General features: G+C 39.8%; 1 protein-coding gene and 1 long non-coding RNA gene across 2 annotated transcripts; both read left to right on the top strand.

Annotated features, from left to right (window-relative positions):
- Positions 1-324: 324 nt before the first annotated feature.
- LOC114138098 (uncharacterized) lies at positions 325-2,874 on the top strand. The gene is made up of 2 exons (XR_003594158.1): positions 325-1,226; positions 2,583-2,874. It is a non-coding gene; the product is annotated as an uncharacterized LOC114138098 (long non-coding RNA).
- A 12,167-nt stretch (positions 2,875-15,041) lies between these two features.
- bcl11aa (BCL11 transcription factor A a) lies at positions 15,042-68,356 on the top strand. Its single transcript, XM_028006824.1, has 3 exons — positions 15,042-15,415; positions 18,578-19,099; positions 62,192-68,356. The coding sequence occupies exons 1-3, from the start codon at positions 15,361-15,363 to the stop codon at positions 64,426-64,428; spliced, it is 2,814 nt and encodes a 937-aa protein (XP_027862625.1). The 5' UTR covers positions 15,042-15,360; the 3' UTR covers positions 64,429-68,356.
- The last annotated feature ends 3,733 nt before the right edge of the window (positions 68,357-72,089 follow it).

The following is a 72,089-nucleotide window of genomic DNA, read 5'->3' as shown; positions in this document are numbered from 1 at the left end:
CTACCGAGCTGGGTCAAAATATTAACACAAGACAGTCTCCGTCTTTGTTGAGTTTTTCTTTTTTCTTTTCCTCAAACCCGATGAACAACAGTGCTGTTCTGTAGTACTGAGCATTCTTGAGCCCCTGTAGGCATCTAAACTAGTTTCAGACAGTCGGGGCTAGAGGCAGAGATATAGAATGTGTGTGTAACAGCTAAATGTCTATGAAGTATCATTATGAGTTTGACAGAAATTATAAAAGATATAGCTATATGAATATAAAAGAGTGTATCTGACTGCACACTTCCTCAGCCCCCCCCCCCCCCCCCCCCCCCCCCCCACACACACACACACACACACACACACAGCTTGTACATACTAATCAGAACAAGCGGCTTTAACTGAGGATCCGAACAAATCAAAAATCGCAGATACACAAACATTCCCTGGTCTTGTTGAGAGGAATTTACTTCTGGTGCTTGAGCTGCTGAGCGGTGCTGAGCCACAAGGGGGCGATAATAGGCCTTTATTCCGGATCCGTTTGCAGGAAAAAAAAATTATAATAAAAAGAAGCAGACCCAATTATCTTAAATCAACCTGACTATGGTCTGGAATGGACTTCTGAACCGATGAGAAATCTAGTTTTGCAGACATATTTTGCAGATGTTTTCGTTCATCCTTGGCGGTGTGGCCGACTGCCCTTTCCTTTGTCAGTATTACTTCAGGAATACTGATTGTTTACAGCCCATGGTTCCCAAACCGCGATTCTTGATGAAAGACAAAGTATTCACTGCAACAGTTCTTGTTTGTATAACAGATGTGGCTCTACTGATGTGTATGTTTTATATTCAAGAGTTCATTTTTATTATTTACAAATAAAAGACTGTGTGGAAGAAGAGCCTGGCCTTCTTTAATCACCGATGTCTCAAGCTATTGAGAAGCAGCTGACAGCAGAGATAAATTTACATGTTATCAGGTTGATTTTCTTACATTCTGAGTTTTTTAAAAAAAAATTTGGTATCTGTACAGATTTGTAAAAAGCAGAGTTCTCTTATTTCAACATTGTTGCATATTCTTTTTTGCTATTATGACCACATTGAGTTTTCTGTAACTTTTTACAGGATTGGAGCGAACCGACAGAGGGATCTTCGACGGTGTTCAGATTGTCGTGTTTTCTCTTTTGCCCTCTTCAGTTCAGATCAACTGGGTGATTTTCTTCAGGATTTTGATTTGTCGACTGAAAAAAGGTAGAGTTTATATCCGTGTTTATTTGGTCATATCTTATTGTTGTTTTTAAAAATATCTTGGTATGTCAAATTTTAAGATATCAATGTTGTTTTCAGTTCCTTTGGAAGAGAAGCAGGGCATCACAGATCCTCCTTAATGGTGAACTTGAGCTGCTTTTCCACATATTTATGCTTTATTTAAGGCAAACCTGCCACTATTATTTGCTGGCTAAATTAAGAATAATGTTAGTACCACCTGACCAAAACAATGGATTTAGAGACATGTTTACATGTGTGAAGTATGGACAAAAAATATATATTTTTTTCTTACCTCACAAATAATTGGTTGGCATGCAATGATAATCTTGCTTCCTCAGCCTAAGTTAGTAACTGTTTAGTTGTTTTAAATGTTTTAATTACTTATCCAGCTGTAGATCTTTGCAAGTTTAGGTGAGCATCCATTTTCTTTGCCTGAATACCATGTTTTATTGCCTTTCCTATTTTCAAGAACAGCTGAAAGGAATGGATCTGCACCAGGCCACCAACAGATTTTAGTCTGTGTAAAGGAAAGTGTTACCTCTTGTGTGTTTTAAAAATACTTACAGCCCTCTTGCCTGTTTCTTCTGATTTACAGTTTTTCCTTCACTTTCAGTTTTTCCTTAACTGTTAATGCTCAGGTAACCTGTCTCTTGGTATCCATTACAGGCTGAGTGTTTAAAGATGCCAGTGACTCTTGAAACACTAAAAGGAGATGTAGAAGAGTGAAAAAGTTCACTATTAAACTGAATGTGTGCAAATAGATGTATTTAATCTGTTTGTTTTTTTATTTGTTTGCTGATTTCAGTTTGAACTCGATCCAACTTCTGTCCTCCAGAATCACAGCATCTACTGCCACCTTGTGTTGTGAATGGAGATGACAGCCATCAATCTTAGACCACATTGATATGAAAGCTAGAAAGATAAAGGTTGAAAGTATAAAATTTGACTCTGTCTGTAAAATATGGAATTTGATCTAGATCATTCATTTTCTAGATCTGGTTTAATTAGAAAAGGAAAATGAAGAATGGGGAGGGGGGACATATACTTTTAGATTTTACTCCTAGTCAAATTGTCTACAGATTGTTTCCATTCATCATTTCTTAATTTATTCATCAGTCCATCATCATTCATCCATTGGTTAGTGTATCCATACTTTGTTCTTCCTTTCTGTGTTGGATATTGACAGAATTCATATTTAATACTTACTCCGAGCCGTAAACAGAAGAGCTTACCTTTCCCTAATGTAGTCCTGCTATCCTGCAAAGTAAGTTTGAATGTCAATGGGTCAGAAAATCAGAACCTTTACTGTTTAACTCCTCTTCCTCTTTACCATGGCAGACAGTAATGTCCTCGGATGAAGATCCGATGTGTCCAAGATATTTGACAACCACTGCTTGGACTCTTGCTGAGACTCAGACTTTGATGAGATGACCGTCATCCTGGCTGCTTCACACACACCTGCGAACCTTTGCTGTGAGAGCTGAAGGTCACGTATTGAAGACGGAAACAGAACTGCTGAAAGCAAAGAGGAGACCCTGAGGCGACGCCTCAACAAGCTGGACTCCGGCTTGAATTACAAGGTTCCTTTTGTTTTTTTGAGTCTGCTGAAATAAAAAGCGCAGCAGTTCAAGTTGTCAGTGTTTTGCTTTGTTTCATTGAATTTCATTGTGTAGCTGTAAAAGACCGAGGCAACAGAAAACCAACGTTGCGTGAACTGAATACAAGGTAAAACCAGTCACTTGGATAGTGGAAGGAAGAAATTAACCAATAACGTCAATTGATTTTTATTATGCATGTTAATACAATCAATGTCCTTTATTTTTTTATATTTACACACAAAAATGAATCCAGTGCAATAACGCGTCCGGATGATCCGCCATGTCGCCATAGAAAAGCGGATAAAATCAGCTCTAAAGATTTCTGAGTTTAACATGTTTTAGTGCATTAGTGCCCTCTTGTGGTGAGTGGAAGAAGAACGGAAATGTAGTAAAATCTCACCTATCTGTTATTTATGGAACATATATATATATACTTTGTCCGAATTAAGTTATTTTACCTGCAAAATGCTGAGATGCCGTGGAAGAAAATATTCGCGCGCTATTTTCTCATCTTGACTTTATCTTCAAAATAAAGCTTTTAATCGGCAGGCGTAATAAAGTAATTGATGATTTATAAAGAGCTATAAATGTTACTGAGAGCCTCCAGTTTCCACTTTTTTTTGTAGATTTCCTGGACTTTTAGGAGTTTTTATTTTATGTTTTAAACATGCTGATGTTTTCCAACACAAGCCAGATTCCTTTTAGGCTTTTCAAAACGGATCCCCGTTTTTGCCCCTTCTAGCTTCCTGTAAAAAAAAAGTCCCACGCGGCTGCTTGAGGACATGCAGCAGTTCATAAATCTGAAGTGCTGAAACTCCCCTCAGGGTCTCTGTCAATGAAAACTGAGCTCCAATAAACTCACACTTTCTTTCCCTTTAAAACATTCACTTTCTTCTCATTCCTAACTTGGTTTTTTCCCCCTCCATTCCCGAGGTTCATTCTTCAAATGCACTTTTTTTTTTATTTTCTTTTTTTTTTAGCCTCATTCTGCAAAGACCTGACCCCTCTCTCTTCAAATGATTCACTTAGCCTCAGATTTTTTTTTTTTTTTCTGCTTCAGAGTTTGTCAGGAGTGAGGAGTAACACTGATCCCGGTAGCTCAGTAGTAGAAATGAGGCCTATAATTGAGCACTTATGTTAATAACATGTTGTCAGAAACTCAGTGACGGCTCAAGTTTTAGCAGTTAGAGATCCGGAGCGCTCCGGGCGTGCTGGTTAACAGGCAGGCTGATAGAGGAGGGGTGTCATGTCAGATTAGATGTGTTATGGGCCCCTCCCGGGTCCCTCCCTCCCTCCTTTTCGCTCCGTGTTAATGGTCTGAAAGGGTCTGGCTGCGTTCATGGCGGCGCCTCAGAGCCATTAGAAAGTTGCCTCCCCTCGCGTCGCTTAATCTAATTACACAGCCGGCCTTCATTGTCCCCTTGCTCCCCTCCTCTTCGTCCTTTTTTTTTTTTCTGTTCCCCGCATTTTGGTCTCCGCAGATATTCATTAAAAGATTTGATTTATCACTAAGCTCTCATCAGAACGGCCCGCTAAGAGATCCCTCCGCAGCTTTACAGGGTCTAACTTTATTTACACACTCTGATAACTCTGCGGATTAATAATCCTCAGGAGCGACCAGGCGGACAATGTCTAATATTAGTTAGTTAGGCTGCATGGAAAAGACTGTTAACTTGGAATACATTTGCTTTAATGGGCTATTAGTCATGAAATAGGCGAAATAAAATATAAGGAAATAGATGATGGATTATTATACTATTCGTATTACTATAGATAATAAAATTGCAATAATACATCATCGTTGTGTATATGATTCATTGTAATTGTTATAATCATAATGAATCAATTATATTGGAAATAAAAACTAAATATTTCAATAAAATATCTCATTAGTACACGATAGGCCGATCTATGAAAATATGTACATATTTTATATAAATCTTAGTGTTATATACGATTTATATAAGGACTTTTGTTTAAAAAACACAAAAAAGTCTAATTTTACAAAGATTCACTAATTGTTTTTTATCTTCATTCTAGCTTATAGAGAAAAAGCGTATCTTGAGTGATTATGCCTTTATTTCCCCCAGTTTTAACCTTTTCTTTCTCACACATCAGACTCGTTTCCTCAAATTGCTCATCAGAATATTTTGTCACCTCCGTGAGGCTCGATCTGACCATTTGGGCCCTTTGCAGTGGACTAAAGGCCTACAGATTCTTTTTTTTTTCTTTTTACATGGGCAGCATTAGGACACAAGAGGGCGCTAGAGTCCGCGTTTGGAGAGCTCGAAGTGTACGAGGCTCATCACTGTTTCAAAAATAAAACTCAGAGGCGGTCTGTGTTCGCTGTGCGTTTTTTGTGTGTTCAATTATTACTGTTGGAGGAAGTTTGGTGAAATTTTCAACTTTAATTAAATCCACTGACCAAAATCATTGTATTTAGTATTTTCTGAGAACAATTCAGTAAATAATTTCAAACTTTTCAATTCCAGTTACAACCAGAAACTCCAATGTACTTTATCGGGGAGGTTGTAAGCTAATGGACCAACACAAAGTGGAGCGTAAAGGGGAAATAACAGCTTTAATTATGTTTTGCAAAAACAGTCAATACTTTGTAGAACAACCTTTCCTGAAATTACTGCTGTAAGTGTTTTGGGGGATTTCTCTACCAAATGTGCTCATAAGGAAACTGATTCTTCTTTGCAAACCGACTCAATCCAATTTCAAAGGGATTGAGAATTTTTGTGCTCATCAAGGTTTAGGTCTTGTCACGTATTCTCATAAGTTCTATCTCATGAATCTGATCTGATTACACTGTTTTGGGATTTTGTTGGCTGTATGTTTTGGGCTTCTGTCCTTTTAGAAGCTCTGACCCCATCCTGAATGTTTTGCTACTGCGAACAGTTTTTCTTCCAGGATTCCAGTAGTTCTGTCCATCTTTAAACAACTCCAGTTGGTTTCCTCTTTTCCTGTTGAACACAAAGCATCCCCATAGCATGATTCTGCCCTTACCGTGCTACTGAATGATGTCCATGACACACAGTGTTGCATGAAGGTCAAAAAGTTCACTTTTGGAGCAGAGTACCTTATTCCGCATGCTTTCTGTGTCCCCTAAACAGCTCATGGTAAAAGGCAAGCAGGACATTTTATGGTTTTCTTCTTAGTGCAGGCTGGTTTTCACAGCTAATAGTAGAAAGATTCTTCCACCTAATCTGCAAATCTCTACAACTCCTAGTTACCAAAGACCTTTTGGTGGCTTTTTTCTGATTAACCCACACCTCATCTAACCTGCCATGTTTTGGTAAGTTTGCTTTTGTACCATCCTGTTCCTATTTTAACATGATGAACATTTCTCTGTGAGATAGTCAAAGATTTGGATATATATATGTTTTTTTTATTAACCCTGTTTTAAACGTCTCCACAGCTTTTTCCTCGTACCTGTCTTCCTTTGTTTTCATGATTACTATCATTAATGCTCTCAGACAAACATCTGAGACCTTCACAGAACAGCTGGATTTGTACTGACACACAGCTGGACTCCGTTAAAGCTATAGGCGACCTCTGAAAACATTGGGTTACATTTAGGGGTATCAGAGGATAAGGGGTTTTAATTAAAAGGCACGTCACACTTTTCAAAATTTTAATTCATGGAAAAAAATAGAGACTCGTATGTCCTTTACTATTTACTTGTTGTGCGCTATAGTGTTGGCGAAATTTTAATTCTTTGACGCTGCAGGTTTGGGACATGAAATTAAGATTCATGAATACTTTTTTCAAGGCGAAATTCATTTTATTTAGGATTTTGCGCTCGCACACAAACCTCGTCTGTTTTCCCCCCCCTACTTTATTTGACGGACAACTTCGCTGATTCCAGAGCCAGCCGTCACATCAAACAGCAGCAGAGATTGGAGGCACACTGGGAGGTGGAGGCATGTAGGACGGGTGGTGCTGGGTGTTGGAGGGCTCAGATAATTTGCTCTATAACCATGTAATCCCGCCCGATTTCATCTAATACCACCGGCCCTACTCCGCTCCGTGTGCGCACATCCCCAGATGTGATAATGGAGCTCCGCAAAAAGAAAAAACAATCCACCCACTGCGCTCTCGTTACAGTTGAGCCTTTTGGATAGAAGGCTGGTGGCGGCCGTGGGGAAGGTGTGTGTGCAAAGTGTATATATGTGGTGGATTAAAATTCCTCCACATGAACACACACGCGCGCGCGCACACACACACACACACACAAAAGAAGAGGAAAAGGGATTAGATTTATGAGGGATATAGAGTTAATTCTCTGTGGAAATAAAAACCGAAACCAGATGATACTTTATTATTTCTTTTTAGTATTATTTGCGTCGTTCTTTTAGATTCTTCCATAAAATTGGCCTAAAATGAGAGCAGCTGAAACCAAAACAAACCCAATAAACAATTATCAAGAATGAAATAAAATAGCAAAAGATATACATAAAATAACTCTGGGTTTGGTTTTGTTCAGGTGAAAAAGTCAGCATCATTTTAATCATGCGTTCCGCGGCTTTTCACTGTCAGGAATCCGAACATTATTCATTTATTTAGTCACTTGATTTTAGAGCCTGTTTATTTTCTTTTTAAGAATAAATTTCACTTTGTTTTATTTGTTATTCCTAGTTTGTGCCATCCCCTTGATGTTTAGCGGTGAATTTTTACGCACAGAGTTAATTGTGACAAAAGCAACAAAAGCCGTGTCTGATGGAGAAAAGCCAAGCCATGACAAGGAGCGCAGGAAAAAAACGTGTGGGGGGCGTACTGTGTGCAGAACTGATTTATCTCTGTATCTCCAACACCCTCCACCCCCTCCTCACTCTACCTCTCCAAGTAATTTACATATATTGAAATGCGCCCCCCTTTAGTCCCCCAGTTTCCCCGGGGCCGCCGTGCGTTGCAGGGGAAAGGAGAGCATGTGACCACTCCTTCTTAACGGATTCATGAAGCTTTATCAAAGTCCTCCACTGTCCATTCCTTCACTCCGTGTGCGCGCCGCGTGTGCTGGCTTGAACCGCCTGAACAAGCGCGTAAAAGTGCTGAACAGAAGGAATAAAGTGGCCTACATAAGGGAGAGAGAAGGTACTGCAGTGTCACCTCCACCTGAGCGCAACTCGCATGCGGCTCCCAACTCAGCCTGTGTGTTTCTAAGATCAAATATAAGATATGCAGAGGCGCGCAGCTTCTTCCGGGCATGCAGAGTTCCTGCCGCTGTACCTCGGCACATTCTGCATGGCTGATTTATGATGGAACCGGGGAGAGTCGCTCTGTGCGCCGCCGCTACCCGATTCCGAGAGGCTCTGCAGGTTTAGCTCAAGGTCCCTCCTCGGTTTGGAGAGAGAGAAAGAGAAAGAGAGTGAGTGGGCCTGGTTCAGAGGAGGAAGAGGGGTCGGGGAGGGAGAATGAGGGGTATCTGGGCAGAGGAGAAAACAAAAAGCGTCCTTTGTCACCGACAGATGGAGGGAGGTCAAGGTTAGCGCTCTCGGATGTGTGAAGAGAGGCTGTTTAAAACACGATGGGCCCCTTTAAACCACAAGCACAAAACAAGGATGACACAGGCCAGTTTAAAGGATGCAAGTTTTCAGGAAATTCACTCTCTTAACCTCCTGCCACAACACTAAAGAAGGAAGAACCACTGAATGCAAACGCTGTGGAAGAATTAGAACCAGACTGTCATCTTCTATGCGAACTGAACTGAACAGGTTCTAATGCTGATGTGTATCCTAAGAATCAGATTTGGGTTCTGGTCGAACTATATTGTCACGTTTTGCAGAGTTGGACGTTATATACTCGAAAGTTCTCGCCCGTTTCTTTTAGCCATCAGTTCTTCCCGCAGGATGTTTTAAATCGATTATTTAACGATTTAAATAATATCTACCAGCAGGTTGTCGCTCAGAGTTGCTCTGGTCTGATCCCTCCCGTCCTTTTCTCCTTCCATTTCGTACCAGTTTCTCCTTAAAAATGTGCCTATAATTTTTACACCATGTGCACACTTCTTTATTTTATCTTTTGTAAATTTAGTTTGGACCATTTGCTTAGTTACGTAAATTCTCTTTAAAATGACCAAAACACAGAAAAAAAGAGATAAAAATTCACGCTAACTTCTAATCACATTTGTGCACTTTCTCTGCCTTTAGTGGCATAAATTATGGATTATTATAGAAGCATCGGGAGAATAATTAAACGTGTTCAGTTTTTGTTATTAAAACGTAATTAAGCAGAATGGAGCAACAGGATCTATTGAATGTGGTTGCGAAACGTCCGCGTTGTTCTAATGAATTATCTCCATAATTTATGAAAACACTCTGAGCTACAAAGAGAATTAAACTGATGCAACGATGAAAAACATGCATACAAAATGGTTGGATTGCGGGTGCAAAATGGAAGAAGGAGAAGGGTACGAAATGACAACCGGTGGGCACGAACCGGCGCAGGAGGGGCCCTGAAGCAGAACTTCCTCAATAATAATAATAATAATTAATAATAATAATACTTTTGGATTTGTTACTAACATAAATGGAGTTTCATTCCTCGTCCGACTGAACTGCTTTAAATCTGCACGAACTTCCACACATCCATTCACGCACGCGGACCGGCCCCGCTCGTACAAGCCACGCGGCGAGTTTCAACCTGCAGAAATATTTCCCTCTGTGGTCACGCATTCTTCTCCCCCCTCTGACGCCGAGCCGCCTCCTCCCTCTCTCTCCGTCTCATCCTCCCCGTCTCTCTCTTCGTCACCCCGCTCCACCTCCTCCTCCTCTCTGTCCTGTCTCGCTCGTCCACCACCAGCCTCTCACCTCCCCACCGCCCCCTCCACCTCCCCCACCCTCCGTCGGTATTAAGTGTGCGTCCTCTTCCGTCGAGCTCCAGGACACCGAGCCGCAGACCCCCAGCTGCAGCCGCCGCTGCCTCCTCTTCTGGCGGCTGCCAGTGGGGGAATCTCTCCGCTCCCGTAAGCCTCTTGAATGTAACCTCTTTCAGTCCTTGTTTCGGTCCTCCACGATCTGTCCATGGCTCAGTCTTTCTCTCTCCTATCTTGATACCCCAAAAAGAAAGAAAGAAAAAACAGAGTGATTGGAGCGCGCCGAGTTGCTCTGCTCTCGCTGCGCTTTTGCAGATTTAAGCCCCGCGTCTTATATTACCAAACCCTCTTTATTACAAGCGTGTTTACAGTCTCTTCCCCCTCCTCCTCCTCCTCTTCTCCTTCTTTTTTCTCCTCTTTCTCCTCCTCTCCACCCCCCACCAGCAGCAGCAGCAGCAGCAGCAGCAGCAGCACACCGTCCTCTGTACGGTATGCAACTCCAACCTTAGACAGCTGAAAGTTATTAAGCGGCCCGCTCTCACTACCGGTGTCCGCAGATGGATGGATGGATGGATGGATGAATGGATGGATGGATGGATGAAAAATACATGTTTGGATTGATGAAAACAGGGGATGGATGGAAGATAAATTAATAAATTGGCATAAATTGATTAGGTTTATGTCTAATGGATGGATGACAAATAAATTGATAGATATTTTGATGGATGATAACAATAAAGGGATGAATGAATTAATGAATGAACAGATGGATGGATGACAAAGGAATAGATGGATGATAGATGGATTATGATAAATGGATGAATGATGAATAAATGGACAAACAGACGGATGGATGGATGGATGGATGATGGATGGATGGATGGATGGATGCATGGATGGATGGATGGATGGATGGATAGTAAAGGGATGGATGACAAAGCGATTGATGGTTGGATTCAAATGAATGGATGACAGAGGAGTGGATGGACATTTTTATGGATGAAAAAGGAATATATGGATGACAAATGGATAATGATAAAGGGATGAATGAATGACTGGATGAACAGATGGATGATAAAGTGATGAATGGATGATAAATGGGGTAAAAGGTTTTAACTTCCACAAAATAAAATAAAAAATGACACAGACTCCAGGAAGGGTCAGAAATTCACAGTTTTTCAGATTATTGGTTATAAATAAAAGGAAAATTCTTCTAAAGTTAAAATTTAGATTTATTCTGTTGTTAAAAGAACTGAGAGATGCGCCAGTTTTAATCATACAGAAGAAAGACTAAGCTTAATGGTTATTTTTTAATGAAGCTAATTAATTTTTTCTTCTTCTCCCTCCTCGTCTGTGCTGGAGTCTCATTTCGAACACCCTGTAACTGCAAATAAATCTGCATAAATACATGACAATTTTCTCAGATTTCTTGGAAATAGATCTAATTAAACTTGGCCAGTCCTTCAGAACTCTGTTGACTCTGTTGAACAAGCAGCACACCGGACAGAACTGCAGAACCAAATGAGTAAATCTGAGAAGAAGAAAAAAAAAACTGCCTCCAAAAGGTTTTCACTTCTTTTTACATATTTAATAATGTGAATGAACCCATCCTGTGGAAAATCCTTTTGATTATTGATCTACTTGTAAATGGTGAATATAATAGTGTTTAATCCACTGCACACAATATTTTTAAGGAGATATCATTTAATTTTTCATAATCCTTCACATTTCTAATATTTGATACTTTCTCTGAACTTTCCATAGGAGGAAAACACATGTAGGAGTCTGCTGAGTCCAATTCTCATTCAGATTTTCTTAATTAATATACAATATTTTTCTCAGGACTGCGTCTCCTTCCTTCTCCGGATGCTGACTTGTTTCCACAGAGAGACAGGAAGTCTGCTGTCCTGATGCACCGATCCACTTTTTTCACTTCCAATACCGATACAGATATCTGAGTCTTAGTATCAGCAAATATCGATCCGATACAGAAAAATATTCCCAAATTGACCTAAAATGTTTCTTTTTTTTAAGCACAGACATACAGTAAATGTGCTGAATTACATATTTGTTTGATTAATCTGCACGCCTAAATACATCAACAGCTTCAGAAGCTTGGTCAGACATGCAAAAGCAAGAAAACTTTAAGTTGTTCAGTCAGTGCAATTACGAGTAAAGTAAATAATAAATTGAAACTGAAAAATTTAAAAATAGGCTGCAGCAAATCTTCTTTCAAATGGTTCGGAAAGTACAATTAGGAATTGTAAATATAATGTAAAAATAAATCATAAAGCATGAAGTTGCTCAGAACACAACACAGAATTAGACTGAATAGATCTGCCCTTATGGATTGGGAACATTGTCACAGATAGCTGATCTAGAATATTTTTCTGCATCGGGCCGATAAAGACACCGGCATCGGATCGGTGCATCTCTGGTCCTGTTCTAACACAGTAAGTACCGTAATGCCTAACAAAGCAGTGCCAGGCAAAACAAATAACAGCAAATGTAAGAAATCAAACTCTGGAAACAAACGTCTCCCATTTTGGGACCTGATGTCTAAACATTCACAAGAGACTGTTGGCGAGTTTGTCTCTGTACTCTCTGTCAAAATACATCCTGTACTGTCCTGAAGTTACTTTGAAGGAGCTGACTGGGTAGATCGGCTGATTACGTTTATCAGCATGATTTCCAAAAAGCCACAAGATCTGAACTAGCACAGGGAATGTGCAAACTCCAGTGTCTGTTGAGAAATCTGCAGGTTCACTTGGCAGACCTGGAGCACACTGACGTATTGAAGATGATGAGATGGATTGATGTAACCAGCAGCATCCCACCAATGTAACTTTGCTGGGTAACACAAATGCCATCCGGCTGAGAAGAGAAGGACAGAAATGACCAGATGTAGACTGTTAACAGCCATTAATATTGTGTGACTTTAAAGCTCTGAAGTTTAAAGTTGTTCTAAGTAACTAAAATTGGCGTATTAGGTATCAGCCTTACAATTCAAATGAATTATGATAAATTTTGAAGAAAAAAGGCAAGATAATGTTCAAAACTCATATAAAATATAATATGATATTTTGCATTATCGATATATTTCCCTTTATTTTGTTTTTTATCTCAATTTGGGACAGTTGACTCTTATTAAGCATAATAAATATTATCTCCTGATCAATCTAAGATATTTTCACCCTTCTGGTAGATAATATTTATATGAACCATTTAACTATATTTCCTAACAGTAAACTATGAATATATTATAGAAAATTCAACTAATCTATTTTAAAAGTAAATATTTTTTCCAGTCATATTGACCACTCAAGTGAGTATGAAATACTGTGAAAGACGAATCTATTTCACACATGGAAAGTCAAAAGTATGAAATAGTGAGAAATAAGTGTTGTGCAATGGTTACATACATAATATTAAAGTAGTTTATTTACAGGTATAAAATGGAACTACAAGGGTGCAAAATAGAAATACAAAGATATTCAATAGGTTAATAATTAGTAAGTGGGCTTTTTATTGCACTAATGCTTAATTTTGATGCGACATCAAGGGTAAGAGTTGGTTCTGGGCTGGGTCCTGGACATTTTGGCCCTTTGCTATTTTATAATTGTTGCTTTGGATATGTCATTGTAGATTTCTTCAGGTTTGGATGGGAACGGTCTTCATCTTATCAACCAAAGTAGATGCCAGCATACTTTGGTTGGTATACAAGGCACTTGCCTTGTATATGCTGCACACCCTCTTTGTCAACTTCTGTTTTTTATAATCTACTTAATGTCTACTTTAAGGAAATATACTTATTTGACTCTGGTAAACGATATCTACCAGAATGAATAACAATATTCATTGTCTATGCTCGCAGGCTGGTGCCTAACTCCAGCAGCCATTGGGTGAGAGGTGGGGTTTGTCCTGAACAGGTAGTCAGTCCATCACAGGGCAACAAAGAGACTCATAAAGCAAACTACTATGCAGTCACACTTTCACCTCTACAGGTACAATCCCACCTCAATAACGCCCGTCAACATCCAGGGAGTGAACGATGAGATTCTTAGAAGTGCCTGAGAGTTCATCTGAACAATAAACTGGACCGGACTCACACCGCCGATGCTCTTTACAGGAAGGGTCAGAGCAGACTGAAGAGACAGAAGCTATTGGACAATGTCTCCAACTCAAAGCATAAAGCTGGAGAGCTGCTTCAGTGTCAGGCTGCTGCGTCCTCAGGTCAGAAAGGAGCGTTGTCACAGATCCTTCCTCCCTTCTGCTGATGATGAGGATATTTCTATTCTACTCATACCTAAGGTAAATTTAGTGAGATAATTAATACAACAGTTACGTCTTTGGACTGTGGGAGGAACCCGGAGTACCCGGAGAGAATCCAACCATGAATGGGAATAACAGAAAGAGCCTAGGTTGGGATTTGAACCCTGGACCTTCTTGCTGCAGGGAAACTGTGTGGCACTGTGGGAAAAGAAACAAACACGCTAAATGAATGAGGTTTGAGTGTATTTATTACTATTTAAAAAAAACAAACACAAGGTTTAATTTTAAAAATCATAATTTTTATTGGATAAACTAAAATAGTGATTCCCCAAATACAAGCCTGGTTCTGCTTTTGGCCCCAAACGACGTTGGTCCGGCTCTGGATGTTTCCTGATATCCGGAACCTGCGGCCTGGATCAGAACATGCTGCTGTTTGGTTGTTCAACCTGTCGTTCGTGTTCACTGCAGCCACACACATTTATTCCTTCCCGTTTCTTTTGCTCTTCCTAATGTTGTGTACACGCTCTGGGGACACGCGTGGGTCCAGGTAATCTCTCTCTCTCTCTCTGTCTCTCTCTCTCTCTCTCTCTCTCACACACACACATTCAGGGCACACTGCATGCAGCAGAGTGCCCTGTTCTGCATGCACCTTCCTCTTTCTCTCTGCATATTGCTTTCATTATACATCTTTCTGCCTCACACACCCGCACACTCACACACACTCCTCCCTCCCTCGCAGTGCCTCTTGTCCGGCCCCCCTGATCTCTGTGTCCATTGGCTTGCGCTGGGTCTATTTCTCATGTCCAGCCCCCTCCTCTCCTTCACTCTCTCTCCCTCTCTCTCTAATGATCGTCCAATGGTGTTGTCTGTCCCTCCTCCCACTCCCCACTCCCACTCGGGTGCCTCGGCCCGGCCCATGTTTTTGTATGTCGGGTGTCCGTCCGCCGCCTGACGTTCAAGTTCGCCGGGAACGTCACGTCCGTGCACTTGAACTTGCACAGCTAAGAGGGGAGGGGTGGTGTGTGTATGTGTGTGTGTGCGTGCGGGCGTGTATGTGTGTGTGTGTGTTGGGGGGTGTGGGGTGGGGGGGTGGAGAGGGGATTTTGCCATTTTTTTCAATCTCTCTCCCCTTCTCTCTCTCCATCCACCTCACTCTCTCTCTCTTTTTTCTCTGCTCTCCTTTCTCAAAAAAGCCATGACGGCGATCCCGCGATCCATCCTCGCCTCCGCGCTATCTTTCTATTATTTCTAATTTATTTTATTATTTTGGTTTTTTTTTTTACTCCGTCTCCTCCACCTCCTCTGGTAGATGTCCAAGGCGTTGGATGAAGATCTTTTCTCTCTTTTTTCCCCCTCCTCCTCTCCTCTGTCACCCCGGCATCTCCCCGATGTGATCCGCGCTGAACGCAGCCGCTGAACAGCCACCATGTCTCGCCGCAAGCAAGGCAAACCGCAGCACCTGAGCAAACGGGATTTCTCGCGTAAGTAAAAGCCTCTAAAGGGAGAGTTAGAAACACTTTTGTTTCAGTTCACCCATCTGGGAGCAAAAGGGGGACAGAAAAAGGGGGGTGTTTGTGGACATCGGACACTCTATCTGGACTTTGCGGCACGGCGACAAAGTCCGACACCTTCCGTGCGTAAAAAGCTGCCTTCCCGAAACATGAAAAGGAAGTGTGGGAGAATAAAAAAAAGTTTTGATGGACCAGTTTTAAGTTGTGCAGCTTTGACAGGCTGGTAAACGCACCCGCTTTGGATCTCGACGGTCGCTCCGGTCAGAGCGCGTCTTCTCCGCGGAGCTCTGTGGACAGATCACCCTCTAGAATTTCGCTTCCTGCAGTGCGAGCCCGTCTACTCTGTGTTGGAATAAAAAGAAGGTCAAAATGTAAAGTGGACGTTTTTGGATCGAGCGGAAAACTGTTTATCCGAGCCAATCAAAATGATCGATTTAGTGATGTATATTTAGCTCTTTTTTAACGGTGAATGCTGCTTAGATGTCCGTAAAGTTGAAGCCACGTTCTGTGTTTCTGAACTAGAAATGCTACATACAAAGCAATTTAAACATGAACAACTTGACGGAATAACTTCACTTTAAAGCTTCGGGTAAATTAATAAAAGCTTAATTATCAGATGTTTGGTGTTTGAGAGAAAAACAATTTAATCCAACAGCGTTTGACTTTTACGCACAACGTCCATTTCTCAAAAAAACTCCTCTCATTTGTGTATTTAGATTTAATTTATTTGCGCGCAAAAGCTTTATTTCTCAATAGAAAGCCGGTGCGGGTGTTTTGGAAAACTGCGAGGCAGTTGGCAAAGTGTGCGCCTCTCTTTGCGGACCACGCGCAAGAAAACAAGCGGTTATTTAGCGCATCTTTATGTGTCGCTGCTTAATTAACATTAGAGTTCGTTGACGGGTAATCGCGTGTGTTTGGTTTGGAGCTAGAGACAGAAAAAGAGTGTGTGGTGTGTGTGTGTATGTATGTGTGTGTTTCCTTCAGAGGGGGGACAGCGCAGTGACAGTGACCCTGTCCCGTCGCTAGGAGGCAGAGCGCGATTAGAAAATCCAGCTCCAAACTTGAACCAGAGGAGTTTTACCTCCAACCCCTTCCTTCCCCCCTTCCCTGTCTATACGGGCTGATGTCTTGCGAGCTCTTTAGAATAAAGGAAAAGCGTACAAGACGTAAGGACGGGTGGAGGGAACAAACAGAGAGGGAAGGAGGGAGCCCTCCCCGCCCCCCCAACAACATCTCCCCCTCCCCAGTTCGTCTTCATCACCCCAAACCTACGTCCTCTCTCCGGAACTCCCCACCTCCCCCGTTTTGTCTGTGCATCACTTTTTTACATACATGTAGCCTTTGCACCCATTCTGTCCGCCACGCAAATTTTCTTCAGCACACAGACACACAGAGAGGTTTCCAAATATAGCAAACGGGGCTCAAAATTCAGCCACTGGAGCAAAACAACAATAACAGTAACGATAACAACAACAACAACAACAATAATAATAATAAATAATAAATAATAATAAAAAACTTGGACTATTTATTTTCATTCCTGTTTCCCTTCTTATAATTTTACATAGTTTCTATATTTTCTGTTTTTAAAAACATGTTGCATTTCCACTAAAGGAGTCTTTTATCCTCCAGAAAATGTTGGATATACTTTGTGTCAACAGATATTTTCTGTCTTTTTAAAAGAACAATCTAACTGAAAAGGCATGTCTCTGTAAATTGATGGCTGTAAATCCTGTTGTGGCATGCGAATTTAGTGAGCAGCAGACATATCCCCTCTGCTCCTTTACTTGTTTGCTCTGCTCTAAAATTAGACACAGATGAGTGGCTTCTGCATGTTTCTATTTTACTGAGATTTTTTTTGTTATTGTTTGTTTTTTTTATTTAGGAATTTACCTCCTTTTGAGTTTACAAGTTGTCTCTCAATTTCATCTTCATGTGTCAGGAGCTTTTTGCAGATAGAACATTTTTAAATAAATAAGTGGATTTAATGCTACCCCTCTTCAGCAGGTTTTGTCTAACTTGCGTAGACCTGAAGTTTAATCAAAGACAGGGAATATTTTGGAAGCGGTGTTCAGGGAGCTGCTGGGCCTGGAGAATCCACGTCCCAGTTTGATGTCGTTCAGGACTGTGACGTCCAGATATTTCCTTGAGGAGGGGTGCAGTCCACATTCCCACCAACCCAGCCTCTCTCCCTCGCTTGTAGATACACACTTTCCCACAGACACTCGGCCACACGTGTGTGCGCACGGCGCTCCGTCCCATCTCCCTGCCCCCCTTCCTGTTATCAGACCAAAATCTGTATCCAATCACCCAGATGGTGAAAATTAAAATCTATTTTTTGATTCTCAGTGGTCTTAAGTTCATTAAAATGTGAAATTGGCAGATGAGTAAAGAAGGTCAGCGCACATTAGGCTACTAGCTCAGAGTCAGACTCTTCACCTTGGACTGGAAGATTTTCTTTTAAAAGAGGGACACTGAGTTTTAGTCCTTCCAGTTTGCTGCTTTTTGAACTCTACAAGAAGATTCCTTAAAAAGCAGTCATGTCCACTTTTTCCTTACCTTAAGAGGGAAAAAAATGGACTCTTTTGGGGTTCAGACACCAAGTAAGGCAAAAGCAGAGGGACAAGTCATCCCATTGTCCCTCCTGTCCCTCCTTCTCCTTTCGCAGCACATGTGCTGGATGTGTTTGTGACAATCCTCCGCGCTGATTAAAGGCTCAGCCCGTGTACAAACACGGACCGGCAAGTCAAACTCATCCACATATTTAGGTTTTTCAACGCATCATTTTCTAAGCTCCCCCTGTCATTGGCTATGAAATTGTTATCTTTAAAGCCATGTGATTGGAGCTTTGCATCCATTCGGGATATTATTTCCCACCGTTTATTGCTGTGATCTGTGATCCAGATCCATCTTGCATTGTAATCACTTTTGCTACAGTTTGTGCATTTCTATTATTACAAGGCCCTCGTTCTCAGCCCCTTATTGTGTGAACCACATGTGAAGCTCCGTCTCCATGACTCTGATCCTGTGTGTGACCGTTGGGTCCCTCTCATCACATCCCACCAGGAGTCGCATCAATAGGTTGGAAATTTAAACATGAGTATCTAATTTCTCTCCCCTCTGTCTCTGCAGCAGCCGAGCCCCTCTCCACGGCCGTCGTCTCGTCGGAGGAGCTGTCGGAACGCTGCTCAGAGCACTCGGAGGACAGCGGCAGCCTCAACGGCCACCATCCGGTCCCCACCGCGGGCCGGTTGGCCCGGCTGGGTCCGGACTCTCATCCCTCGCCGGAGCAGGACCTCCTGACCTGCGGTCAGTGCCAGGCCACCTTCCCCCTGGCAGACATCTTGCTCTTCATCGAGCACAAGAGGAAGCGATGCCACGGGCCTTCCTGCCTCGCCATAGGCAGGGGGCTGGACAAACCCCCTTCGCCCTCCCCCGGTTTGGCCCTCACCCCTTCACCTGCTCTGAACTCTCTGCGTGGCCGCAGGCCGGTTGAAGTTGGGGTTCAGGCCACGCTAGCAGACGAAGACGACGAGAGGTTCTTGTCACCTCGGGGGATTTGCCCAAAGCAGGAGCCCCTCCCAGGTAAACAGAGCAACATGCATCACCTTCAGCTCTACATGAACACAGGCGCGGCAGGTTGCAGAAAAACAGGTGACTGAACGTTCAGAGCATGGGCTTGTGTGTGATCATGGCTGGATGTTCAGCTGTACTTCGCCTTTTCCTTTCACTGCCCTCAGAAACAGCGTTAGTAGAAGTTTGGAGGAGCTCAGACACAGATTGCTTGGCCTTTTGAAAGGACAGAGGGTTTTTTTAAGTCATCATGTTTTTACTGTAGTACAACAAGCCGGCATGTTTTGTAGCTTCTGAATGAAAACATTTGTCCCAGTAAAACCAACTCAGGTCTGCTTGAACTTCACGGGTTGGACAGTGGACCAGTGAAGTGTGTGCTGCACCAACTGGTCAGGATGTAGTGTGTATCTGTTTGTGTGAGGCAGGGCTTTATTAATCAGCTGTATTTGGTGCAGAGTGTGTGTGCTTACCCAGTGTGGCCTATTCCCACTGGCCAGTGGAAAGGAGACAAGAGTGCCCTTGAATTTGTTTTCCCTTTGGTCAAGGCATGTGTGTGTGTTGATGCAGGATCATTTTCTGATCAGTGTGTGTGAGTTTTAGTCTTGGGAGCAGCTGAGGCGTCTCACTGGTACTCTGTTTGTGTCTCCTGCTCTTGGTGCTCCCGCCCTCCTTCCCAGGGCGCAGTATTTTACCCGAATAAATTTGGCCCGTGTCCGCTACCCTCTCGGAGTTTACCTTCACGCTGGAGAATCCTTCCACTTTCCGTTTTGAGTCAAACGATAGCCTCGCTCACGGAAATGTTCTAACACCACTAATTATTTGTTACAGTGGTATTCACCCCCCAACCCCCGCCCCCCGGTTCCATGTGCATTTTAATTAGCGGCAGTTTTTAGCCGTGTACTAAATTAGCTGTTGCACAGAGAGGGAGAGATGAAAAACACCCATCATCACTCCGTTTGCCTAACACAGCTCAGGAATTTGAGAAAATGAGCCTCATATTCCACATTTGGAGCTGAACTCAGTTCCCATGATTGAAGAAACGTTGCAGCTACGGGAATGGAGATTATTTTTGAAAATCTGCGCGAGCCTTGACCTTTTCTCTCCACAACGGCAGGAACACGAGCTCGTCTTTTAGCTTATATGCTTCTCTGGTGTCTGCACGTATATAAAACACACACACATGCCCCCGCACACACACACGCTTCCTTACACACTCTCACTCTCGCAGACACTCACCAGCTAAACTGGGTTATTAGAGCGATTTACATCATAATAAGGGCGTCTGGTTGCTTGAATAGTGCTGCGTGTGGGAACGTCTTGGTGGGAACAGCTGTACGCTCAGACAGGACAGGAAAACAGGACAGCAGCAGCATATATCTTCTCCAGACTTGACACCACACTGAGCGGTGGACAGGCCAAGCATTATTAAAAGTTTGCCGCTTCATGAAAAAGGGGAAAACACATCTCTAAACGGTCTGTTTAAATTTACGTCTTTCCCCTGTAATTTGCCATTCTTTCTGGGGAGCTTCCCTCTCTCCACAGCGGCCAATCTCTGCAACACATTCATCCTGATAGCTGATAATTAAAGCCAGCACCCTCCAGCCGTCCCCCTCCTCCTCCCCTACCCAACCCCAGCTTTCATCCTAATTGACCCCAAACTGGCAGGAGATGCAAAAAAAAAAAAAAAAAATATATATATATATAATAATAATCTTCTGAAGCTGCGACTGTGGCGATTCAAATATATTCACAGTGACACTGAAAAGAAGAAAGATGTCTTGTGTGTGTTTTTTATTTGTGAATGTTCTGTTTTATAAACTTTATAGAGCCTCTGAACAAGAGGAACAAAAAGAATCAAGATGCAACTTTTGTTTTTACTGTACGGACTGAATATATTCCAACATAATAACGCTGACTGGACATATTTTTGAGTTTATGCACCCACATCTTTACATCTGCATGCATCCTGCAAGCTAAGATCATGTGCATTTTGAAATAATAATAAAAAAACATCTGGGAAAAGCACTGCACTTACTTTTGCTTTTTTTCTGCAACAAACAAACAGTTCTGGCCTAGATGTTTTTTTTGTGTGTGTGTGTGATAAATGAAAAGACAAATCATTGCTGCAAAAAAAAGGCTGGGTACCTGACCATTAAAGCCACACACACATAAATGCTCAGCGCTCTCTTGCTTGCCCATTTATTCTATTAATCCCTAACTGAGATGAAAATTCTGATTATAATCCCTGAGGCGGTCCCTCGCTCAGAAACAGCATCGCTAATGTCTCGAAAGAGAGAGGGGTCTGCGTGTGTGTGTGAAGTGTGAACAGCTATGTCTTGTCCTATTTCTTTTTTCCCATCAACAATGGATATTAATGTAAAATATTCTTTGGTTTGAAGATTGAAATTTAGAAGGAATTCTTTATGGATTATTTCAGCTGTAGACACACCTCCTCTTGTTTGGGTTTTCCAAATTGATTTCCTGGTAATGAGGTTCAAGAATTTAACTCACGTGGTTTGGATGTCGAGTCGAGATGAGGCCAGTGATCTGCGTTTCAGTGAAACATTGGCTGATAAGCTATCTGTATTAGCTCATTAGCACGGATTTTATCGCTACAAGAGCAGGATGATGAATCCCCCCAAAATTTCTCACATTTCTGAACCCAAAATATCCGGTCCGCCATTCCGCTCTGGCCCCGCTGAAGTGCCGTCCTGGCTTGGAGCCTCGCACCACGAGCGTTGTTAGTCTATGATCTACTGATTAGCAATTAGCTTATCATCAGTGGCTAATGCTGCCCATCTCAGTGCACATTAGTGCATTTTTAACACCCAATCACAGTCTGGCTCTGTTTCAGAACGCTCTCCCTCCATCTCGTATCCTTCCTCTGCTTTTTCTTTTCCCTTTTTCTCGTTTGGCTCGTTTCTCTCTCTGTCTCTCTTTGAGTCTCACCCTGATGCATTAGCAGTCAATGCAAATCCAGGACAGCCAATTGATACTGAATCAATTACAGTATGTTTGGTGGGTATGTGTGTGTGAGTGTGTGTTTCATGCTGTGGAACATCCCAGCGAGCCCAACAAAGAGATTTCACACGCTGGCTGCCATCACTAATCTATTGTCGCTCTCCCTTTTTGTCCGCCTTTCTTTATTTCTCCACATAAGATTTTATTTAGTGGACTCGAGTGCTGCGCTGCGTTTGAACAGCGTTGGCACGGTGAATGGCCTCTCCGAATATAAACACGCTGCTGTGTGTGTGTGTGTGTGTGGAAATCATCAGCGGTAGGATAACACATGCAGTACAGGTTACTGGGACGACTGGAAAAGCTAATAATCTTCTGCAAAGGCCAGTGGTCTGTTTTGTGTTATATATCTGTATATTGGTATAAACGTCACTAGGAGAAAGTATTTTCCCCCTTTCAGATTTCATTTGTTTTTTATCTTACAGTTTTTAAAAAAAGAAAATCAGACAAAGTAACCTGATGTGTTAAAACAATGATTTCATTTATTGAGGTTAAAAAAATCTATCCAGGCCAACATTGCCACTCCTGGTGGCAACAAAGGCCATCAAACTTTCTGGCCCACTCTTTGTTGCAGAATTGTTTTAATTCAGCCACATTTGAGGATTTTGACGCTTGACTGACGCGTCTAACATGTCTAGATCTCAATCGTATTTATTTTAAGACCTTAATTAGGGCATTCCTGAACTCTCACATTGTTATCGTTGTTTTTTTGTTTGTTTTTGAACAATTCAATCGTGCTTTGGAACATTGTCCTGCTACATAATCCAAGTTGCTTCAGCTTAAGGTCACGAACTTTGGGTCAGACATTTTCTCGTTGTCCAGATCCTGTGTCACTAAGTTAACCTAACCCTAAACTTTGACATGAACACCACCATGGCTGCTCAGGAGGATGGATAGATGAAAAGTGAACGACTCAATTAAATCGGGAGGGTTTATGCAGATCTACCAGTTTTTACCAAATGGCATTTTAAGCTGAATCTGTGTTACAGTTAAATCTGAACTAGGATGTTAGTAAGTGAATCATCTGAATCTGTTTGTATGAGTGGATTGAATTGTTTTGATTGAACTGTATTTGATATGATTTGAATCACTTGTGTTGTAAAGCAAGTTGAGATGATTTTTGCTGTAAATTGTCATTTTATAAATAAACTAAACTGGAATGAATTATTTAGTGCTCAGCAAAAAGAAGAAAAACAGTGAGTATGGGCAGCATGGCGATGGTGCTAAAAAACAACATTTTGCTGCTTATGGTATTAAGAGCAGTAATAAAACAAAGACGAGTCAGTTGACTCGAACGTTATCCTGCTTGGTAATTCCACAGCACACACACCCACACTGTTATATAAGACAGCATTAAAGTGTTAACTACTATAAACCTCGTCCTGCATCCTCGTTTGGCAGGTTTTCTGCTTGAATATTTATAAAGCCGAGGTATCCTGGCTTTCAGCAACTGCCGAGAAGATTTCGTTAAGCTCCTGGTTTTGAACCCTGTCCGCTTAGCGAGCACCTCCGTCCTCCTCTGTCTGCAGCTCTCCTTTCTCTCCCAGACTTGTGAAGCTTGAGGCCCGAGCTGAGGTAACCCTGATGACATCCCGACAACATCACCAGTGTTACTTGTGACTCCTCCGGAGGCGCAGAGGGGGATCATGCAAGCGGTTTCTTACGCTTTGCAGTTTGAAAAAAAAAAAGAAATAGTGGTCAAAACAAAGGATTGAGATTAAAGCTAAGGCTGAATGTGATCCTGACCACAACCTTTGACTTCTTTGTGGAGTAGCTGAGAGATTCCCTGCGGTGATCATCAGATTCCTGCACATATGTACAGCAGGTTGCTTTGATCCTTGTTTTTTTGGTGTTTTTTTGTGCTTATGGCGTTGATTGGTATTTATTTTCCTCCAACAAATCATGCTCCTGCAGAGAATGTGATACAAGGCAAATAACGTGGCAAAAGAAGATAAATTGATGATCAACAGTCATTAATAATGTATTAGTATTAAATAGCAGCCGGTAGTGCTATTGAAAATCAGACTTGTCAGTGCAGATGCTGACGGCAAAGTGCTCCATGTGTGAACTAAACCAGGGCCGATTGCTGGTATTGAGGTATATCAAGTGTTTAGAAAATGTAGTTTAAAAAAAAGTCATATGAATTTTCAATTGTAAGTTTTATAGGGCCTTCCAATGAGATGCAAGAGAAGAAGACAGAGTGAAATGTTCTCTGGCTGAGAAATCAAGCTCTAACATTACACCATGTTTCTGTGCATTGCTAGTCAGATGGCTAAAAGTATGTTACGATTTTCTATTTTCGCTTGGAAAATTTACAAAACGTTGTGTGAAAAGTACGGATGTGTAATGTAATACTGTCATAAAGCCACGCTGCAAAACTGCTAAAATGTTCCGCGATTCTGTTCATGCGGTTTAAAAACCTTTGAATGAGATGCCAGATAAATCAGCAGAGTTTTCTTTGGCTGTATGGAGCATAGAGCAATGCTGCTGCTGCTGCACACTGGTGGACGGGAGGCTGAAAGCCGCCTCTGAAACTGTTCCATGTTACTTACAAAAACACAAATTTAAATGTGGAGGAATATTTTTGGTCATGAAAAAGACAGTCATGTTGGGGAAGCTAAATAATCACTATCAGTCTTATTAAGGTGCGAGATGTTCAGCAGCCGACTTCAGTAGCTAACAGCTAAAATCTTTGTTAATGTGTTACTCTATGAAAAGCAGAATGATAAATAGGATAATCGTCTTATGAATGTATTTTTCTACTAATAGTCTACGAATAAATGAAATCGATCATAAAATTGTAAATGTATCAATCCTTTAGCAGCAGGAAAAACTTGTGCATAAGTTATTAAATTATGTTTTTATGCTATAAAATCTTATCATATCAGATTAATATTCCGTGAGATCTCGTACCAGCCCATGCCATGCTGGAAGTCATGCCTCTTTTCTGGGTTTGGAATAAATAGAAGCAGAACAGGAAAAGGACAGCACCACCACAATGATGAAGAAACGACAAAAATATAAAAAATCCCAAGGAAAAGACGTCAGACTGCCCACACGTTCTGACTGACGGCTGTTCTCTGAGAAGCGCGACACTGACGCACCAAAACAGCAACAACGGTCAGCGATGATGACAGACGTGTTAAAAAAGAAAACAAAACAACAATAACAAAAAAAGGGAAAGATCTCCACGCTTTTTTTGGCTCTCTGGCAAACTTTCCCAAAACAGTGACAGGGCGGGATGAGACGTTGGAAGGAGGAGGATTATTTCCCCGCGGTGGTGGCGGCGTGTCGGTGACGTCAGGTCGACCCGCTCTCTGTGATGGAGGATTGTTTATTGATCCGGCTCTTTGTGTTTATGCAAGTGCCTCGACATCCACGCTACATTTACTTCTTGGTGGTGAGAGGGAAAGCTGCTGTTTTTGGCCGCTCACTTTGTGTGAGTGTCTGTTCCAAGGCATGCACACGCACAGGGGCTGCACATGTAGCTCAGCTCTCTTATTATGTTGAAGGCTTGTACATAAAACTGTTTATACACTACAAAGCTTATTTATATAGGCCACTGGATTACAGACTGGTTTTATATACCACACACACAGAGACATACACACACATACACACACACATAGACTACTTATGTGTCCATTCGTCAGTGTTACCTGTCATTACTTACATCAGTTGTGTGTTTCAGTGTGAGTTCATGCAGGATAGTCCCTGTTAAAAGCAGCCAGAGCTGAGCTGGCAGTGTATGTGTCTCAACTCTGATTTCTTGCTTCCAGTTTGGCTGAACTGCTACTTCGGCGTATGACCACCCTATATGTAGCTGCTTGTGTAAGCAGAACACAGACTGTGCACACGCCACTCTATATGAGTTAGTCTAATTGTTGAGTTTTGCATCCTGAGATTCAGTCGGCTTCCTCCTGTCACGGCGACCATCTCCTCCTTCGTTTCACATCCTTCTTCTCAGCATGTTGTAAACAGATGGAGTTTTTAGCTTCAAACATATCGCTGCAGTTGCATCTGAAGCTTTTTACCTGAACACTCAGAAAAACAACCCTGGTTATAAAATCTTGTCCAGGCAATACAAACTGATCGTCCAACTCTGGCAGCAGTTTCATACTTTTCCTCATTTCAGAACCAGGTGACAAATTACGAACAACGTATTGACATTAATATGAATTGACAAATTAAATTACACATTGGCTTGCTCCAAAATGTTCTGCGGCAAAAACTTCCTTCTACCACAAACCTAATTTTCTAATTTGTTTTTTTTCCCTTTGGTGTAATTTGATAAACTTCAAATATATAGACAGTTGCAATAATATCTCATTGATATAGTATGTAATTCCATGTAATTCAAAATAAGAATTACATGCCTATATTTTCCTTTATTGGGGCTTTTCTCTAGTCCACACATGGTCAACAACTATACACATAAGCTCAAACATATGAATACACCTTTACTAGTTCATTTAGTTGCATGTCCTTAAGTAAATTTCTTTCTCATCCACTCAGTATTTGAAGCTATCAACAATGGATGGATGGATATTCGATCACTGCTCTAAATACTTGGAGCTTTTCTAAACTGGTTGGAAGCGACTTTTATTCACAAATTTTTAACATGGTTGAGCTCTGTGCCATTGAAGAAATGTTATATTTGCCTGCATGAAGATGCAGAATATTGATGTAATTCTCTGATTTTTATTATTACATCCACTTCCAGTAGCAGAACAAGTGAAAACGCTGTCGCCACAATGTTTGACAATTAAAGTTGCATTGTTAGGTTTGATAACCTCACATCAACTCATTCTTCTTGTGACCAAACTGCTCAGTAATGCCTCATCTGACCATAAAACCTTTTCTTTAAAAGGCATTTAACATGTCCATGAGGACAAATAGGCGTTTTCAAAGTAGATGCTTCTTTGCCGGTTGGCAGCCTCACATTTTATGGCTACCAATATCGGTTTCTGGACTGATTATAAGCTCAGACTCCAAATCATCGTCACCAGCAGAATACCTGACTTTTTCCCGATAATTTGTGGTGGCTCATTTGAATTTTAAGCGCTACTTTAATCTTCAAAGCTCAGATAGCTTTATGAATATGCATGCAATGGGCAGACTTTAGTTCATTACCTTGTTGTAAATTCTAATGACCATTAGGTCCTCACAGTAATTGCCAATTGTTTTGCATTTTTGATTGGGCTATTACCATGCGCATTGGAGGCGCACATCAGCCACGCTTGTCAGAGCCGGCATGTCAGGAGGTGTTTGTGTGTTTTAATGCCTCTTTGTGGATATGTGTGTGTTTTTATTCATTCACGCCTTAGGTTAGAGATATGTATGTGTTTTTCTAGACTAATATAAATGAAAGTAGCATTTTTTAATTGAAACAGTGACTGAGGAGTGAGCCAGAGATTGGATGCGTTTAATTTGCATGATGTCTTCTCTGTTTCCCCATTACACTTCTTGTTTTTCACAAACACACTGACAAAGATCACCCAGCGTGAACCATCTGGCTCTCCCCTGTACATTTAGGTCCTGACATGTTGAAAAATATTTCTCGATGCCCACATCTCTTTCAGTCTTTCTGCTTCTCCTTGAACAAACTCGTGTCAGATACATCTCTTTTTTTCTTTCCTCCATCCTTACTCATCTCTATCTTCAGCTGCCATTTTGGAGCTAGTGATTCGTCTTTCTAATTGACTTTCTCTTCAACCATTGGCAAAAACTCTTTAAAAAGGAAGGAGACAAAGAAAATGCATCCTATTGTTCTGTCGTTAGCAGGAAAAATGCTTCTGTTTCTGCAAGCTGCGTGTGCAGAAACACACTCTATTCTGCCTTTTGTACTCAGATACCTATGTTTCTTTTTTGTGAGAGCAAGACAAAAAGAAGAGTCAATAAAGTAAATCAATTTTCTTTCACTAATAAAGCCTGACAATTAAGAAAGTAGAAACAACAAACAAGAAGCAGAACACAGGTATTAATCTCTTTGTTTTCCTCTTTATTGTTTTTTCTCTCTCATCTCTAAACCTCCCTTCCTAACCTCTAACTCTCACGGAGACACTCCTGCTTTTCCTCCTATTCTCCTGGTTTGTGTACAAGTGCTGTGAGCGAGATATGGGAACCTACGTACCGATGAAAAGGAATTCTTAATTGCTCAGGAATGAGCACTGTTGCAAAAGGGTGTTGTAATGGAGGCGTGAATGCGCGTGTGTGTGTGTGTGTTTCGAGGTGCTGTCTCCGGTGGGACTCACAAGACCTGTTTCCTGAGGTCTCTTTTAGCCCCCTTACAAATACATCCATACACACACAGACACAGACCCCCCCCACACACACACCTCTGGCTGCTGTTACTCACTTCAAAGTTGTTAATATTCAGTTGGGAAACTGTATCCAGAACACAACTAAATTATTAAGCGTATGAACTTTTTAGGCAGTAAGATGAACTGATGCGCCACATCTATGAGATCCTCCTTGTCTTTGCACATGTGCATGTGTATGTGGGCGTGCACATGCCCTCTCCTTCTGCCTAGTGCCTGGTCTTTGGCCAAGGGCATGCATAATTGATCCCGTGCCCACGATCATTTTCTTGATGTAATTGCCCGCGTAAGATATGATGAAATCTAATGGATAATTCATCTTCAACAACCCCCTCCTCTCTTATCCGACCCCCACCCCTAAAATGGATAAAGAGCTGCTAAAACGTACCTTTTAAGCTTTTCTGTCTGAGTCTGTGGGTGTGTTAGCTGGCACAGAAATACTAAAGCATCCACAAACACAACTATAAACATTCTTTTTTTATGAAAAACTGTGACAGTATGCAGATGTTGAATTGGCTGTGGCTCAATCAAACTAAAACTGCACTGAAAATGCTTATTCAGATTCTCTGTAAGTTTGTGAAAAAACCAACGCAACAAGGCAGGCAGCTGAAAATCAACCCAATCTGATTTGCTAAGCAAGCTAGTCAAGTTGCCATGTTAACACACTTGCGTGATCATTATTCAAGCAGGGCATATGGCGATGACAGAGTATCTGTGCAGCAAGATAGGCAAAAATACACAGATATCACCTCTTTGCAGTGTGTAATTAACACAATGTTGCAAATGGAAAGCTGCATGCCACAAATGTGTTTAATTTAAATTTTTATTAAAATTTAGAGTTAAAATTTTTAAAAGTGATAGGTAGGCCTGTCATGATTACAAATTTTACTGGACAATTAATTATTGCGATAAATGATAATGTTGTTTGAGACCATTTTCAAGGTATATATTGATAATGGAATAATAGTGCAAGTTTGCTCTCCTAAAGATCAATAAGCTTTAATTTTGTAAAGAACACTGAACACTGAAACTGGAAGATTTTTTAAATATTAAAAATAAAACACAACTGAAAAAAATTAATAAAATGGAAATTAAAAGCGACACACAACTGAAACTATAAATATTATGATTTCTCTTTAAAGAAAATTGTCCTTCAAATGGAAATGATCGATCTCATTTTAATTTATCGCGTGATTAATTAATTAATTGCTTTTTATGATAGGCGTAGTGACAGACGATTCATAAATGGTCGGAAGCAGCTAAGAGATGAATTTGTCTTTGCAGAATAATGTCCGACCTGTTTTGTGAAAGAGATTTTTATTACGCCGTTTATCTACATACCTTCTTCCACTTCCCTGAAGTACAGGGAACTCCAGACATCTTTTACAAATAATCCAATACAAAAATATCTTCAGCAAGTTCTGAGTCTCTTTCCAATGACATCTGCTCAGATGCAACCCAGGAGATTCCCTAATCAGATGCCTAAACCAGCATAACTGACTCCCTTCAGTAAGGAGGAGCAGCAGCTCTACTTTGGGCCTAACCATTGAAGAAAAGTCTCTTTTTTCATCTCCAAGTCTGAGTCCAGCCAACATGTACAGAAAGTCATGCTCTGAAGGAGCCAAAAGAACCACGTCATCAAAAAAGCAAATGTGCGACTGATGCTTGCTCTCTTCTCCACAATTGCATATTAAGATCCATACAATTAGCACCTCAAACAGGTCCAGTGACATGTAGCATTAAACAAAGAAAATATGATGATGAAAGCAGACATGCTTTCATGAAAGACTACAAGATCCTAGGCTTAGGTCAAAAGAAAATCATCTGTATTGTTTATTTTCATTTGAAAATTCCTGACACACAATCATTCATCCACAGCTGCAGTATAATTAAAAACTGAACCAACCATCACATGAAGAGCACATCCTGTCCCTACCAAACAACAACAACCAAAATTAATTGCTGGGGCATCAAGACATGGGCTTTAGTGTTAAATTGAGAGTAAAGCATGAAGTATTTCACGGGAAAGCCTGGATGAAATCCCACATGCCACTTTTTTTCCCTTCTCCCCTTTTTTCTACAGTTTTCCATTGAACTCCAGATGTGTTTCAACACGCTCTGAACTGCAGGCACTGCTTTTCTTTCTCTCCTGAATACACTCTCACAGAAGGATTGTGGACTTAACATGCTTTTTAGCTTTTGTTTAGTTTTTATTTTCTTGTTGTCTCAAGCTGGCTTCAGAGTGTTTGTTTGTAGGTGCTCTCCAAAGGTCGATGTACATGTGCAGCAGACCCCTACCGTCCTGCCTATGGACTGACAGGACAAAAGGACGCACACGCAGTGTTTATCTTTGCAGCACGAGGGAAATTCAGGCCCCAATCTGTACTGCCCCAAGAGGTGTTGAGAGAAATGAGGGAGGAGCTGAGGTGGGGGGCAATAAAAAAAAGCTAGATATGGAGAGATGAGGAAGAGAGGGCATGGGGGTAGAGTGTCCTGGGGGATAAGGGAGAGAGAGAGGGAGAGAAAGAGAGACAGAGGGGGTAGAGGGAGGAATGGCTGGGTCTCGGCACTCTCTGTCCATTAACAGATGAACTTGGCCGGCGTCCAACTGTTTGATGAGACGGGTGTCGCAGGGCTGCATGTATAATGGGTGGGTGTTGGGGTTACACACACAGTCACGCATGCACAATTACGTACACCCGCTCCAGCTCCACATTTCAAGTTCCTGCTGCCGTCCAAAAACAAGCTCTCACTCCCATTTCGTCCACCTGCACACACCTTCCCCCCAAACACACACACATTGAGTTTAATAGAACAGGCTCTGACTGGTTTGCTGGCATAAAAATCCAGATTTCTTTTTTAAAAACGGCATAGTAAGATGGAAGGGGGACTATAAGGTTCAAAAAGACACAGAAAGATGGACAAAAACACTGCTGATTTCCACCAAAGCTCCTGACCTGCTGAGTCCTTCTCCTCAACACACAGGGTGAGAAAAACAGAGAAAAGTGCACTGAGAGGAAGAGACAACTGAGGAAGGTGAAAGCAAGGCAGAAAGAATACTTGAGAAAATAAAATAAACATATTTTCAACCTTTCTTTTCAGTTTTTTGCTCCTGTAACCAACTGTGAATTAACAGTGCAGGAGTTTGCTAATATTGCCAGCAACAAGTTGGGTCAGAACCTGTACCAGGAGGGAAGGTCATTCACAGCCCAGCTGCTATCCAGCAGGCTATGTGGGTTTCATTCCTTGCCAAAGGGCATATCCGTGTCAGTTGGCTCTTTGGCTGAAAGTTGATGGAAAAGTAGTTAGCACAGGTTTTGTTTGTAACTGATACAGCGTTGGTTAACATCTGACTGATGTATCATACAAAGTCGAAGAAAGTATGTATAAGTACTGAGAATTTGGTTTTTTCTACTCAATCACATCCAACATCTAGTTGCCTTGCTCGAAAATACTTGGGTAGCATTCAATGATACTTTTCCATTCTTTTTTTTTTTTCAAAATGTTCACGTTGATTGAGATGGCAAAGTTTGTTGATACAGCTGATTTTCTCTCACTTCCTCTTGTTGAACGGTCAGTTTTATCTTTTGAATTGTTTTGATGTTGTAAAAGTCATTTGCCAACTTATTTATTTCCCCTCTTTCAACTTTCAATAACAAAAGAAAATCTGTTAGGACAGCAAAAGTATTTAGACTGGAGTGGATAGTCTAAATCCTGTATAATAAGATAGACTGTTAAATTTGTGGCAGGACTTAAATGTTGGTGTTCACATCCACTCTCTATTGTCTGTGACTGAGCTTGAGCTATTTAATATATATAAAAGGGTGGAAGTTTCAGGACATTGTTTCTTTCACTTCACAATCAGAATCAGCTTGGTCCTTCACGCAGCACCACAATAAAATATATATAAATATTTGATTGTAATGTGACAAAATGTGAAAAATGTTCATCTTGTACAGGTGTGCTGTATACAATTTCTCTGAATGAGAGTAAAATGTATCTGTTTCGGAGTTTCCTTATTTTCTCCTCCTTGAAACCTTCACATGTAAAGTGTTGACAGTGAGAGTCTCATTAATAAAAAATTACTACATATAAACATAATCTCCAACTCCATCTCCTATCAGCATGCTGATGTTTGAACCGGATCAGCCTCTGTAATATTTACTACATTTAATACTCAGTGTACTTATTGATGGATTTCATGCGTCTTCACACTCTGCCTTCATTTTGAGACAGGTGTAGAGTTTCATTTAAAACAAAGGCTTTAGAATGTGCTTTCACCATAGGATGTGTTGTGATGTTCATACACACTTTTTCTTGTTTTCATGCATTTTAGGGATCCATTAACACAATATGTTTTGTGGGAACCATTCTTTCTAAACACACACAATGTATCTTTATTCTGTTTTAAGTTCCTTCATATGCATATTGTACTCACTCAAAACACAAAAAGGATAATTTTATTTTTTTAGTATATATACAACCTCTTTCTTTTGCATTACATGCTTACTTACAGTAAAGTGTTATTTATTTTATTCCGCTTTAAGTTCCTTCATATGCATATTGTCCTCACTTAATACACAAAAAGAATATTTTAAATTTTCTAGTATATTTGCAACCTCTTTCTTTTGCATTGCATGCTTACTTACAGTAAAGTGTTGTCTAAAAATGTCCCAGTTATATAGATGGCATAATATTATTTGAGAGAATGAATTAACCAAGCATTGAAGAACAATTTGAATGCATTAAAATGTATATTTTGTCACATTTTTGTAGAGGTGTAGCGATTTTGCACAGATGTCCCAAGGTCATTCCCTATGAGTCATTGACATGATTGTGAGAGCAGTCGATGATAGGTCAGGTAGGAACACTGACCTTATGTTTGGTCTGTTGGGCTTCACAGCACATGTAGCCTGCACTGTGACCTGGATCCCATAAACTAAACAGACTGAAACAAGTGCAATAAACAAAACACAGTCTGTCTGTGCAAGAAAGAGTCTTGGAGTCACTCCAAAGGACCAATTATTTAGTCATTTTCAGCTGAGTGAGGTTTTTTTTTTAGATATCATTCAGAACCAAAACTGACTCTTTGGGAGCCAGGTTTTAAAATTTTTGATATTTTTTAGCTGTGCTGTACTAATTTATGTCCTTCCATAAGGCATGAAAATACTATATTCACATCTTTTTAAGTTCTAAAATACATCTAAATGGATGTAGGTTAAATATTTTCCTGTTTCCTGTTTTGCTAACTTAAAATATCCTATGCTCATTACTTTTACATGTTTATTACATTCCACATTTAGCTCATAGCTTTAGTAAATTATTAACCATCCATATTTTGACAATGTAGTTCAATTCACATTCAATTCAAAATACTACAGTATACTGATCCCAAAGGAAAGTGTTAGATTGATCCAAGGGCTTTGAAAGACATAAGGTCATGCTGGACAAGATCTGATTATAAAGTTCAAACCAAAATGTACTATCAACTCTAACCAGCTTTGTTGCATGATGCTGCAGCCTCCGTGTTGGGAACGGTGTGTTCAGGGTGATGAGGAGTGATAGTTTTATATGTGTACATATATTTTTAAATGCAAAGATTTACTCTTGTAGTCTGGCTTTATTGTCAAAGTACTTCAAAGACATAAAAACTAGACTCCACAGTAAAATAGAATGAATCTTCCCCAGATTCCTGCAGAGGCAGGAGCACAGGTAATTCCAGTTACTACCTTTTGGAGAGAGTTTAAGTTTTCAGATAGTAAGGTTTTTGAACTAATTTTTTTTTAGGGATATCTGCCATTCAAAACATTTTTAAATACATTTTTTAAAACTTACAGCTTAGTTCATCTGCAAATTTATGTCATAATAAAACCCAGTACTTTAAATTCTACCTAATAACTCTGCCTGAAAGCTGTAAATCCAGTTCTTACAACAGATTTTATATTCCAGAGATTTCTCATATGGGGATTTGCATCATGGTGCTGGCATCGAGGCTAGGATCATTGACCACCGCTTCAAATCCTATATGGGTAGACCATAATTAAACATACACATGGAGGCGCTCCCTAAAGGCTTGTAAGTGATGCTACTTAACGGTCCAACCTTTGGCTATGTCTGCTCATCCCCCTCCTGTCCTGCAGGTTGTTTGTGGCAGCATTTGCTGCATTAAAAATGAGAGCTGACTGGCTTGCAGCTACTATATTGGCTACTTTCTTTTCTCCCTGCGCTGTAATCTTATGTAAACACAGAAATCAGCTCTCAGCTCACTCTGGCAGATGCAGGCCAGCAGTGATGTCCCACTGTGATATATCCTTTTAAAACCTGGATTAAAAGTTTTGCAGCAGGAGGCATTTAAGGGAGAAGAGATTATGCAGGAGTTTGGGCACCTGCTGACATCTCTTCGATGTGTTGATGCAAAAAAATTAAAACCAAATGTTAATCAAAAGGGTATTTTATGTGAATATAAAAAGAAGTCTAGACAGAAGGCTAAAACTGTTCAGAGGAAGCAAATTCTTGCACTCAACATGAGATGGCAAAATATTTTTTCTCTGTTAGGGAAAGGTGACAGTGTTATACCTTCAAGTGTCTAGTCTTCCAGAAAAAAATCAACAAGGGTAAAAAAAAAGATATGGCAGAAGAAGAATATCTCTACAGAAAGACGAAGATTAAGTGGAATGAACAGAAAAAGATATAAGAAACATGTTGTGACGTGACCCATGTCCGGCTCCGTGTTCGCATAAAAGCAGCGCTCTTCAAAGAAGCATTGTATGTGTGTGTGTTTATGTGTGTCTGCGGCTGTCAGTGCGTATCTGTGTCTGTGAATGATATATGGTTTGTGTTTACCGTGCCATATTTCGGCCTGGCCTGCCGTCACCGGCGTATGAATGATAAATTACGGATGTCCGTCGGATTCACCCAGGCACCTGTGGTCCCTCGCTCACCGGGCCACGTGATAACTGAGCAGAAATAATAAACAAAATAAACAAAGAGAGCAACAGAGAAAAAGAAACAGGAACATTAATACTTATTTGAGATGCATGGTGCTTATATTCTTTTCAATGTTCAGGGTTTGTTTAGGACTTTTGCTGTTGTTTATTTTCAATCATATATGTGTTTCAAAGAAAAAGTGGTACTAATAATATTAATAATGCTAATAATAATTCAGTTTAGATAAATTTGCAAAAGGGAAAATACCTTTTATATTGTATTAAATTAGTTCACATCTAAGTTTTGATTTGTTGATGGCCAGCATTAACAGCAAGAGATACTTTTTCCATTTAGCTAAATTCCTAAATATTTGTATGAAGCACCTTTTTTTTAACAGCTGGGATCTGTTAACTTGAGCTGAGAGTAAATGAAAGTCATAAATTGTCTTCTTGAAGTTCAAAACAGTTTTTAGCTTTTGCTGAGATTGTTGTAGTGACTGAAAAACTTTCTGAAAAAGCATCACAGCCAGTATCAATGCCTCTGGCATTGACGCCTAAATCTATTTTGGCTGCATTTAGTTCCAACACCATGATAAAAACAGAGAATAAAATGGATGTCAGAATACATCCTTGGGAAACACCCTTAGTAATGGGAACTAACGTCCTGTTTTCTGCAAAAACACCAAGTTCTGTCAGATCATTTTTAAACCATGCTGTCAAGTCTTTACAGAAACATATGATGTGCAGAATAAAATGCTCTAATTAAATAAAAAATAATAATAATGTGCAAAGCTTTTTATACTTTCAATTGAGAATTTAATTTATAACTAGAATTGCTGCTATAAGCGTACTGTCTTTTCTAGAGCGAGTTTGATTTTAGAATATAAAATATCCTTCTGTTATTAGCATATATTTGTGTACTACAGCTCACAAATAAATTGTGTGCTAATTCAGATTGAGCCTTCAGAATTTCAGTTATTTATACTATAATACTTAAAATCATAAAACAGTTTATGTAAATGAGACAGGCATGTCTCATTTACTGTCAGTAAATGAGCACATGTTGAGAATTTTACTGGATAATCATAAGAGTAAAAAGTTTTGCATTTGTTACTAAGAAATTATTTTACTACCATTACATTAGTTTAGTACGTAGAGTTTAAATTGGTGTGAAAAAAATTAAAAATTTACAACTGCAAAAAAGTTGTTTTTTCAACTTCTTATGAAGAAACATTTTTCAGTTTCCATTTGTGTCAGCAGTTTTTTAGTATCTGTATTTTACATAGTATCATCAGAGGTATTAGGTTAAGGTTAAATATTTTGTAGCCATGATTTTAGGGTTGGCTTGTTGACTTTACGTGATATTGAATGGGACATTTTTATGTTTTAGCCATCTGTTGTTCAGCTTAAACATAAAAATGTGACTACATTTTTTTCCTTTAATGTACAGAGAGTTTTACAGGGTGAGCATTTTTGAATAAATTTCCAGCTTCTCTATGCACCCATGCACTTTGTTACTTTCCAAGGCCAGTTCCTCCTTCACCTCTCAGTTTCCTTCCCGGTCAACTCTTTTCTTTCTTTTCTCTCCTTCATCTGGGCCCCGGTCCCTGCCTCCCTCGGCTGTGTTGCTGTTTTCTGGGCCTGCTTGTCTCAGTAACAGTAAATACCCTTGCTACCTGACACAGATCCACCTTTCTACTTGACCGAGCACACAGAGAAGGGCAGCTGTATGTGTGCGTGCAACGGAGAAAGGTGTATTCTCTGGTGACCCCCCCTTCATGCCCTCTGGTTTAAAGGGACTGAGTGAGCACACACACACATGCTAGCACACACTCCCTGAAGCATTCCCCCCTTACAGAGATAAAACACAGGTTTAATCTTTGACACTGTGTCCAAACTGGCCTCTTTGCAGGTGAGGAGAGCCTCCTGGGGAGAGTATGTGTGTAAGTGTGTGTGTGTGAAGCTGTTAGTTTCGCCGTGACCTAAATGTGGAGGACAATAGCCTGGAGGCTGTACGTGCGCGTGTTTTTTGTGTGTGTAGACAGTACAGTCTCTTTGCTGCCTCTGTGTGTTGTTGTGCATTCCTGTTTTTAAGCTTACTTTTCTGACTACCATCCACTTACTTCAGTCTGTGTGTGATATCAGCCCTTTGTTAGTTTAAAGCAGTGCAGAAAGTGGCGACAAGTGATTTGACAGTGTTGATTGGTCTAAAATCGTGATTCAGATCAGTTTGAGATGGTTGACTTAGTTCAGAAACAATATTATAAGCATTTTTCTCCATTGCTACTACAATGTTTGTTTAAGCTTTAGAATATAGGTTTAAATATTATTATTATTATTATTAATAGAAATAACACAAATATTATTTTCTGAAATAATTACATTTGGACACAAACTTTAAGTTTTGCTCCATGACAGAAACATTTTGACAGTTCTTAAGTTTGATAAAGTAATTCATAATACAACCTGTTAAACATATCTGCAGGACAACAGGCACAAAAAGATCACAGTTAAAGTTAACTGAGACGTCTTCATTTAAATGCTGGTCTAAATATTTTAGTAGAATCTGTTTTTTTTATAACTTCTACTTTTAAAATTGAACTTACGTAAATAATTTAATGACTTATGTTTAATAGCCTGCAAAATGTTATGTTTATAGTTTATTCACTTTACAATGAACGTCACCTCAGTATTGCTTTGTCATTCAGCGCTCTGCCACTCAGAAGCCATTTTTAATTACTTTTAATGATCATTTGTTTGGTTTACAGTTTTTTGACAAGTCAGGCAGGATACTTTCAAGGTTTAAGTTTTCTATGAGTAAAGGCTGAAGTTGAATGAAACTTTTAGTTTGAGAACTTGTCATAAGTGAAAACTGAAACTCCATATACTAACATAATAAAAAACTAAAGCATTCCAGGATTGCTTTACATGTGTTGCAACTTGAAATTTGCTTTTCTTCAACTGTCTCTCAACTGCCCACACAATGTGCTGCACACTGAAACTTCTCATTTCCACTCGGCCATCCGACCTTTTAAATGAATTAACTAACATGGTATCTATGAATTATTATCCTCAGTAATTCAAAGACATGTTCAAGTTGAATTAACTCCAGATTAATTTTAATCATTTTTGGGTAATTATTTGAGATACGTTTCCCTCACTGTGGGCCTACACAGAGTTTCACATGGTAGATGTGTTTTAACTGGATCTAAGTCATTCAGCTTTGGGTAGCAGAGGCAGCGCCGGTCAGGAGATTTTGTTTTTTGGGGCATTAAAACAAAACATCAGACACTCACACGGTGTAAGATCATCTGTTAGACTGCCAGAGGCTGATGCTGAATCACCCTGAAGTGGAAAATCAGTCCTGCTGGCCAACTCTCCCCCTACAACAGATGCAGACAACTGGCAATTATTTCATCTAACTTACGTAAAACACCAGAATTCCTGATTGTACTGCAGCTCTCTGTGATGATGCTGTTTCAAATGGAGATACTGACCTTTTAGGAATATTTACCATGTAATGCAATTATGCTACTAATGGATTTGGCCCACTGATCTTTTTATGCTCTGTGTCAGTGGGCTAGTAAAACACTGTTGGCTTTATTACAACACTGAAACACACACACACACACACACACCATGCAGACCAGTCGGGCCCGCCGCTCATTTGCGTGTGTATGTTCAACAACTATAATCCTCCCTCCCTGGTGCAATCACACACAGACTCAAATGCACATGCATGCACACGCACACATGCATACCAGACCCCCTTAACTAGTGTGTGTCTGCCAAGTCAGACGGCAGACTGCCAGCAAAAAAGGGGGCTGTGATTGGGGTGAAGGTTCATCTGCTGGGGTTAGCCAGCTATAGCCACACATGCACTTCAAAAAACACACATGCATTCTGACCCGGTGCCTGTTTAGATTAAGAGGGTTTATTAGCTTGACACGGCCCCCATCCTCTGGTCGTTGGGCTCAAGCCAGGGTTTCAGGGAGGCTGGTTATTAGCGTGTGCAATGCTAATATTTTTAGCTGCTGCTGTGCTGCACTCTGCTGCTGCTAATGAGATAAGTGTTCAGCATCTGGACACTTATCTGTGAATATTCACCTCTGTGAAGACAGCAGATGACCAAACAGCTGATGAGTAATGAGAAACTGGATCAGACAAAGTCTAATGTGAAAGATTTTTAATGTTAAATGGTGACTTAACTCCAGATAATTATTATGCAATAATAGTTTATGAACACACATCAACATAAAGACAAAGGGCTTTTCAACACATGGACAAAAGGGAGAATTGGAAGACAATACCCTTTCAAAATTAAAAACATCATACTTAAGTCCTGCGAAAGATGTGTTCACACTTGGCTGAAAAAAAACAACTCATTTAAATATGCATGAATGCTGTCAGCTGGACAAATGGACTAGAACGTCTTGATTGGCTGATTTTGTCCCACTTTTTTGGCATGACTTGAACAATATGCAGTTGTAAAAGGCAAAGTAAACATATTACCATGCTCTTACTTGTTTTTTTAGAGTTTCATTTCATGGCATTTTCATTGGAATGAGATAAAGATCTCAAGACAAAAAGTTGTAAATATGAAGGAGTGTCACAGAAATACATTATTTAATTGAGTTTAAGATATGAAAAGACTTTATTAACTTACTTTCTGGGGTATAAGTATATTAAGATGACAGGTTCTCCATGTTTTTTTGTAAAAAGGGCAAAACTGCGATCATCAGGAGCTGGAGTATTTTTTGTTTTATTGCTTCCTGTATCATATATGGGTCAGCTTAGTGCAGGGAGCTGCTCTCACCACTGCTGTTTTCCATAAATGCTGATTGCAGTGTTCATAAATGCTGTCAGGTCTTATAATTTGTGTTCATATAAAAATGTGTGTGTAACTTCCATACGAAGCACTGCTCTTATATAACTGTTAGAAATGCAGTGATATGAAGACATTGTTTGTTACATTAGTGAGTTTTGTGCACGGCCCCCATCCTCTGGGGTCCTTTGCACCGTTTGAGGTCCTCTAATGCTGGACTGTGGTCTAGTTAAGGTCTTACCTGGAGCCAGATCGGTTGTTATTGAACATTTTTAAACTGTATCTTTTAATGCATTACTCTTGATCAATTTTTAAGCTACTGTCTCTCCGCAGCAAAAACAACCAAACAGAAAAGTAGAGTTAAGAAAAATACTGTAGGTTAGAAAATAAGCTCTTTATGGCATTCTAAAAAAGAGAATAATAAAACTTCATGTGGGGAATTTTATTTAGACAGGACAGTCTTTTTCTTTCTATAGAGAGTTTAAAACTTGATTTTAAAGTTTAGATTTTAATATGAAAATTCTGGATCTTTAATTGAGTTCTTTGTGTGGACATTGCTGTGATTTTAACATTAATAATTACTTCACAGGACTTTAAATTCAACCGATGAAAGGTCAAACAGTCACTGAAAGTAACATTTTAGGTAATAACGTGTCGCCAAGCTAGTTCTAGACAACCAAGCTGGTTTCTTTCTGCTTTATAATAGAAACAGTTGAGAGCTGGCTCAAGCACTGGAAAGGTTTGGTGGAAAAACCCTAACCATAGAGAGTTATTATGTCTGCAGGGGGAAGAATGCCTTTTGACATTTATCAGTCTGTGGTTCAAATGACATGAAATTTATTTTTTATCGTCTTGGGATTTAAAAAAAACAACTTCTTTCATAGATAGATGCTTGTCAAAAAGATCTCTGTGTGTAACAGCTGTATTTAATGCATTTATATTTTCACATTAATCTTTCACTCAGGCTCATTTAGTCTGTTATTAAGCTAAATTTCAAAGATTTAAAATTGTGGGACTTTTTAAGAATTAATCCCTTTGTTAAATCTGCACGGATTAAGCGTTTGTAAGTCCCACAATCTTATTTCCTATTTTTATACATATATATATATAGAAAATCATTGATAGGCCTGACTGCCCACACCTGGCATGCCGAGCCCCACCATGCACACTGGTCACTTCCTCTTTTACGCTTCTCTCACACCCTTGCGCAGACATCTGGCTCCAGGATGGCCAGAAACAGGTAGTGAGAAACGTGAATGGCCGTTGAGGCGAAACATGCCTGTCTGCAGTGGGATTGATGTGTGCTTGATTTGTATGTGAAGAAGTCTATTTGTGTCTTTGCATATGTGTGTCTGTAATCTCCTCTGCATTTGTGAGTCATATCGGTTTTGTACTTTATGTTCTGGTTGTCTGGTTTAAATATACCAGCAGACCATGAGAAATATTCTCCATCCATGTTTTCTATTTTTATTGTGGCCACAAGCCCTCTGACACATAGTGCCACTTAGTCACTGCCTTTCACTCCTGATATTACACCATCTCTATGGAGAGCAGATTCAAATAGGAGCCATTTTAGGGCCAGAAACTGCATTTACACGACCATGATGGCCGTCAGCCTTTTTAAAAATGTTTTAAATTTTTTCCCTCCTTCCAAAATATTCCTGCTGTCTCGTTGAGACCTTCAGGCACTCCTAATGGAGCGAAGTGGAAGAAAGGAGGTGGAGAGAGTGTAAGAGCCAAGATGGTATCAGCCAGGCGGAGAACAACAGTTCAGCAAGGAACGGCAGAGGCGAAGGAAGTGACATATATATACACACACTCAGACAAAGAGGGAGGGCAGATGGTAAGAAGAGACGGTGCGACGTGTGAAAAGCAACAGTTAGCCCATGTCTTCACAGTGTGTCAGTCTGGCCTAAATATGGCATGCTTTTGACACTTTTTCCCTCCCGCACACACTCTCCGATTCTCACGACACTTTCTGCACAAAACAGAAAAAAAAGAAAGAAATAGATCTACGTCTTCAGCTCATCTACTTTGAGCAAATGTCGGGTTAAAAGCAAACTGTTCACTTGCTTCTCATGGAGGAGAAACACCAACAGCCCTCCTCCTCGCTTTGCTAACGCTACTGCGACAGTGTGACATTTGAAAGATGACCAGTGATAGTGTTGGGAGCTGCCCGTCAGTGATAAAAGCCGCACTAATTACCAAAACAGAATAACACACTTAGCTTCAGAATGACTACTGAAACGTTTCACATAAACACAGTCAGGGTGTTGCTCACAGTCTTATTAAAATATATGTAAGTAGTGCTTAATAACACCATTATTATGATACTATTAAACTTATTTGCATTTGTGGCCCTTGGAAGAGCATAACTTTGGTTATGCTTCCAGGTAAACCATCACACCAGACAGTGCATCATTACATCATCTCTTTTAATATTTATTTTCTCACCATTGATTTAATGCAACTTGTTTCATGTTTCAATTTGATCTCTTTCTAATTTTCTTTCAAACCTGTAATCAAAACCAATTCTTATAAGTTTATTTTTCATTGTAGTTCATCTTGTGTGTAAAAGCATCATATGTTTTGACCTGAAGGCCTCAAACTAACAGTGTAGTTTGATTTGTCCTGGCCTTTAAGCAAATATAGATACCAAGTATTTCTTTATGATTCGGTTTACTCTTGCATTCAACGTAAAAATAAGGCAAGGACAAGAAGGGGTGTCTTGTAAGGCTTTAGTGGCAGTACACAGAAAATGTGATATTTGCTTTTTAAGAGTAGCTTTGTTAATGCTGCCATAATTACACTGATCTGATGCAGAACAGCATTATTGTTAGTATTTTTGACAGTTGTGCCAGTTGAAAGCTGAAGTTTAAACATCTAATCTTCAACATTCTTTAGGCAGGTTTGTGACAGTTAAATATTTCTCTTTCTTTCTTTCCTTCTTTCTCTCTTTCTTTTAAAATCCTGCAGAAAGCGCGCTCACTCTCTCCCTGCACCACTTGAAATAAGTGTCCAGGATGTGTTCCTTCAACCCGCATGACCCTGACAGATAGCACCGAACTTAAGCCCACACACCCCCACGCGCACACGCAACACCTCCGTCCCCTCTGGCTCTTCCGCCTCCTATAGGCAGACGTATAGGGAGGTGAAAAAGGGGCGGTTGGGACACGGTTTTTGGCAGCGGTGAGCAGGCAGCGTACAGTATACGCACACACATGCTCATATGTAGAGCTGTGTTTCTACTTGATTTACAACTCTCAGCTGCATGGATTGAGAGAGAGAGAGTGGGGAGGGGGACAGAGAATATGGGGGCTGCGGACCGAGAGGGAGAGAGGGATGAGGAAGTATAACTCACAGGTAGCAGGTCTGGTGATTGTAGAAGGCTTTTAAACAGAAGTTGCGCAGGATTTTACAGGGTCAGGGAGCAGCTGCCCTGTTGTAAAAATGTAGCTTGTGGTTAGGAAATTTTCATTTAAATACCTGACAGACTGCTGTATGGTCTCTGGGATGTGGTTTCCATAAAATTAAAAAAAAGAGAAAAAAGAAAGGAAAAGCGGGCACAGACTTGATTTATTTTGTCTCGAAACTCAGTCTGAGGAGAAAAAGATTTCCATTTGAGACATTAAAAGATAACAGTCCACAGAGAGCATCTCTTTCTGCAAACAATGTCTTTGTGAAAGCAATCTAAATAAATCAAATCGGAGAGTTTTCTTAGAAATAACTGGCATGTTTTACATTTGTAGCTAGAACAGAAACACTTTGAATCAATTATAAGGAAATAAAACAAACTTTCACAAGAAACTGATGGAACAAGCAGGACTGTTTGAATCTTCCTATAATAAACTGATATGTGTAGGGGTGCAGACATTAGAGGCAGTTAATCACTAACTCCTGATAAAACTTTAAAGGTTGTAGTTGTTGTGTTTTTGGCACAAAGTCATTTAACATCAGATGATTGTGGTACTGATGCAGTAAATAAGCTCATGGAAGATTGTTTCTGTTAGAAGATAAACACCTAAGTTTAGGATGTTTGCCAAACGTCACAGTTTTACACATCTTGCTTATTTATTCCACTTGTTTTGCGTCCAGTATATAAAACTCTGGATGAAAGATGATGAATGATATACTTTTAGGAAAGTATGCAATTGGAATTATATGTGATGGACCAACAGGAAGTAAAGTAAGTAGAGTGAAGTGAAAAGGAAATATGATTTCCCTTCCCCTTGAGATAGAAAATCTTTATTCATTATTCTTTGCCAAAGAGCTCAAGCTCAGTCAGACTGGATGGAGATCATCTCTCAAGTGTTGGCACAGATTCTCAGTGTGATTATGGTTTGGACTTTGACTAGATTCTTTTTACCCTAGTCAAAATGAACATCTGTTCCAGCTTAGAGTCCTTTGGAGCACCTATAATATTTTCTTTTCTGTTTTTTTCTCTTTTTTTTGCTTAATCTCTTTTCCAATCAGCTCACCTTCCCTTTCTGCTGATGAAAAGCATCCCCAGAGCATAATGCTGCCACTAAGATGGAGATGCTGTTTAATTGGACAAAGTCTGAAAAGTTAAAGTTTAATCTAATCTGACCAGAGTAACCTTTTTTCATATGTAGCTTATTAAAAATCACAAATGGGACTTCTTATGGTTTTCTTCCTGGTACTCATCTGAGAAGATCAGATTTGTGGAGAGAACAGCTTATGTATCCTGTTAATGCACCACACCAAATATAAGGGGTGGTGCATTTTTTAAGATGGGACAACGGCCTCCCTGACCCACCTTTGAGGTCGACCCACTGACTTTAGGTAGAAGTTCATGTCTTGGTAGACAGATTAAACCGCAAAAAGAGAACTCTGCTGCCAATAGGGACCTTCTAGAGACAACTGGTTTATTTTTGAGGCAATTAAAGCAGAAATGAGGCTGATTAGAAAACACACACCACACTTTTCAGATTTTTATTTGTAAAAACAACTAAAAATCCTGTACTATTTCCCTTTACTTCACGGTTTTGTGCCACTTTATGTACAGTACAGACCAAAAGTTTGGACACAGTTGTGTCCAAACATTTGGTCTGTACTGTATGTCTAATATGTAAAAATCCCAATAAAACACATTGGGGTTTGTGGTTATAATGTGGCAATGTGTAAAAGTTCAAGGATTTTGAATACTTTTGTAAGTTGCTGTAAATCTCACCTCAGTGCTGCAGCGACCCGGTCCCAAACTGCTACTGGTGGCTCTTTTTTCCTCCATATGTGTGGTCCATCTCTCCCACATTCCAGCGGCCTTAGAAGCAGGAGACGGCTGCAGGTTTTTCTAATGGCAGACTGACCTTCTCACCAGAAAGTGTTTCTCTAAAGATTGCCTAACAGCTGTTATGAAAATGATGGCCTTGTGGGTTATTAAAAGCTAATGAGGAGGGAAAAGATACCCTGCAGTAAATGTGAGGTGTGTGTGTGTGTTGTGTGTCAAGCCCCGAGGGTACCTGAATTTCTCCTGCTTTTTTTTGCTCGTGCTCTTTCTCTTTGTTTCATCACGAGGCTCTGGAAATCCAGCTGAAGTGCTGAGTGACGGGCTGGTAAAGCTGAATAAGACCGAGGCAGGCCACTGCGTGTGTGTGCATGTAGGTGTTTTTCCTCCATGATGACTTTATGTTTTGTCTTTCCCTCTCTCCCTCCTCTGTTCCAAAGGGGGGGGAGGGACAACAGTAATAAAAACAAACAACTAAAAAAAAAAGGAAGCAGAAAAAAGAAAAAGACAAAGAGAAGGCAGGGTTATAGTAATGAACAGGTATGGCGGTTATTTCCTTCTAGGAAAAAGTGGCGTCACTTAGCATGCAGGTCTAAATCGCGTTCTAACCTGAGCTGATGAGTTTCCCAGCGCTTGACATTTTTCAGGAATTTTCCCTGTTTACGCTGGAAGCAGAACTTTTTTTTTACAGAAGCTTCTGCATCAGATTGCTATCTCCTCTGGACTTCATGATTCTTATCTGAACTTGTACAGAAACACAGTTTATTAGGACTCAATTAGCTTTGGGGGGAACATCGTTATTAGTTTCAGGAAATGTGTCAAATCAGGATAAAGTTAAATACAGTAAATTTCCTTGATATAATTCTCAAAGCACAGTTTGTTTGTTTTTTAATCTGATCTAATTAACAAATATAGTTCAGATTTGCGTAATTTAACCTCCGATTAACTGGGTGGTCAATTTGGGTGAGAACAAAGTGAAACTTTTTTCCCTGCATGTGGAGATAAACCAACTCTGGATATCACCCTGAATAGATTTAGTTTGATAAGAAAAAACCTTTAACAGGAGTGGCGTCTAAGTGGAGTTCGTGGTCCATTTTGGTCCCTGGGTGTTTGCAAGAATGGTACAAATGTGACCAGTCAGCACTTAACTTCAAAATTAAAAGACAAAAAGTTTGATAAACTAAATATTTGCCTTTTGTTTGACATGTTATTTTAAATGAACCACAAAAATGCAAATATGAAACATTTTCTCTATCTTCTCACAAAGCTGGCAAAAACAAAAAGATTCAGTATGAAATAAATAAATTTGTAAATAATTTTGCAATTCTCAGCAAGATGTTTGTAAAAAAAAAAAACAACAACATTTTCTAAAGAGTTTACAAATAATATACAAAGTTATAGGAAACCAAAGAACCCATCAGATGGACTGAACGGAGAGCAAAGTGTGGACACTCCTCAAGGTTTACCTCAGGGGAAAGTATAGTTTGTCAATTATCGCTGTTTGGCTATCCCCCTTCCGACCTGTGGCTGTATTTACGCGAATGCTCATTTTATCCATGGCTTTTAATGGCATATAAAAAAAAAATCACTTCCCCCATCAAAATGCCCTCTCTTAATAGCTTTTCAGAGTTGTTTGGGAGCTGTTTGGGTTTGGTCATTAGTGGACCATGAGTGTTTGTGTGTGTGCGCTTGTGTGTTGGATTGTGAGGCACATTTAGGTCGTCCTAGGTGGGATAAGAGTTGGTGGAGAGAGGGAAAGAGGGCGGGGTGGGGGTGTGGGTTGCATCCAGGCTGAGGTTTGGTTTGGGTTTGGGAGTCTGTGAGGTGCAGCACTTAGGCCATACTGAGCCTGATGGGAATGCCAGACCCCCCACACCACTTACCAAATCACTAATGGAGCATCTTTGGGCTCTCTATCCCTGATTCACACACATGAAAACTAGCTCTCTCTCTCTCACACACACATGAAAAAAACATGTATGAACTGTCGATTCTCAGACACAAGGAAAACATGATTCACTACTATCACTCTGACAGTCAAGATCAGCAGAAACACACTTGTTCAGATGTTTGTGAATGAGAAAACCTAGCAAAGATCCAGGCAAGTTGTAGCCCCGCCCATCGTCCCTTTTCCCCTAATCCCCTCCCCTTTCATTGCTTTTCACACTTCTCAATTATTTACTGGCTTTTTTGTCTTCTGCTGTTGGCCAGGCCCCAAGCTTGTATCACAGTGTGTTTGTGTATGCAGAAATGAATACCACTTCACACACAAACGCGAGGCCTTTTATCATTCACAAGCGTTGTCTGGACCATATGCTCAGGCGGGCGCTGACCGCTCACAGGCTCACTGATGCTATATTTTACAGGGCTTCATGTGGAGACAGTGGAGTAACAATAAGGAAGATTTGTGGTCTTATTTGTTTTGGTAAACACAATTTTTAGATAAAATATCCCTTTGCTCTTTTTAATCTCTGCTGTTACAACAAACAGAGACAAATTGCTTAAACTTGAATGAAGCTCTGCTGTACAAATCACTTTTTTTATGTTTTAGATTAAATAACATTCTATGTTACTAGACTGTAAAAACACAAAATCTGACCAAGTATTGTTGGTCTATTTTCTAGTGCAAATATCGTATTAGAATTGCAATCAATCAAAATTAACTTATAAGTAACTTTTTTAGCAAGATAGAGGCTTGATTTAAGTAAATAATTCCTTAATATTGATGAAAAAGAACTAGTTCCATTGACTGATAAGTTAACTTACAAAATGGGAAAAATGTGTTGTGATAAATGAAATAATCTGCCAATGGAAGAATAACTTACTTAAAATAATCCTCTATATCTAGCTACAAAGTTAATTTTAAATAAATTTCATCTTATTTCCAGTGTTTTAAGACTAAAAATACTTGGTAAGATTTTGTTTATAATTTTGCAGTGTAGAACCAAATGTCTCCAGTTAATGAATGATAATTGCGTAGAGCAGAGGGAGAGGTAGATGGATTTTGGCCCAGATGATAAATATCTGGTAAATATCTGGTGAAGTAAGAGCTAACCCGAAAAGCAAAGTTCTCGGTTTACTGGTCTGTCTTTGGCAAAGACGTCCACAGATTTTACGGGAATGTTAAACAGGGAAGGAGACCCTGAGGCAGACCCAGAACTAGCTTCAGATGGTGAGGACACAGATCTTTGGCTAACCAAACATGATACTGGATGTATTTTTCTGAATAGCTGTGTAATTTTAGGAAAGTTATGTTCCTGCTTTTTTCTCTGTTTTGAAAAAAAGGACAAGAAAAAAACCAACCAACTTTAAAAAAAAAAATACAGCAACAAAAAGGGTGAAGGATAACCAAAAGCAATAAAGTAACCTTTCATTTTTTCTATTTTCCACTGGTTGAAGTAAATGTAAATAGCAGGCGTGAAAACAGAGTAAATAGAAGCAGTTGGTGAAAATACAGTGTAAGTATATTTTATTCATGTACTCTGTACAGGTAATGTTAAAGGAACACTTTCACTTTTGGCACAGATGTTTAATGGACATCTTCTCCCTTTAGCGATTTTGTTACTTCTCTTCTTGTAGGTTTTATTTTATCAGTTTGTTGTCTGATTGTGTCGATGGGTTCCTCCTGAAATGTTAGTTCAGGAAACTGTATTATATCACAGGACAAGAAGAAACTCTTGACAGTCATAATCTTTAACATGTTTCTTCAAAAAGATTTTAAAAAAGTAGTCCTTTCAACTGACCGAAACAAATTTCCATCCCGCTCTTAAAACTTTGAAGCACACCGTGTTTTGAGTTAGTACAGAAATAGCTTAAACTACTGGGATATTTCTGGTGGGTATCTGAGGGTTGTGGGTCTCCTCCTCTAACAAATAGGGGGTCTTTTCTTCACCTTGCACACTCGAATGAATTTAAAGAGGCAGGTAAACAGCTGCTCGCTTTGCATTAACTCAACCATATATTCAGCCTGCCTCTCTGACTTATTCTTTTCTCCACCTTTCCTCTGTTTTTCGAGTGTCTCATTCCTCAGCTCGTTTTTTTTCCTCCCTCCAGCCTGCAGAAAGCATCGGGGGGTGATCAATAAAACTCTCAGGGTGTAGTGACTGCAGCTCTAATGAATCAAGCCCACACTTTTTGTTAAGCAGACAAGGCTGTGAAAGGGTGAAGAAGGGGACTTTGTCCTGTAGCTTTTTGATTCTGTAAGGCGCAGATCAGTGGAAAAATGTAAGCAAAAAAAACCAAAAGAGTAAAATGAACCTTTATGCAGTGCTGGACAAATTTACTAGCACAAATATTGTGTAAAAAAGACATTGTGAATCCATCATATTTTCCAGCAAACTCTTTAAATTTCTACTTTATTTTTGCTCCTTCCTTACAGTTTTTAAAGACTTCTAATTATAATCAATGACAGGCCTACAGCTGTAAAGATCCTACGCCATTTTTAAACATGGGCATGCTAAGTTTTCCAACAGAGTATTAATGAAATTGTGCAAAGTGAAGTGTTTGATTTTAATCTCATCTCTGCCAAATTACAAGTTAGCATAAATAGGGTCTATTATTTGTTACGGAGACTTGGAGACTCCAGGAGTTTCTCTTTGCTGCAGGTCTGTAAAAGTGAGTTTGGAGATGTTTTCCCTTCGCTTGCCATTGTTGTGATTGTCCATGCAGCAAAATAAATATTAGGACTGGTCCAACAGATTTATATCCCAGAGAAACTTAAATTCATGGATTACTAATTAGACGATCGGAAAAACTTCTAAACAAAATGCTGTATCTCAGCAATATTTATTTTATAGAGGTTACTCAAAGGGTGCTGATTTGTAAAAACTGTTTTTCTAACATAGTACATCCCCCACTGTGCATATAAATCAATTGAGTTTTCTAAAATACAAGGTGTGACATTATGTTCTTAAAGTAAAAGAATAATTACCGTTAATGCATTTTACACATGTTCACTATGGTTGGCAGTAGGTTAATTAGTGGAAAATTACTAAGTTTGGCTTTTCTTAAAAATACTAATGATTCAACGGAGAACACATAAAGTATGTCACGTTGCTATACTATTGGCACAAAGAGCATCTATTTCTCCTCTTCCCCTCGTTCTGCGAGCGACTTATCACACTCAAATCTGAAAATAACTAGTTGATATAATTATTTATTATGTCTGCCAAACGTTGCTTCAGTGCCGTAGTCCATCCTACAATCCTCTTGTGGACTGTGTGCTAAAATCGAACGCTTTAAAGAGCCGCCGAAATCCACCCGAGACCCCCTTGAAGTTAAAGCCTTCTCTTACCAGAGAGAGAGGAGTCTTGAATTCCTGTGTTCTCGTTGCAGTTTATAGCGTTTCTCTCCAAAGTCTGACTGGGAGATTGTGGGAGGCTGTTCGTGTTAAAAGCAGGATGGCTTATATTTCCTTTCCTTTGTCGTCCTTCTTTTTTTTTTCTTTCACCACAGGCAAAAGCTATTGCTGTTGCTGATTGCTTATAGTCATAAACTTGTATTAAATATGTCCTCTATTGATTGGCCTTGTCGGATGAGTACAATTAAAGAGATAATGCTGAGCGCTGCCCTCCTGGGAGCTCAGGAGGGAAGGACCAGAGCAACGGGAAGATGAAAGCAGGAAAACAGGCGAGATAAAGGGTTTTTTGGCAACAGCACAGCTTCTTCAGTTGAGTCGCAGCTTGTTCGCATGTTGCCGTAAAGGAGGGCGTGTGTGGGCGGCTGGGTTTGGGGCTTTAGTGATTCAGGCCTTCATTGGGCTGTTCGTTTTCTCACAAGCCTCCCCTGTTGTGATCCGGACCGTCTCGATATACTCTTTGTCGAAAGCTCCTTTTTTCATCTTTGTGGAAGTAAAGACAAAAAGTGAAAGAGATAAGCGTTGACAATAAAGACTGAGAGAAGGAGGGATGTGGTGATCGGGGAGAAATTGGGAGTCAGAGTGAGGACAAGCCACCTGTACTCAGTGTGGACGAACAGACGGAGGGAACCGACTGGGTGGGGTGGGGATTATCTGAAGAGAGGAAGCAAAGCCTTGTGTTTATGTTGTATGTGTGCGGGGGTGCGTGTGTGTGTGTGTGGGCCTCCGGCAAGCTGAGGTGTTTGCTTGGCTCAGAGTGATCTCCCACTGTGGACACGGCGAGACTCGCACACAAACACTGATGACTGAATTGTCCTGCTTGGCAGCTGTTGCAGTTCCCTAAATCACTCAATACCACACTGCTTGGGGTGGAAATGCGTGTGGGTGTGTGCGGGGGTGCGCGGGAGTGTGTGTGTGTTTTAGCATTTCTCACCTTTAAAAGGCCCATTTCTCCAATAAGTACCACACTACAAGGACCCCCTGCTCCTTATGGGATCCAAAACTCGGGCCCGATGAGTCAAAGTACTGCTTTAGTGTTAGGGGTTAGGTTTAGCACAAAGGTGTGAATTTGAGTTTAGGTTAGGCATGTACTGGTCACGCTTAGGTCAAAGATCACGGCTATGTAATATAAATGAATCAGTAATAAATATGAATGTGTGTGTGTTCGTGGTGATCAGCAGCCTTCAAACTTCCGTAGCACTTAATCTCAGCATGTGTTCTTGTTTTACTTTAAATATTTGTCCACCTTTGTCATGTAATCATTATCAGGAAAATACAAGTAATGTAACTTTAGTCAAAACTGAAAGAAACATAAGATTTTCAGTTTATTAATCACAAAAATGTGTCACTAAGTGAATTTACTGCATTAAGGTATGAGATTCCTCAGTAGTTTTTAATATTATTATTATTATTAGTCCTGTTTATATGTATAATTTGACACTTTTTGATGTGAACTTACATCAAAAGTTCATATCAAACTTTTGATGTGAACTTAATTCTGCTGTTACATCTGAATTTAAAATGTGTACTTTGATGCACATTAGTTGGATGCAAAACTTACTATGCTGTTGTTAACCCTTTGTCTTCTGTTAGGTTCAATGCTGTTACCTCTATCACAGGTATCTGCTTTGGTCAGGCCAGGCATGAATGTTAAGAAAAGTTTGATAAAATATATTTAATCATTACCTAATAAAATGAGAAAATAATATTTCAATATAATATAAATCAGTGGTGCAACATAATTTTGCATGATTCCATTGATTTTTTGCAATATCTTTGATATTTCATACTCTGTGTTGAAACAGATGGAGGATGCAGGAAGTCTCTACTTATTGTTTCTAAAATATGTCAATATTGAAATATTTAGAAAATCCACTTAAACATGTAATAATACGGCAAACAGAGGGTGTCATCACACTTTTAGTGGCTTTAACGCAAAGCTCCTACGTTTCTTTTCTTATTAATTTTGTTTTCACAAAAACACAATACAGTGAAAATAAAAAGAAAACACACCCTCTGCAAGTTCTTGGTTTTACAGAATGCTCTGTTTTGTTTTGTTTGTTTAAACTTTGTAGTTTTGTGTGTTTCATTGCTGATATTTACCATTGTAAAGCCTGAGACATCTTGACTCGCTCTCTGTATTGTTGGCAAACTTTTTCATAAAGTGAAAGTTGGAATCCTTTAGAAGGATATGTGCTTTATTAAAGGCAGTGTGTGACTTTATTAAAGGCACACACTCAAACATCTCTGTTTGATGTCTGGCTGAATTGACATTGATGGCATGCTGTTGTGGAATGATGAGCTGGAGAGCTTTCTATCGTCACAAGTCAGACTTCTGAACTTGCAATGACTCAGTGCTCAAAACAGATGGTTCTCAAATGTGATGCATCACTAACCTGATTTAGCAGTTCTGTCTGAATGCAGGACAGCTTTTTATTTGGAGTTTCCTGCTCTCCCTGTGCATTTGTAGCATTTCTCCAAGGACCTGCAATCTTTTGGAATATACCAAAAAAAGTTTCAAAATTAAGACCTTAAATTGCCATTAGGCATGAGTGTGTGTCTGTTTGTCGAGCTTTGGCCCCCTCTTTTCCCAGATTATAGATTGAAACTAGTCCATAAGTAGAAGAAATAAACAAATCTACGTACAAAAGGTGGAGTCTTTCTATGAATAACTGGCAACATGTCTCCAAAATTTCAAGCAAAAGTTTAGTATTTATTTGCAGAAAATGAGAAATGGTAAAAACAACAAAAAGATGCAAAGAAAACGAGTTATATTCATTTAGAAACAACAATAGTAATGTTTTATCTCAGGAAGAGTACAGAAATTAATATTTGGTGGAATAACCATGAAGTTTTCAATGGGGTTCAGTGCAGTGGTCTCTTGATTTTTTCCAGAGCGGTATGTGAACTTAATGCTGCTGTCACACCTGAATTTACTCAATGTAAGACAATAAAATAAAACTGTTTGCCTGGCCTGGCTAATTCAGAGCCACAATATCAAAAACAATCTCAAGCTATGTTTGAAAAACCTTTGATTAGTGTAGATGCTTTAGATTTTAAACTAGAGTTGATTAAATCCAGTGTAAACTTGCTAAAATAAACCCGGATAGTCTTTTAGCTCTGAAGCAAATGCTAACATTAGCATTGTTTGTGGACAACTCTTCACAGTTCTTGCAAGTTATTCTTGTCAAAAGCTTATCGTTTCCATTTTCTATAAGTCACAAGCTCTCAAAGCAGAACTTATTGAATTATAAAACTGCACTTATTTCTAATTAAAGTGATGTCTGTCTGTAGTTGATGTTTATCATTTCAGGCACCCAAAATGCTTCGTTTGAACGAACTCATCAAACAGTCCTGAAAGCATATTTAGGGGCTACAATAATAACTTCCTCATTAATAGCAAAATGCCATTACATTCACAATAAAACTCTTCTGCTGTTGATATGATGATCAGGATGGGCTGAAGGAGTTTTAATGTACAGATCTAGTGAACAGTTGAATCAGACACACAGTGTGATGAACAGATGTCATTGTGAGTATTGCAGCAGTAGTTACAACAAAACAACCCGACTGCTTAAACAGTGATTAAGATCAGTAATCCGCAATAAAAATGAGGTGAAATAAAGTTTGTCGATTTGTGGTTTAATGCCAGTTCTCGAGCTGAGTCACCAGGCTCACATGCATTGTGTGTGTGCGTGTATGTGTGTATGCATGTCAGGACCAAGTCTACTCTCCCTCTTTCTATGTTCACATAAGTGCTGTAATTTGGACGCTCTGTAATTTCACCACGGCGGTTTGGGGTTAAGTGAATGCTGTCCCTGCCATCATGACTACCAGTCCCTCAAATGAACACACATGTATGTTCACCCGCACACACACACTACACTACACTATTTGACTGCGTCTATAGATTAAGGGGCCGAGTTGTTTCATTTGGACAAAGTTTAAAAAAAAGACGGAACTATTTGTGTGAGAGAGGTTGTATGTTTATGAGAGCTACAAAGAAATGGAACAAGAAGAGATTGTCACATTATTTTTTGGCCAACAGACGCGCACACGCTCATAAGTAGATTGGTAAGAGAGTTGCAAATAGCACAGTCTGTAACGCAGCAGGGGTTCAAAACACAGACACAGAAGGTATTGATATCTCACACACACACACACACACACACACACACACACACACACACACACACACACACACACACACACACACACACACACACACACACACACACACATGCAGAGACAGACTGTATTGATATTCTTGCTCATCAGCCTGGACTGCATGGCTGTTTAGCAGCACCACGCAGACACACATGTCCAAACGCACCTCTGCGCTTGAACACAGCATGTAATCAGAGAGCGGGTCGGTAATTCATTGTTGTCTTTGGTAATCCAAATGCGCTCAAAGTTCTTTTCTTCCTTGACACTCATTTTTCAAAAGTTTTTTGAAGCCGATTTAAGTTCTGCTTGGGGGTTTTCTGTGGTGACAGTATTGTTGATGTTCTCGTTGATTAAAAGTCTATAAATCTGACAAATCCACCGCTGACTGAACCGCGTTCTTTTGAAGATAAAAATACATTTTATTTCTTTTCTTTCAATCGCAGAAACAAAATAGTGGTCTTGTGTTTTTTTTAAACTACATCAAGATGTTCTTGACAGTTTTCATAATTCTTTATGATTGCACAGATGTATCCTGGTTTAAATCAAGTTTTCATTTTTATACTTCTGGTTTAAGGTTTGAGGCGTATATACATTCCTTGCTGTTGTTGTGGAATAATTCCTGCAACTATTCAACAAAAAAGAGATAAACATATCACTCTGGCATTTAAACACCTTATCTGTGTAGAGGCATCGTTCTCAGATGGACAATAGCAGCAGAGCCACAAGCTAAACGGAAAGTTTAAGATGATGTCTGATAAGAGACAGAAAAAAGTTCTGAAACATTTCACGGCATTTTTAAAAGTACATGAAATGACTCACTTCAATTAATGTATAAATATAACCCTAATTTATTACAAATTTAATCTCCAGCTCTTTTCAGTAGAACCCAGTTGTGAAATCTAGTGACAAAATGCCCAATGTGGTCAAATTCAGACCATATGTGTGTTATTATTTTGATATAGACTTAGGCTAAATGTCATTTAGGTGAGAACAAATTCATCGTTGTGCAGCTCAAGCAAAAGCTGCTGAACAGAAGCCACTTCAGTCGTCAAAGAAGCACAATTCTTCTGACTGCAAACTGAGGAATTCAGACTTTTCTCCTCAGTCTTTTTCAGTGTTGTTTGGTAGTTATTGTCTGCTGCTTTCTAGTATTCTTTGCACCAACGCTGTCATATTTTTTCTTAAAATGGCTGTGTTTGAGGAAGTTGCTTTGATCTGGCCAGTAATAGAGGCTGATTTCCCTCCAAGCGGAGCACTGGTGGCTTTTATTTTTCTTTTTTAGCAATTTCTCTCGTGTTGTTATTTGATGGCGTCGCTCTCCTCTGCGAGCGGACAGCACACCAGCTGCCACTGTTTGCATTCCAATTGTTTGCTGTCCAGTTAGGAGGAATGCTTGAACATAGAGGGAAAATAATTGAATGAGGAGGACTGTGCCGATCAATTTCCTCTGGACTGCAAAACAACTTTTCATAGTGGGAGGTTTAACTCTACACTCTCTTTTATCACTGTGGAGAGTCAAGTTTTCATCCCAGATTTTATAATAGCTATTTATTTTTATTTTATTTTGATTTCAAGTGATTTTCTACAAAGATGCATGCGTTTAATTGATAAAGCCAGGAGAAATAATAAATATCTCAAGACATAAAAGAAGTTTTGATTAGGGATGAAACCGTTCTCTTGACACCAATCGTGTGCTTTAGGAGAGCAATAACACTGTGTAAAGACCGTAAACATTACACTTTAATGGTTCATGATGGCAGGAGGACTCATGAATGCTGGGTTAAAATATAAAGCAATGCTGAAGGTTTGTAACTATAAACTTATGGCCAATGTTTTATAACGCAAAATATTGTTAAGGCCGTAAGGAGAGGCATGTGTATTTACTTATTACTTTTTTTTATTTATTTGTTTATTTCATTCATTAACTGTTTGAAGTTATAGGAAATTATAGGTTATTACTAATACAAATATTGAATAGTTTACACTTGCACACTAGATTAGTTTTAACTCTCCACTGTTTGTATGATAAATTCATGTACTAGCATGTGTTTTGTTTTTTAGTAGGGTCATATGAACTAAAACTTTTTATCATTTTGTATTTTAGTATTTGTTTCATTTGCTATAATAATTGATTGTCAGTCATTTTGATTTACAGTCAAGCACCAAAGAATACAACATAAATTTAAATAAATATTACAAAGAAGTTGTCAGCAATAACAGTGTTTCTTTGAATGAAATGTTTTCATTTCGCATTAAGATGTGAGCTAAATAAAATCCTAACTATACTCCTATCAGAAGCCATCAAAACAAACATGATTATCTTAATAAGAATAATTTCAGACAAAATAACCTTGAGTTATTTTCTGCTTTTGTACTCAAGTTTTGACTGTACAAATCTCAGCTAAGCCTTTCTTTTCTATCAGTGACTTGTTCATTCAGAAATGGTCTGCTAACATGAATGATGCCTAAGGGCAAACTGAGGACAATAGTCATGCCAATACGAGGAAAGTCTGAACATGCTGTAGCTCCAAAAAATCCCATAAAACTCTGAACAGAAACAGGAATGTCTGGCCTGTGTTGGAATTGCTTCCAAACTTTTTAACTTTTAAGAAATCAATTTCTCCTGCTTTACGACTAGTCTTTTGTTTGTTTCATTTTCATGGTATGAAAACTTGGTAAATGAACAATATTTACAGTATACACTAGCAGTTTAAAAACTGTAGCTGAATGGAAGCGCACAGCAACAAGTCGGGGAAGGGCAGCACTTCTTTACAGTACATCTACTGTAGCTGAAGACCCTGGTTGCAGTTTCTTTTTATTTTTGTTTTAGGACTTTGCAAGGAACATTCGATGGAAAAAGTTAGCAGTCTTGATTTGTAGCTTTTTAAAATCTTGACATATATTAATATCGGGAATCGGCTCATATCTGTTTTTCCTGAACACCAGGAGCTTAGATGGAAATTTCAGATTGCAATAATAATTTTCATCTTAACCCGTGGTAGAGATGTTGCATTGCTGCATGGTGCAATTCCACACAAGACAATAAGTAGGAATATTAAAACAGAGGAGAGAAAAGTACATTTCTACAGAGAAAGAAACTGAACTGAGACGGTGGAAAGGCCAATGCGATAGTTGCAGGACTGTCCTGTGGTAGCCAAGACCTGGCATTGGTTTCTGTCTCCCAGCTGGTTGGAGAGGAATAATGGTGGCAATCCAGCTAATTTATAGAACAGAATGACTGGCTGAGGAACAGACAGTTATTCAGGCTGACGTTCCAAGGTAAATTCATTTAAAAAGAAAAAAAAAATACAATGTAAATGTGTTTTCATATAAAATATCTAAACAGGATACTCTTGGATTTACAGGGACACGTGTAGTCACTAATTGAACAAGTAAAACTAAATGTACATTATACTTTAAGAGCCTACTTTTATTTTACTGACTATTTATAGTGTAATTCTATTAGCTCTGTTAACTTTATTGTTGCTCCTGCTAAGGTGGCATATTTGAAAGGTAATTTGAATCTATAATTGAATGAATCCATAATTTTGCTATAATTTCTTGGTGAAGATGCATGGCCGTAATAAATCTATTTTGCGAGGTGTGTACTCTGTGTCCTCAGTGTGGTGCACAAGCTTTATTTCCGCCATTCGGACAGCCAAAGTGCTACATTTCCTTCAGAGTGGGATTGAAGGAGCCAAGGGATCCTGCTGCACACACACCCCCGCATACACACACACAGAGGAGCTCTGAAACCTGAGCCAGGCTGACTTACTGGCTTCCTCCTCCATCTAGCACCACATAAGTGTCCAGGCAATGCCCTTGGCTTAATAGGGCTTAATGCCTGTGCTTGTCACTGTAGCATGGCAGGTATTGAGTGTTAGGACATTTCTGAAACAGTGCTTGCGTGTGTTCTCTAGAGTCTCACTAGTGCCTCCAAAGCTCTGACATTTACCCCAGGTAAAGAACCGGATGCTATTATATACCCCTCCTTTTTTTGCCATCTCCATCTATTCAGCCAGGCTCAAACTTTAGAGTTGTTAGAGGTATTTGTCACCTTTATTGAACTTAATCCAGAGGAATTACCACCGTCTCATTTCTGTCTTTGCCTTTCTTTGACTCCATCTGTCTTCATCTTTTGTGTTCTCACTTCATTTTTTTCTACCTTGGAGGGGTGAAGAGTTTGCCTAATGAAGTGGCTGATGGGAGTATATTACAGGGAGATAGAGTGGAGCGGTCGCCTACTCCAACATCCATTAACCTTACAGCTTCAGTCAGCACAGATTCAGTTCTGAGCTTTGAGTTGAGCTCATGAGTTGCACGGTCGTGGTCGAACATTTGTTTCAGAAACTGAGATGTGAAGTCGTGATTTATATCTCACGAATGGTATCAGTTTTGGTCATTCAATAAACTAGAATACAATTGAAAACTAAATTTATTTCAGGCCAGTTTGAAAGATGAAACCCAGTTTATAAAGATTTACTGAACCCATATAGGTATTGTTATACAGAACTATGGAACGAAACCAAAGATCAAAACCTGTTTTCAGGTCCAAGCATTTGTTTAAGAAATAAAAATAGAAATGTTTTCTTACAAATAACTGATAGTTTTTAGAAATACTGCAAAATAATAATTTTAATCAACCAACGAGGTTGGACACATTGTGACTCATGCATATTTCACATTTCCTCTGACTGTGCCTCTCCCCTGTAGCGGCCGTGGTGCAGGTGTCTTTTTCCGGGAGAAGGACATAGTTATTGTTAGTTGTTGGTGCTCTTTTTCCTATATATGTGCAGAAGTTTAGCTTTTTCTGCAACAGTTAGCATCTTCCTCTGCCTTTTTGTCTTCAGGTGCCTTTGTTGGTGCAGAACGTTTTGTCGACATTGTGGGTTTTGTCGTGGAGGAAATTCACAAGCGTAAATTTGCCAAGCCAAACACATTCTGTACTGGACAGAGACGAGGAACGGGATGGATTTATCGATAGCCAATCAGAACACAATGCGCGTTCATATGTTATAAAAACAAGGTGCACTAAAAAAGCCATGAAACAGCAAGGCCGCGAAAGGTGAAGCTCCTTATAGCGAGGCTTCACTGTATTACATGAGACCAATGAATATTATTTAATTCCATTGCCTAGAAAATCATTGGGACTTAACTGAGCAAGAACAGTACACCACAACCCAACAGAACAGTACTGAAGAAGCTAGCTGTTGTATTCAAAGATATAAATGAAAGTTTAGTGAAAGGAGAAAAGTGGTGCAAAATGAAAGGTGATCATTTCTGAATTCTGAATGTCTGAGGGACATTTACATATAAGGCATGGACTGCAGCTTCTGTGAGGGCTTCAGAGCGACCCCACGCAGGCGTATCTGGGACTGGGCTATAACTGTTGCAGCCCTGGGTTAAGCCACTCATGAAGCAGATAAAGTCCAAAGCATCTTACCTGATTTGCTCTGACCAAATCCTTACCAAGAAACTATTGGCAAACTTTAAATAGGATGCCATTTTCGTAATAAACATTTCATAATTTAAAAGCATAGTAAAATCCTAGCAGTATTTACATTTTAAAGAGAAATGAAATTTGGGTTTACATTAGCTTATATGTGGTTTTAGGTAGTAAAATTACTGAATTTAATTTTTTAAAAATTGTATTCTGGTCCTCCAATTAATGTTTCTCTTGGTAGAATGCCTAAAGAAAAAAATGCTGAGTGTTTTGTCATTAACTTGTTGGTTTTAATGTTAGACTATGAACAAATTAGTTTTTTTGTACTCAACTCAAATGATAGATTTACAACCACTATCCATGACCAAATAAACAGTTTTGTCAATTTAAATTCTTATGTGTCACAATTATCAAGATCTCTTGAAGTAGCAGCAGTGGAAAGAGAGAAGTGTGATAAGAGCAGAGAGAAATAAGACCTCTCCTCTCCTGGGTTCCAACTCATTTTTAAGTGTAAAATATTTCACATGGACTTAAACTATTTTTTTTACTGTATACCACCATTCATGGTCAGAATCCATCTTTCAGAATTTGGTGAGTATCTATTGATAATTTTACAATTATAAAAATTTACAAAGTGTTATAAATATTGAGTGTTTGTACTCACACAAAAAAGCTTTATGATGAATCACTTTCATTTTCTTTGTTATGCATTCCAAAAATGAGCCAATGGATAAAGCAATGATTCCAAAGTGATTCTTTTCTTCGTGGAAACAAACTGAACTGGTATTTTAATAAGATCATTTCCCAGACTTTGGTAAAATTGTCTCCTTTTTGCTTTTGATGTGCTTTTTCATTTCGTGTTAGCAGAAGTCGCCTCTGAACAGCAGCGACGGGGGGTTCGTTTGTCATCTAATCTCGTAAACGAGCTGATGGCCGTCCATTCCGTCCACTAATGAGATTAGACATGCGTTGCGGGTCACACCACAGGTCATCGTTCCCGATGCCCCTACAAAAGCAATTATTGTTTTAAATGTTCCTCTCATCATCTTCTCAAAGTAATTGTGCATGGCTCGATGAGGGAGAAAAAAAAAGCTCTGAGGCAGACAGAGAGCATCAGATTTCCTCTTCAGTCGGGAGCCTGAAAGGTTTCACACTCCTACAGTTTTAGCTTCCTTTAGCAGCCAAGGTTACCTATTTGGATGAGTCATTGAGTATAAGCATGTACTGTATTTTTTGGATTAAAGGTATATGGATCACGGATTTCAGTTGGAGCATATAATAACATCTTTCAAGATTAACAGTAAAGGATTGTACATATTTCATGAAGATGTTATGATTTTATACTACTAAAGATGGTTAGTAAATACTAAAAACCCACTGACTTAAAGGACTTAAGAGGGTTATTTTTCTTAGTTGTGTCTCCTGTGTGTGTGTGTGTGTGTGTGTGTGGGCGTGTTTTTATGTGTGTGAATTCACCAACGAGTCTGTTTTGGTAGATCAGTAAGAAGTAACGGTCCACAGGGATAGCCTGCATCTTTGTTCTCCTGCTGACAATGGAGGACTCTCAGTCCGTCTAAAGGGAGAAATTATGTCCCAAAGCAGTCTGGGAGAAAAAGAGATACACACAGTACTTCTCACATGCTACTCACGTGGGGCATGACTTCAATAAGAGCTGCTGTTGTGTTTGGAAAGCCCTTAACACCATGTGCCAACCCCTTTTAAACGCTGTAACGTTTAGGCCTTAGGTCCTGCATTTTTCTACATTAAAGTGTTAAAAGAAATTCAGACCATTTCTCTTTAAGTCTGTTTCACAAATCAGTGTTCAACAAATAGTCAACATGTTAGTAAGTTAATTTCCTCTCTGTTCCCACAGGTAAGGAGGAGCCAACCACGTATACCTGCACAACGTGTAAGCAGTCATACGGCAGCGCCTGGTTCTTGCTGCAGCATGCTCAGAACTCCCATGGCTTTCGAATCTACCTGGAAAGTGAACATGGCAGTCCTCTCACCCCACGCATGGGCGGACCTTCTTCCCTTGGTGGTGGTGCTGACTGCCCTTCTCAGCCTCCCCTTCATGGCCTCCATTTGCCACCTGATGCAAGCCCTTTCAACCTCCTCCGCATCCCTGGCTCGGGCTCAGGGGGAAGGGACAGCGTTGGAGCAGGAGGTGCCATTGGCTCTGGTGTTCCTGGAGGCCATCATCAGCGTTTCCCCCCAACACCTCCTCTCTTCAGCCCCCCTCCGCGAAACCATCTGGATCCCCACCACCTGAGCCCAGAGGAGCTGGCGCTGGCAGCCCACCACCCGAGTGCCTTTGACAGGGTGCTGCGCCTTAATCCTCCTCTGCCTCTAGACCCACCTCCGACAATGGACTTCTCAAGGCGTCTACGGGAACTGGCGGGCAACACCTCAGGGTCTACTCCCCCGCTATCACCCAGCCGGCCAAGCCCCATGCAGCGCTTACTGCAGCCATTCCAGACAGGAGGAAACGGAGGTGCAGGGGGTGCAGGGGGCAGCAAACCTCCATATCTTGCTACTCCACCACCACTACAAGGCTCAATGCAGTCACCTGTGGGCTCACAAACCACTCCTCCAACCCCTCTCCCTACAGCAGGACCACCCTCTTCCTCCAACACCCAGTTGAAATCAAAGTGTTGTGAGTTTTGTGGCAAAGCCTTTAAGTTCCAGAGTAATTTAATAGTGCATCGGCGCAGCCACACAGGAGAGAAGCCGTACAAATGTCACTTGTGTGATCATGCATGCACACAAGCCAGCAAACTGAAACGACATATGAAGACGCACATGCACAAATCATCCTCGCCAAACACGGGCAAGTCAGAAGATGGTCTATCAATAGCCTCATCCCCAGAGCCTGGCACTAGTGAGCATATAGGTAGTGCAAGCAATGCACTTAAATCAGTGGTGGCCAAGCTGAAAAGTGAAAATAATCGCATGTTACGAGAAAATGGGGAGGAGGAAGAAGAGGAAGAAGAGGAGGAAGAAGAAGAAGAGGAGGAGGAGGAAGAAGAAGAGGAGGAGGAAGAGGAGGGGGAAGAGGAGGAAGTACAGAATGGGGAGAGGCCACCCAAGCGAAACAACAGCTATCACTTTGGACTGAGCCTGGAAGCAGCACGGCAGCATGAAAACAGCAGCAGTATTGGAAGTCGACTGGGCGGAGTGGCTGATGAGACGTCTATCCCTCGTTCACTGCCAGAGGTCATGCAGGGAATGGGTCTGGCCGCCAGCATGCAGCATTTCAGTGAAGCCCTCAACGCACACAAACGCAACGCCATGGCCCAGGAGAACCACCTGCACCACCATCTCAGCAGAGACCATCACCACAGTCGGGACATGTGCGATGGAGACTCTATCTTGGAAACAGAACGCGTAGAGGAAGGCACTGTTTCTGCAGTAAATGGACGAGGAGTGTCTCCTAATGAATCTTCTTCAATTGGCCTCTCAAAGAAACTGCTTCTGGGTAGCCCCAGTCCACTTAGTCCCTTCTCAAAACGTATTAAACTGGAGAAAGAATTTGACCTGCCTACCCCCACAATCCCTAATACAGAAAACGTCTACTCCCAATGGTTGGCTGGCTATGCTGCCTCTCGACAACTCAAGGACCCCTTTCTCAACTTTGGGGATTCCAGACAATCGCCTTTTGCATCATCATCTGAGCACTCTTCAGAGAATGGCAGCCTGCGTTTCTCGACCCCTCCAGGAGAACTGGATGGGGGAATGTCAGGTCGCAGTGGGACAGGCAGCGGGGGCAGCACGCCCCACCTTGGGGGTCCTGGGAGACCCAGTTCCAAGGATGGACGCAGGAGTGACACTTGTGAGTACTGTGGAAAGGTTTTCAAGAACTGCAGTAACCTGACAGTACACCGGCGCAGCCACACAGGAGAGAGACCCTACAAGTGTGAGCTGTGCAATTACGCGTGTGCCCAGAGCTCCAAACTTACTCGCCACATGAAGACCCATGGTCAGGTGGGCAAAGATGTGTACAAGTGTGAAATTTGTCAAATGCCCTTCAGTGTTTACAGCACCTTGGAGAAACACATGAAAAAATGGCACAGTGACCGTCCCTTGAGTACCGAAATAAAGTCAGAGTAGAAGGCAGAACAATGAGACCTTTTCCTTTGCAACTGGGTCGCCAACAGTCAAGTGTTTATTCCTAGCCCCCTTGTAGATTTTCCCCAATCCCAAACCTCCCCTTTCACCAACCTGGTGGAAGCCTAAGACCATGTGCTCTGCACCAGCACACCTTGTTTCCATTACCCATCGAATGCATGATCTGTATTGGGGCAATACTCTTGCATTGACGCAAAACTTCGAGCCTTTCTCTTGTGCAATAATTTACATGTTGTGTACTATTTCCTTTTATTGAGTTTTCTTTTTTTCCCCCATTTTTAAGAATTAGTCAGCATGCATAGTATGTTTTTTGCTAATCAAAAAAGAAAAGAAAAAAAGAAAAGAATTTGTCCCTGGTTGGTTAGTTGTTGAGTAAATGTGTTGCTGTTTTTCTCTCATTCAGTTATTTTCTTTTTATTCTTTAAAAAGAAAAAAAGAGAAGAAAGATACATCCATGCTGCGTACATTCTGTAACACATATCATGTACAGCTTTGTTTTGTAACATGGAAAGTGAACAGTCTTTTTACTTGACCCTCTTTTTACTACCCTGGAAATGCACTTATCCTGATCTTTCTAAAAGATGCCATGTTCACACAGGGTTTAAAAGAAGAAAAGAAAATCATGTTATCTGGCTTGACTACTAAACTGAAAGTGATGACAGGCCTCAAATTTCTTTCAAAAAGACAAAAAAGTGTGTTAAGAACTCAATTTGTACTATCATTTGGAGGATTAAGGAAGAGTGCCTTTGATATTTCAAAACTGCATTGGCCATAATTTTATCTGGTTTAAGTTTGGGGTCACACAGACGAAGCTGAAAGAGTTAACGCAGAAAAAGGTCCTTGCATCAAGCACCTGAAGACTCAAATGGACAACTCATGATGAAAGATCAAAATCATCATTTAGCTACCTTTAACATGTTTAATAGGCTATCTATAATTGGAAATTTTATGACAAGCATGGTACAAGCAGTATTGTGTATATCTGAATTACTTGTAGATTTGTTTTTGGTATGGTGGAGCTTTTGAGAGAAAGGTAATCTATGATGAAATGTACAATCCTGAACTTGAGGGATGAGGCGCAGAGTGTCACATGTCTGCGTTAGCACAAACCTACAATGCTGCTTCAGCATGTCAGTGTGTGGAACAATGCATAAAGTAATATGTGAGCTCAAATTTAAGCTAACTTTACTTAAGAGCAGTGAAAAAAAAAATACAAGGTAGACAGAAAGAAAGCAAAACAGAACTGGAAACAACGTATGCTTTATGGTATACACGGCAATGTTTTTCACTTTACAACTCCAAACACGGCCATCAGCAGAGAAAGAGACACTTGCAAAAACATATATCTGTGTTTTAGGGCTTTTGAAAAATCTTTTAATGCTAACCAATATGCATACATTGGCTCTTAAAACTGTCCACAGCTTTGTGGAAATGTCAGGTTTTTGTGATTTAAAAAATAATATTACAAATCAATTTAACATGTTTTCCACACTCAAAATGAAATTATTCCTCCACAATTCAACTAAAAAAAACCCCAAAACAGATCTTCTAGAATAAGGAAAAAGTGAAATCTGGACATGTACATCCCTGAACTAATGCTTCAATGAAGCATAATTTGATTACATTTCAACATTCACTCTTTGGTTGGAGCCTAAAAGTGTCCTACATCTTCACTTGTCAATATTTGCAGACTTCTGCATTAAAGATGGAAAAATATTTGAAAAATTGTATTTCACAATGGCGGTAATCACAAAAACCTGCTGTTTTAACATTGGTGTGTACACTTTTGCGAGTCATTGTAGGTTAACACAGGGCGCGTTATATTTCATTTTGGTTCGCTTTCTATTGATTTTAAACCCATAAGAGGCTTTTGTTTATTCAGTTTCATTCATGCTGTTCGATGTAAAGCACTACGTGTGCATTGTCCCACATCCATGCAGAGATGGTACATGGACTGAGTCTACAAGCTGGATTTGTTTGACATGAAGTGCACTGTTTTTAGTTTTCCCAGTTTACAAGTTTACGCTGAAGGGGAAAATCTTTGTAATGCTGTCAGATGATGAGGATCCCTTTGTTGCGAGCAGTAAAAAAAAAGGCGCACAAAATCTTTTTGCAAGCAGCTTCATCACCCCTGACCTCTGTATCCCCGCCATTTCACCCTTGACCGTTTGTTAACCCTGGAAACCCAAGAGCACACTCTCCTCCCAACTAACCACTGCTCCCACATAGTAGCAAACTAAATGCACTTCTCCTGGCTTTATTAACAACCACTTTTTTTAAAAATAAGTTGTGATTTATCATCATCTGAGCAAGTTGCTGCCTGGAAAACAGACACTCCGATCTTGTTGCTCACACCATTAGACTCTGTTTTTGTAGAACTTCTCCTTTAAACACGGGCATAAATAGAACATTTTTTCACAAACAGAGCTATGCTATGTTTTAGTGGGAAATGTTTTACGTTTTGTTACTGCATCTCAATGGCATCCAATACTCCCGTCACAGTATATATGAGGTGAAACATTTCAGAAACGTTAGAAAAAAAAACAACAATTTTTTTGCTGATTTTTTTTTGTTTCATTTTGCTTTTCTTTTTTTTTTGCCTTGGTTCTTTACGGCTCTTCAGGTTGAAATACAATTTGCATTGGGGAAAGGATTAAGATTATATATGAATATATAATAAAGAACTTAAAATATAGGAAAATGCACAGTCATGTCAGTTCCTATACTTAAACACATTTATGGTCTACTTTTTCTGTATTTCTAGAATTGTATTTGAATTCAATGTTCACTTAGAGTAGGCACTATAGTATTTATATTGAGGCTCGTATTTTTAACTGTTGCTTGTTCTCTCTAAAGGTATTTGCCATACCTGTTTTGGTAGTGGAAAAAAACCCAAGCTGCCACGGTATATTTTTTTAATTTGGCAGGATAATATAGTGCGAATTATTTGTATGTCTAAAGAAATAAAATAAAACGATAAAAAAAAGAACATCCCATAAAAAAGCAGCTAAAATGTGTGGCATTGGGAGGCGTCGCAGGCCATCAGATGGCTGCTGCTTTGGTTCCTGCTGTCCATAGAGGTGTTTGTACATATCTTCTTTGTTTTTGTTTTTTTTTAATTCGCACTTCTTTCTCCTCCCTCTGCTGCCATTCCTGTATGCAGTACTGAAAGCTGACGTTGACCTGTTCTGTTGTGTGCTTTTGTCTCCCTCACCTCTCCCACCTGACAACATTCCAACATCAAGAAGAGAGGAGGAAAAAAAATCTAAAGATAAAAAAAATTAATATGCAGTACATGGATTACTTAAAAAAAAAAAAGTTAGAATAAATACATTTAAAAAGAAATAAAATGTTTTTGCATTTTCTTTTCCATTGCCAAATACTAAATGGTGCTTTATATTTAGATTGGGTGAATATACTTTCATATGCAAAGCATATTTAAAAATGACCAGGGGGATGTGGAGAAGCCTGCTTGAGTTGAGACTTTTTTTGTAAATGGCAATGCGGAATATTTTGTTATCAGCCTTTTCTATTCCTGTTCTGAGAGCTGTTTGTTGTAACTTGAACATGAACTTTATCTTTTACAATGGGAGCTACTATTTATTATTACCTATATGCTCTGTTCTGAACAGAGACATGGAATGGAGTCATATATTTTTGGTTTGTTTTTATTTTATTCTTTTGTTTTGGTTATACTATAATTTTATTTTGTTTTCTTTTCTAATGGTGGCCAGTGGTCATTGGACAAAACAAGCTCTATGATTTCTGTTGTACCTGTTTGGGATCTCTGTTCAGTTGTATTGGGAATACCACTGTCTGTGTTTTCTGGCAGATGTCTGCATAATCCTGTTCACACGCCCATTTTGTCCCTTTATTGAAAAATGATTAATAAAAAAAGATGAAAGTGTAATGGGATCCCTTGTTTTCATTAACATTTTTTAGTAAGGCTGTTTCTTTTTTTATATATATACAAACTGATCTCTTAAAACGCATTCTCTACAGCTTTCAGTGTGAAAATATGAAACATTTTCACATTTTCCAAATTTACAGTACCACTTCACAAAGACTGAGTTACTTTTTGTTGTCAGCTTGTAGTTTTTTGAGCTGCCTCATTGCTAAAAGAATGGCTATGTAAATAAAAAATCTTCTTATTACTATTTGTTGATTGTCTGACCATAGTGGGATGGAAGTTCAATGTGCTACAGAGTTTTTAAGCTCCTCGCAATGGTAATCATTAGCTAATGAATAAAATATAGATCACACTGCCCTCTTTCTGGGGTATTTGGCATGGTGAGATGAGTGAATCTTCATCAGTGCAGATGGAGCATCTGCTTTGCATGGTATCAAATGAAGAAGAAAGGAAAGAACAGCATGGGTATTCTTTCCTTCATATAAAGCCTGCTGAGGCTTTATGAGGGTAGCAAAGGTTCACCTAGGTCAGTGTTTCTCAATTCCAGTCCTCAGGCCCCCCTGCCCTGCATGTTTTAGGTGTTTCCCTTCTGCTACACACCTGGATTGAATCTATGGGTGATCAACAGGTTTCTGCAGCACTTGATGGTCATGCAATCATTTGAATCAGCTGTTCTGGAATAGAGGCACATCTAAAACATGCAGAGCAGGGGGGCCTGAGGACTGGAATTGAGAAGCACTGACCTAGGTAGTTCACATTTCCTTTCTACCAGTTGGTTCTGGTAGAAAGGTGTCAGAATACATTTTGGGTTATAGTTTGTTGCAATTGGAGATGCATTTCCACAGACCAGTCAAGATTAACCCCGTTAAACCATTGAAAGTGCCAATAATGGGACTGGAACACAAAGCAATGAATCAGTCAAATTGTACCTATAAAGCACTTTTCATAGAGTGAAGTGTAACACAAAGTGATTGACAAAGGTCAGAAGTACAAGGATAGACACTGAACCACTAATGGGAGAAAGTAGCTTGGTCTGACGATGAGGCATGTTTTCCTTTGCATCACATGGATGGCCAGTCGCATGTGGGTCTCCTTCCTGGGGAACTTAGGAACATATAACCCCAGGATGCACTGTGAGAAGCTGGTGGAGGCAGTGTTAAATTTCAGGAAGCACTGGATCCTGTCAGCCCTGTGGATGTTTCATACCACCTATCAATGTTGTAGACCAGGTGCATCTAATTCAACTGAGTAATGAATTCTGTCAAATAGTGATAATGGTTCTGAATTAGTTTAAATTTGACCTCCATGTCGCCCTGTTTTCCATTTAATCAAGTTGACAGCATTTGTGTGATGTGCTTGACCAATAAATCTCGTAACTTGAATGATCAACTATGAGCATCTAGATAACAGCACAGCTTCAGGGGTTTTGTGGAGAACATGGATCCATCAGCCAAGGTTGTTTTGGGAGGAAAAAAGGGGTCAAAAAATAATTAGGCAGGAGGTCATGAGGTCATGTCTGATAAGAGTGTATGACATCTTTAAACTGTGACACTCATTCAAAGAAGTTTTTTTTAACATTTCTACAAAATCTGTTAAGATTTTACAGCATCAGGTGAATAGAAAGATGATCCTGGAACATGTCTTCGTATTCCACTGAAGCACAAAGTGTGAGAGGGATGAAAGAGACACCTCACTACCTCTAAACATTTTGCGGGTGTGTGTCATGGGTATCAGTGGTGATCTGTGCACATAAACACTGTGTCTTTGATAAAAGCTCACAATGTGCTCAGGACCCAGAAAACTCCTCCTCCACCCTTACGTTAGCCTTTGGCCTTGTCCTCAATGAACTTTATAGCTTCCTATGTGTGTGTGTGTGTGTGTGTGGTTGTGGGGGTGTGTGAGTGTGTGCGATGTCACAACCTTACCCAGAGGGGTTAGAGAACTCCTGACACCCATGTGTCTGCATGCAACATCCTATCTGAAAGTGAACACAGACCAGCTGTTTTCAGTGCAACTGTGTGTGTGAGTGTACACATTATCTCAGAACACATGCATACCAAGTGTGTGTCCCTCCTCAAAGTATAGTGCATTATCTGTAGCTGATAATAACTGTCCCCTATGTGGGGTGTAGGGTGTATGCAGTGTGTGAGCTCATACAGGCGTGTACTTTCACAGAATGTACCTGAGTAAATACCATTATGTCCTTCTGTTGAGCCACAGTCACAAAGCCTCATAAAGCTTCCAGGAGCAGTCAGCTTTGTGACTGAAGGACAGACAGATCTGATTGGTCAGTGTCCAGCTCGTTTGAACACACATAGTCATGTGAAGGATCAAGACACCCTGTTACATATTCAGTTCTTCCAAAGGAAATTTTCATATTAGCTTCTGTTCTTTCCTTCTGTTTTCTCTAAAAAAAAAAAAAAGTTAATTATTTTTGGATAAACAAAAAAAAGTACTTACAATCGCCCCTAAACTACTATATCCTTTGGTTGAAATAATTTTTTTTTTGTCAGTATCTCAGCTCAATTTGTGAAAATCTCTTTATATTTCATCTATGAGATGTTTGAGGGGTTACTGGAAATGTATAGCCCCAATTAATCAGATCTGGTCTTTAACTAGGCCAATTACTTTCCACTTGTCCAGTCCTATTTTCTGATCAGTTTACTCTCAGTTCTCTACCATGACAAATCAACTTCATATTTTACACATTTCACATAAGCATTAATCAAAACCTTTTTAAATGTCCACAGCAATTATAGTAAAAAATGAATCTTGACATGAAAAGATATATAAAAGATATATAATTTAAATTAATTGGAAGTTGAAAAGTGAAATTCATCTGTAGTAAAGATTCATTAAAACCTGTGGGCCTGATCCATAAAAGGTTTTCAGGTACAAAAACAGGTGCAAACTTGATCCACAAACATGCAAACAGGATTGTGTCAGCAAAATGAGGAGAATAGCAGACAAAATATATTTAACACACCTCCCTTCAGAAATTTGCAAAACATATGCTGATCATCAGAAAGTTCAAATGCAATTACTTACCACCCATAATGCGATTTATTAAACCTGATTCAGATTGTGTCCATATTTTTGTGTCCAAATTTAGCACATTTGAAAAGCAGGTGTAAACTGGCACGCAAAATTATGCCACACTTTTCAGATTTTCAATTGTACAATACATGTGGAAAACCCTTTGTCATCTTCCTTCCTTTAATATTAAATACACTGAAGACTGTGACAGTAAAGAGGCATCATTTAAATACTTTTGCAAGGTAATATATTTTCTTAGCCTGCGCTCATGTTCTGCAGGACAGGATGCTGTTAATGACCAGCTCATTTAAATCAGGTATTTTCAAAGAGGATCCCACCTGTCAAGAACCCACATTTTTCTATCCTATGATAAATGAAAAAGGTGGAATAAAAAAAAAATCCAAGCTGCTTAGTTAAAACTTTTTGAGTGGACAAATGCTGGAGTTTGCTGTTTCGATGTGACTAGGAAAAAACAAACCAAAAACTGTCACTATAAGCCTTTCTTGGTGGTAAACAACTAACTGTCAACACCTTGGAAAAAAACAACAATCCCCACTATATTTCTCTCTCTGCCTCTCCCGTTGTTCTGTGATAAATTCATTGAGTTGTAAACCCACAAAACATCCACACTTTCTCTGTTTTACAGAGATTCCTCTGAGCTAGTTTATGTTAAAAACATTAAGCATTTGTGGCTGCT

The sequence above is a fragment of the Xiphophorus couchianus genome, chromosome 22 (genome assembly GCF_001444195.1).
Source record: "Xiphophorus couchianus chromosome 22, X_couchianus-1.0, whole genome shotgun sequence".
NCBI classification, from domain to species: Eukaryota; Metazoa; Chordata; class Actinopteri; order Cyprinodontiformes; family Poeciliidae; genus Xiphophorus; species Xiphophorus couchianus.
This window is presented reverse-complemented; position numbering and strand designations above follow the sequence as displayed.

What these genes read in the sequence shown, in the direction of transcription:
- bcl11aa (XM_028006824.1), top strand. Translation starts at nt 15,361, where the DNA reads ATGTCTCGCCGCAAGCAAGGCAAACCGCAGCACCTGAGCAAACGGGAT. An exon ending in GAGCAAACGGGATTTCTCGC is followed by an intron (nt 15,416 to 18,577) that starts GTAAGTAAAAGC and finishes CTGTCTCTGCAG; the next exon opens with CAGCCGAGCCCCTCTCCACG. An exon ending in GGCAGGTTGCAGAAAAACAG is followed by an intron (nt 19,100 to 62,191) that starts GTGACTGAACGT and finishes CTGTTCCCACAG; the next exon opens with GTAAGGAGGAGCCAACCACG.